General features: G+C 34.0%; 4 protein-coding genes and 1 long non-coding RNA gene across 5 annotated transcripts; 4 read left to right on the forward strand and 1 right to left on the reverse strand.

Annotated features, from left to right (window-relative positions):
* Window positions 1-26182: 26182 nt before the first annotated feature.
* On the forward strand, window positions 26183-26800 carry LOC110861360. The gene is made up of 3 exons (XR_002549047.2): window positions 26183-26329; window positions 26394-26466; window positions 26567-26800. It is a non-coding gene; the product is annotated as an uncharacterized LOC110861360 (long non-coding RNA).
* A 9356-nt stretch (window positions 26801-36156) lies between these two features.
* On the reverse strand, window positions 36157-37304 carry LOC118433056. The gene is made up of 4 exons (XM_035844614.1): window positions 37076-37304; window positions 36821-37000; window positions 36514-36755; window positions 36157-36438 (listed from the first exon to the last, which is right to left on the reverse strand). The coding sequence occupies exons 1-4, from the start codon at window positions 37302-37304 to the stop codon at window positions 36157-36159; spliced, it is 933 nt and encodes a 310-aa protein (XP_035700507.1).
* An 11048-nt stretch (window positions 37305-48352) lies between these two features.
* On the forward strand, window positions 48353-51022 carry LOC110861343 (parkin coregulated gene protein homolog). Its single transcript, XM_022110451.2, has 6 exons — window positions 48353-48706; window positions 48774-48854; window positions 49086-49274; window positions 49675-49921; window positions 49998-50147; window positions 50686-51022. The coding sequence occupies exons 3-6, from the start codon at window positions 49086-49088 to the stop codon at window positions 50844-50846; spliced, it is 747 nt and encodes a 248-aa protein (XP_021966143.1). The 5' UTR covers window positions 48353-48706; window positions 48774-48854; the 3' UTR covers window positions 50847-51022.
* A 6877-nt stretch (window positions 51023-57899) lies between these two features.
* LOC118433057 lies at window positions 57900-60003 on the forward strand. Its single transcript, XM_035844615.1, has 3 exons — window positions 57900-58010; window positions 58377-58730; window positions 59845-60003. The coding sequence occupies exons 1-3, from the start codon at window positions 57900-57902 to the stop codon at window positions 59941-59943; spliced, it is 564 nt and encodes a 187-aa protein (XP_035700508.1). The 3' UTR covers window positions 59944-60003.
* A 2355-nt stretch (window positions 60004-62358) lies between these two features.
* Window positions 62359-68750, forward strand: LOC118433064. The gene is made up of 10 exons (XM_035844636.1): window positions 62359-62475; window positions 62531-62748; window positions 63139-63360; window positions 63984-64679; window positions 64780-64860; window positions 65321-65650; window positions 66018-66396; window positions 66920-67287; window positions 67848-68177; window positions 68495-68750. Exons 4-9 carry the CDS (start codon window positions 64611-64613, stop codon window positions 68145-68147), a joined length of 1527 nt encoding a protein of 508 aa, XP_035700529.1. The 5' UTR covers window positions 62359-62475; window positions 62531-62748; window positions 63139-63360; window positions 63984-64610; the 3' UTR covers window positions 68148-68177; window positions 68495-68750.
* Window positions 68751-72089: the final 3339 nt, after the last annotated feature.

A 72089-nucleotide genomic window follows, 5' to 3' on the forward strand; every position in this document is an offset into this window, starting at 1 on the left:
TCATTCTCCATCATAATCAGTTAAATGAATGAAAGTGAACAGGTGTGATTATAATACGAATGAATAATCTTTTCTATGCCTATCAATAAATGAACACCAAAAACATTTAACTTTTGGCTTTGATATGGTGTAAAAATGGCAATAATTTGTTTTCCTAATTATTGAATAACTATTAAATTACTTGCTTCGTCCATGGTTTGATGAACACGGATGATGATTCGTATCTAATCCTGTACTTAAATTTTGGAACGGTTAATTTAATTAAACCATGGATAATTTTATGCAAATATAATAATAAGTCTTTATTGTCAAAGGGTAACAACTTGATAACATGCTGATTTCCAACCATTGACATTTAACTAAATACTTAATTATTGTAGTAGTATAATTTCAAGTTTAAGATTGACATCTCTTTTTTAACATATACGTCGTCAACTTGTATTTGAAGACATCGAGATTTTTTTCATCTATTTTATGCAAATTTTATGCAAATATAAATAGGTATTTAGATTATTTAGTTTGGGACTAAATTTTTAAAATTATTTTGCTGAATATTAAGATCTGATCGATAACAGATAATAACTTTATACCTAGATTTCAATTCCTGAAATGTGTGTGCCTGAGAAAATTATGAAATTTTGGCAAGAGACGATGGCTAATTTTTCATTTGAACGATCCATTAAAAAATTAAAATATGTAGTGACCTTGTATGTTCTAAGTTGTTAGTACACTCGAAATTATTAACTTTTGGCATTGACATTTATCATAATTACGAAAAAACAATATTTTTTTTCCTAAATATTGAATAACTATTAAATTATGAAAGTAAATCATGAAATTTCGCCAACAAGTGATGGCTTATTTTTCATATAAACGAATCTTTTTGACAAACAAGGATAACGAAATCTGTTGTACTTTTATGAGTATAAATAAAACTCAAAATTTTTATTTTTCGGCTTTTATATTTATCCAAATTGTGTACGAAAACAACATTTTTTTTGTTAATTGTTTAATAACTATTAAAAATTACGAAATTAATTAAGTTATGAAATCCTGCCAAGAAATGATGGCGTATTTTTAATTTAAGCAACCCGATTAACAAGGTAACACGGAGGAGTGGCTGTTAAAATTATGAAATTTTGGAAAGAATTGCTACCTTATTGTTCATTTAAACAATCCGGCGGATTTCGCAGTAGTCTATCTGTTACATTTTTTTAAGTAAATGAACACCTCAAATTTTTAACTTTAGGCTTTGATATTTATCAAAATTGTACAAAAACATCTTACTATTTTTCCTAATTATTGTATAACTTGCTAAATTACCGCTCCTTCCTTCTTTGTTATTAATTTTTAATTGATAATTAATTGTCATTACAATTCAGATTGAAAAAAAGCAAAAACAAATATGAAATATAGAATATGAAAATTATGAGTGATCCGTAGATTTAAAATTACAAGAAAAAAATTGAGCCATAAAATAAATTAAAATCATAATTAATTCACAACGGATAATAATTTTATAGATTTCAATTACTGAAATACTTAGGTAGGTGGCTGGAAAGATTATGCAGTTTTGGGAAGAAATGAAGCCCTATTTACCATTTAAACAATTCACAACAAGTCCACACTGATCTGCATTTTTATAGGGAAACGAACACCCCATAGTTTTAACTTTCGGCCTTGATAGATCAAAATCGTGAAAAGCTGATAAGTTTTTTTTTCTTCTAATTATTGAATAACTTATTAAATTACTCTAGCAATCGTCAACTCGTTGTAAATATTTAGTTTTATGCACTTGAATAGAATAAATCACTGAGGAGTGATCTTTTACATTTTAAGTAAATAAACACCCATACCTGTTCGCTTTCATTCATTTGACTGATTATGACAGTGAAAAACAGTGAATCGAAATGAATTTCCAATCATTTAAATAAAAAGGACTGAAAGATTTGGTCATTTCAGATGAATGAAATATTTTTCACTCATTTCTCTTTCATCTCATGGGGCGAAATAAGAAATGACGTCAGATGAAGTGAAATGAACTGAATTTGAACTAAAAAGACTGAACGTAAGTGAAAATCTACAGTCAGAAACCAGGGTGACTGAACTTTGAATGAATACTAAATTTTTGAACAGGTATGTAAACACCCAAAATTTTTATTTTTGGGGCTTGACATTTATCTGAATTGTGTAAAAATGTAAATGTTTTTTCTTCTAAATTATTGAGTAACTATTAAATTATGAAATCTTGGCAAGAAATGATGACTTATTTTTCATTTATACAATCAGTTTAATAAGCAAATCCATGGCAGGGATTAATCTGTTGTATTTTTATGAGCAAATGAACACAGAAAATTTTTATTCTTTGGCCTTGACATTCATCAAATTTGCTTGTTATTAAAATAAGTTTGTTTGGTTGGAAGTTTTTAAAATTGGTTTGCCATTAAGAATTAAGTGACAATGGATAAAAATTTTATAGATTACAATTTCTGAAATGTGCCGGCCTTAGAAAATTATGAAATATTTACATAAAATTATGGCTTTCATTTCAATTAAACCCATTTAACAACAAGATCAGTGTGTGCAGAGCGAAAAGGCAGGCAGTGCCTTTTTGCCTGCCTCTTTGCCTTTTTGCCCCACCAAAATCTGTGCCTTTTTGCCCTTTTGCTAATTTGGGGCGAGATGAGACGAGAGTCCCGTGATAAAATTAAAGTGAAAGTTATTCATTGCGTTTTTAATACTTTTCGCAAATATGAGCTCTAGTGTCAAAATTTGATTAATTAAGCTGATGGCGATGTAGAAACAACGCGGAAGATATTTGGGGAAAAGTGTTCAACTAATTTGAAGTATTGATGAAAGTCAGAACCCTCCAATACAATTTTCAAAACATATTGCAGATTCTGCAATTTCTTTAATACGTTATAAACGACAATAAATCGGGTTTAATCGTCTAAAATCTAGCAAAAAGGCATCAAAACGGCAAAAAGGCACGCAAAAAGACAAAAGGGCATTGAAAAAGGCAAAAAGGCAAAAAGGCATGCAGAAAAAGCAAAAAGGCTGCCTTTTTGCACACACTGAACAAGATGCTAAGCTGAGACCTTTTATATTTTTAATGGAAATTGAAAACTCAAAATTTTTATTTTTTGGCCTTGACATTTACCAAATTTTTAAAAGTAGCAATACTTTTTTGTCCTAATTATTGAATAACTATTACATTACACTCCTAGAACTGGGGTTACGATTATAACAAAAAAGTAAATGTATGTGACACTACCGCTGTGGTTATGAATTTGTCACCAACTTTTTTATAAATTTATTACCTCTGGTGACAATTTCATACCAAGTCGGTGAAACTTTATAATTAGTCGGTGGCAATTGTAACCACTCGATGACAAATTTATAACCACGGCGGTAGAGTCACATACGTTTACTGTTTGGTTATAATGGTAACCCCATTTCTAAGAGCGTACATAAGTGCGTAAGAGGTTTACGTTCTTAAAGTGTTTTCAAATTAGTTAACAGCGAATGATAATTTTATAGATTTCAATTCTTGAAATGTGAGAAAATTATGAAGAAACGATGCGAATCACGGCAACACCACCCGACCATCTGGCGTATTTTTATCATTATACGAACACCAATAATTTGTAACTTTCGGCCTTGATACTTCTCAAAATTGCGTAAAAATAGCACTACTCTATATTCTTAATTATTTAATAATTATTAAATTACGTTGTTTCCTATATATAATTCGTTAGTAATCCTTTATTAACTTTTGCACTTTTGTTAATTCAATTAAAGTTTTATCAAATTTTATTTACATTTGGATTATTTGATTATACATTTTTTAAATTAACTTAGAACGGATTATAATTGTATAGATTAAAATTCCTGAAATGTGCGTGTTTGGGAAAATTACGAAATTTTTGAAGAAATTATGGCTCGTTTTACATTTAAGTTTTATAACTAACAAGGGACACTCACGACCTGTCGTTTGAGTCCAGGGTACCCACTATGTTTTTCAGAATCTACTAGGACCCCAGATGAAGGATTCATTCATATTTCCGTGTAAAACTCATATTTGGCGCCATGGCGTGGCGCCAAATTCGCCAAATTTGCATGTTTTTATTTTTGAAACCGCCATAACTTTTGAAAACCTGTACGGATTTTCAAAATTTTTGGCAAAAATCATGACAAGGAGTTCAACTTTCGTATCCAATGAAATTTTTTCCAAAATTATCACTTTTAACTTTTCGCAAAATTTCGTAATTTTCTTATAAACGGGGGTTCGTCGAAAAAATGCTAAAAATATTTCAAAAATTAGAAATTTTTTATTTTTATTTTTTTCTCAAAAATTTCGACTTTTGTGATCATTTTAAGTATAAAATTTTGAAAATCCGACATAAACTGCAAAAGTTATGGGGGTTTGAAACTGTCGAAAATGCAAATTTTGAAGTTTGGCGCCACGCCATGGCGCCAAATATGAGTTTTACACGGAAATATGAATGAATCCTTCATCTGGGGTCCTAGTAGATTCTAAAAAACATAATGGGTACCCTGGACTCAAACGACAGGTCATGAGTGTCCCTTGTAAGAAAGAAAACTTATCTTTTGTTTTTCGAATGTTGTTGAAACCCAAAATTTTTAACTTTGGTCATTGTTATTTATCAAAATGGTGAAAAAACATTAATTTATTTTTTGTTAATTATTGACTAATTATTAAATTACATTGTTTTGTCCATGGTTTTATAACGAAGGATGATTATCTCTAAGTAATCCTGTGTACTCAACTTTTGAATAGTTAATTTTAATTCATTAAACCTTGAATAATTTTATTTATATGTTTAGATTATTCGGGTTAGGACTCGAATTTTTTCGCTAACAATTATTTGTAATTCACAACAGATAAAAATTTTAAAGATTTTAATTCCTTAAATTTGTGTGCATAGGAAAATTATGAAATTTTGGCAAGATTATGATTAATGATTAAAAAAATGAGAAATGAGAGATGAGAAAAATTATGATTAATTTTTTATTTAACCAATCCATTTTAGGCCTAAATTAATCCTATCTGTTATATTTCATATTATAGTGCACACCCAGAATTTTTAACTTTGGGCTTTTGTATTTATCAAAATGTTGTAAAAAAACAGTAATTCTTTTCTCAATTATTGAATAACTATTAAATTATATTGTTTTGTCCATGGTTTTATAACGATGGATGATGATCTGTAGGTAATCATGTACTTAACTTTTGAACATTTACTTTAACTTAATTAAACCTTGAATAATTTTATGTATATATGGAATTTTTTCTATTAATTTGTTAAGAATTACTTAATTGACTACGGATAATATTTTTACATTACATATAGATTTCAAATTCTGAAATGTGCTTGCCTGGGATAATTATGAAACTTTGGCAGGAAATTATGGCTAATTGTTCATTTAAACCATATCTGTTCACTTTCATTCATGTGACTGATTATGATAATGAATGATGGTGAATGAAAATGAATTTCGTGAAAATGAATGTCGTGTGGATGAAATGACCCAAGGTTTTATCAATTCAGATGAATGACTGTGAATGAAAGGATTTCTCACTCATTTCATTTTTCACCCTGTGCCTAATACATGGGGCGAAGTAAGAAATGAAGTCTGGTGAAGTGAAATAAAATTAATTTAAACGAAAATGAATGTGTGAAAATGAATGAGTGTGAATGAAAATCTTCAGTTAGAAATCGGGATGACCAACTTTTGAATGAATACTAAATTTTTGAACTGGTATGATTTAAACGATCCGTTTTACAAGAGAAATCGTAGGTTCAATTTATCTGTTGAATTTTTATCGATAAATTAACACCAAGCATTTGTGACTTTCGGGTTTGATATCCATCAAATTGGTGAAAAAAACAATTTGTTTTACTAATTATGGAATAACTATTAAATTACGTTGTTTTATACATGGTTTGATAATAACGAATGATGATTATTAGTCAAACTACTACAAGTATTTCTTGCAAAGTTTTTCTTTGCAAAGATTTTTTTTGCAAAGATTTTTTTTGTTCAAATATTTTTTTGCCAAAATTTTTTTTGCAATGCTTTTTTTGGAATGATTTTTTTCTTTGGAACGATGAATATGCAATCTGTACTTTTCAAACTAAATGAACACGAACAATTTTTCACTTTTGGCTTTGATATATATCAAAATTGTATAAAAATGACAATATTTTTTCCTACCGATTAAACACCTTGCTATTTAAATTATGCAAACAATCGCTTCTTCGCCGTTAATATTTAATTGATAATGAACTGCCATTACAATTTAGGAAAATGCAGTAAAAAACTGGAATATGAACATTCTGAGTGATCCGTAGATTTAAAATTTTACGAAAAAATTGAGCAATAAAATCAATTAACATCGCATTTAATAGACGACGATAATAATTTTACAGATTTCAATTTCAGAAATGTGGCTGGAACAATTTTGAAATTTTGCAAAAAAAATAGAAATCCGTTAAATGAAACACAACCACCAATTAATCTATTTCTGTAAGTAAAGAGTAAATGAACACCTTATTTTTTTAACTTTGGGCTTTGATATTTATCAAAATTTTATAAAAACAACAATTTTTTTCCATAATTATTGAGCAACTTACTGAATTACGTTGTAAATTTTTAATTGATAACAAGTCACTATTACAATTTAGAACAATATGCAACCTTTGAAACGGATTGGAATATGAAAAAGTTGAACAATCCTTAGTTCTAAAATTGTAAGAAAAAAATTGAACAATTAAAAAAATCAGGTTTAATCGACAACGGGATAATTTCAAAGATTTCGATTTCTGAAATGTCTAGGTGGCTGGAAGGAGTTAGATGGGAGACATTTGGAAAAAAATTATGAAATCCGTTCATTCCAATAGATGAAACCAGGGGACATGAATCTGGTTTATTTTTCTTAGGTAAATGAACACAAACATTTTTAACTTTCGGCTTTGTTATTTATCAAAATGGCGTAAAAACGGCAATATTTTTTCCTAATTATTGAATAACTCACTAAATTATGTGAACAATCGTTGGACATAAATACCCAACTGGTAACGAGTCACCATTACAATTTAGAATGTCAGCCTTAAAAAACTCGAATATGAAAATTGTGAGAAATCCGTATAGATTAAAAATTGTAATAAAAAATTGCGCAGTAAAATACGTTGAAATCATTTTTAATCCACAACGGATAATAATTAGTGCTTAAACGAAGCTTACCTGGTAAGGTGAAGTTATAAGCATGATTATGCTTAGCTCCCGGAGGCCTGAAAGGACAATTTATACGAACAGAAGTTACAGTGTGGTAAGGGCAGGTGGCTCCACTATTTTAAAGAAATATATGGGAGAGTGTGTGCGGGTTCACTGGTTTCGTGGATTGGTTTAGTTTTTTAAAGATGAGGCGGAGTTTCAACAAGTGGGTGGGCCGGGAGGGTAAATTGTCCTTTCAGGCCTCCGGGAGCTAAGCATAATCATGCTTATAACTTCACCTTACCAGGTAAGCTTCGTTTAAGCACTAATTATACTACGCTCCCTACAGCCTTCCAGGACAATTTATACGAACAGAAGATGTTTAAAGAAATTGAAACGACGCCAGAATAATATTACAAGCAATAAGATCTAATTAGTTCAAAACCGATAATCCAAATTCACACCTATTATCAATAACCTTATTATAAAATTTAGCAAATGTTGATGACCCCTTAGTCCAACCAGCTCTTGCAAAAATCGAATCGATAAGCACCCCGCGAGCTGCTGCCTTAGATGTTGACGCATGTCGAAATGTATGCGCCGTGTATTTTTCATCTATGCCAGCAAGGCGTAAAGATTCTTTGAGCCATCTACTAATCGTTTGTGTAGAAGCTGGACCATGTGGTTTTTCAGTAGTTAACAAAAGACTTGTACATTTTCTAATTGGTAAAGTTCTACTTAAATAGTGTTTTAACACCTCAACTACATACAAATTCGTGTTTACATTATAAGGTGGTAATACAAGCAAAGGCTGAGGCCTCCCTGGACCCGATGTTTTAATATTTTTCTCAATACGGATGTGAACAACATCAGTAAAATCGATTTGATTTACGGAAATAGCAGCTAATGTTTGCACTCTCTGGCCTGTTACAATTGCAAGTAAACTAACTAATTTAAGCGTTAACATTTTAAAATTCAACAGTTCATTAGGTCCCAAAGCATTAATATACGTTAATAATACATTTACATCCCATGTGTCGTCATATTTAGGTTTTGGAGGTCTCAGTTTACCGACCCCTTTTAGTAATCTTAACACCAATGAATGAGAACCAACACATTGATCATCAATTTTTGGCAAGAAAAGTGACAATGCAGATCTACAACTATTCATACTACTATAACTCCAACCCGACTTTAATGATGCGGTCAGGAACACAAGAATATCATTAATCTTAGGAGATAAGTACATAACATCATTAGACTCACAAAATGCTATCCACTTCTTAATATAACTCTTATACTGTTTTAGTGTAGAATCCGTACATGATGATAACAATAAATCAATAACATCTTCCGACAACCCTTTGCTTTTTAACGACGTCCGGAAATAATCGCCGCTGCTAACTGAAGTTTCCGGAATAGAGGGTGGCTAGTTTGGGAAAGAGGACAAAAAATTAGATCAGAGCTAGGTCCAAATAACAACATCCTTGAGACACGCAGGTCTTCAAAAATTGGGAACCATGATTGAGATTTCCAGTAAGGTACGATCATGATACCAGTCGCTTTGTCTTTTTTAATTTTGTTCAAGCATTTGAGTACTAAACAAAATGGAGGAAATACGTAAAAATATTCATTCCATTTCACAAGAAATGCGTCAACATTTTCTGCACCAGGATCATGATGCCATGAAATATAGCGTACACATTTATGAGACACATATGAGCCGAAAAGATCTATTACTGGATTTCCAAACTCATTACAAATTAGTTTGAAATATCCATGACCTAATGTCCAGTCATTCTCTATAATTTCTGATCTAGATTCCTTGTCAGCAACTATGTTATCATGACTTGAAATATAGGACGCTGTTAAATATAAATTTCTCTTTTCGCACCATTGCCAGATACGCTTTGCAGGTTGGAAACACTGTTGTGACCTGCAACCCCCTAATCTATTAATATATGCAATAGCGACCGTGTTGTCAACTCGTAATAAAATGTCAATATCTCTCATTTTAGATGCAAATGATTTCAATCCCATTTCAATTGCTAATATGTCAAGGACATCAATATGCAATAAGGACTGTGCCCGATCCCAATGACCGTGCGTTTTAACATCTAACTGTTGATAATGAGCTCCCCAACCGGACAAAGAAGAATCAGTTGCAATTGTCATATTAAATATTTTTGACCCTAATTTCACATCTAATTTTGGGCGTGAAATCCACCAATTTAAGTCTTCCTTCGCCTCAGAACTTAAGCACATAGTTTTACTAAAATTAGAATTGTGTAGAAACAAATTAGATGTCTTTTCTTGTTCCAATGTACGCGTATAGAGTAGACTATATTTTATAGCAGAAGATACAGAGATCATCTTTCCAATCAGCGAAGCAATGATCGATATTTTATTTACCTGCGAACTTAAGACTTTTTGACACATTTTTTGAATTTCAAGCAACTTTTTCTCTGAAATTGATACAGTCATTGCACGTGAATCCCAAATAAAGCCCAAGTATTTCGCAATTTGTTTAGGTTCAAGACAAGACTTCTCATTAATCATGAAACCTAATGAGGTAAGCAGTTCTGTAGTTTTACTAACTGCTATACGACACGCAGACTATGTTTCTGCACAAATTAATATATCATCTAAATAAACAGAGCAAATGATGCCTTCTGACCTTAATTTTTCAACAACTGGTTTTAACACCTTTGTAAATACTCTTGCGGATGTACACAGCCCAAAAGGAGGACATGTATACTGAAATAATCTGTCTTTCCAAGTAAAACGTAAATATTTTCTATGACCTGAAACTATAGGTATAAAATGATAAGCATCTTTTAAATCAACTGTTGCCAAATAACAGTCCTGACTCAAGAGATTTGAAACGCTCCTGTGGTCCTCCATCTTAAAATGTTCATTCAATACAAAGTTATTGAATTTTTTTAAATTTAAAATTAATCGGAATCGACCATCCGGTTTGGGAACGCAAAAAATATTGGAAATAAATTGATCTATATCACTTTTGGAAACTAGCTCCACTGCTCCAATTGAAACCAAATTACTAATACAATCATCGATAGAAACCATATCATTATTAGACAAATTAATCTTGGAAGGTACAACCGTTTGAATTGGCTTACAAACTAACGGAATCATATATCCTTTTACAGTATTAATGACAAACTGATTCTTAGTTACTTTTTCTCAATTTGTAACATAATTTGAAAGTTGACCAGCATATCTTACAATTATTGTTGTTGGTTCTGTTGTTGACTGTTGAATCTCATCTGTGGTGTTGACCATCTTGTTCCTCTCCCTCTCTGTTGGAATCCCCGGTAGGATGATTGTCCTCTGAAGTTTGCGCTGCCCCGTGATGAGGTCAGCGCTCCTCGGTAGTTTAAATGATTCGTTGGGCTGAATGGTTTATTGTACGGATGAAATCTTCCTCGAACTGCGGTGCTAGTACTTGATCTTACAATTTTAGCTGAAGATTTTGCATTTTTCAAGGTTTGCTCGAGATTGTCTCCAAATAGATACTCTGTGACATCTGATCGCGCTGAGCATATTCCAGAAAACTCGGCTTGAATCGAAGGTTTTATCTTCTTTTTCAAAAGTCTTCCTTTTCATATTCACTTCTCGCATCAGGACACATGCCATACTGGTTGAGGCCATAGTCAATTTTAGTAATTTGTCAGCTTGAACTCCTTCCATCTTGTTTAACTTCAAAATCTCGTCTGCTAAACATGCTTGTGCAATTATGATTCTAGACAAATGTTGCTGTTGGAATTGGAGCTTTGCGTCAGCAGATTTTGCTAATGAAGGCAAAGAGGACCATATTTCGGAGTTTACTTTAGGTACTCCAATCAATTTGCAATTTTCTGGCACTTTATACATGTCCTTTAATTTTTGAAGTGTTTCTTTTGAGAGCAGCTGACTTGGCATTTTCATAAAGGCTGCTGCTACTTTGGCACTAAGAAGTGGACCCAGTACCTCTGCCGATTCATTCTGTTCCAAAATTGCCTTCAGTTCATCTGATATTTCAGGCTGCAATGTATCATCAAATCCAGAATTGCCACTCAAAAGATTTGCAATTAGATCGGAGTTGGAATCTGTATCTTCATTCGTCATTGTATCATTCTCTTCAAATTGATCAAATTGCTCCGGCTCGGGAACCGTTATGTTATTAGTCAACTTTTCAAGGTTATCAGCCAATACCTTCATCGATTCGCTCTGTCCTTTTACAATGGAAGAAATGTTCTCAAGGATCGTATCTGAATTTTAAATGACAATGAGACTTTGTAACAATAATTGGTAACTTTAAATCTATGGGCTTCATACCGTGATTTGCAACAGATGAGGTCAAAACTGATATATTCTTCAACATATTTCCCATACCCAATATAACAGGTGTAGCCGGCTTTACTGCATCAGCATTTTTGTCATCAGGAACAGGGTCCTCTTTTTTCTGGCCAGTATTTTTAGACCTGTGCCATAATAATCAGAAGTCAGATTTTTCCTGCTCTTCTATACAACTTTTCTGGCCAATATTTCTACTAATGGTCCAGTTTGTCAATCATGCAAAACTCATCAACCTTCAAAATAAAATTATAATCAGCTCTACGGCTTGATTAAATAGGCTGCCATACGGTCGGCCTTTCGTTGCCTTTTGGCCAGCTTATATCACAAAATTGCTGCTATTCGGTCAGCTTCCTGATTAAATTGTTTCAATCAGCATTCTAATGAAGTATAAAAGTTAATTCTTACCCTTTCGTGGTCAAGACGATGGGGGCCATGTTGGGCGGTGGAAAGGGTCCGGTATCTTAATTTTTCTTTTAACAAAAATAAATTCTGCTGGAGCGAACGAAGGAGCACAACCTGCTTTGCTGCCACAATGTAAAAAACTAAACCAATCCACGAAACCAGTGAACCCGCACACACTCTCCCATATATTTCTTTAAAATAGTGGAGCCACCTGCCCTTACCACACTGTAACTTCTGTTCGTATAAATTGTCCTGGAAGGCTGTAGGGAGCGTAGTATAATTTTGTAGATTTCAATTCCTGAAATTTGGGATAATAAGAAAATTATGAAATTCTGTGATGAAATCATAACTCCAATTTGAATCTGTTTTACGTTCAGAGGTAAATTAAAATTAAAAATTGTAACTTTCGGCTTTAACATATGGTTCAAAAAGCAATATTTTTTTCCAAATTGCTGAATAACGGTTAAATTACGTTGCTTTGTCCATGGTTTGATAATTACTGATGACGATCTGTGAGTTATCCTGTCTACTTAACTTTTGAACAGTCAATTTAATTTAATTAAACCTTTGATATTATATTTATACATTTAGATTATTTGGTTTGGGAGTTGAATTTTTTAAATTTGTACACTATTATTTGACAACGGATAATAATTCTATTCTTGAAATGCTTCAAAAAATTATGAAATTTTTGAAAGAAATGATGATCTACTTTTCACTTAAACAATCCTTCAGTTCAGACACCAATATTCATCTGTTATATTTTTATACACAAATGAAAATCCAAAACTTTTAACTTGGACCTTGCAATTTATCAAAATCTTAAAAAACAGCCATATTTTTTCGTAATTATTCAATTGGGTGAACAATCGTTATCTCGTAATTACCAAATTGAAAAGGATGATTAACAATAAATAATGATTTTTTAGATTTCAATTCCTGAAATGTTCCTGAAATTCCTGAAGGCTAAGAAAATTTTGAAATGTTGGCTAATTTTTCATTTAAATGATGCACTTAGCAACAAAAAATCTGTCTGGTGTATACAGTAAATTGATCCCCAAAATTTTTAAATTTCGGCTTTGACATTTCTCAAAATAGTGCAAATAAGCAATAGTTTTATCAAAATTATTGAAAACATTATTGCTTTTGTGAACAACTATAAAATTCCGTTTTTTCTCATGACCTGATAATGTCGGATGATAATCTGAAAGTCATCCTGTACTTTACTATTGCACAGTTAATTTAATTAAACCTTGGTTAATTTTATATTTACATAATTGTACGACATGGAACCTGTACTACCTGTTCACTTGCATTCATTTGGCTGATTATGATAGCGACTGAAAATGAATTTCCTATAATTTGAATGAAAACGACTGAAAGTTTTCGTTATTTTAGATGAATGAGTGTGAATGAAAGATTTTTCACTGTTTTCATTTTTGACCCTATAGGGTCAATTAAATTAAACCTTGAATAATTTCATGTACTATTCCTTTTAGACTCTCCATCCATCCTTCAAATTATTCAATTCGTGTCAAGAATTTTGGTAATTGAATGACTTCTACGCCAAAATGAAATAAGCTGGTGTTAAATAATAGGATAATTCGGGTGACTCGGCTAACATAATTTTTGGATGTCGTGCCTGGATGCCGTTTTTCGACGTCGGACTTGCTTGATCCAAAGCTCTTTTGGGTGGATGGAGAGTCTGAAAGGAATAGTATTTTTAGATTGCTTATTTTAGGATTTAAAATTTTAAAATTAATTCTTCACAATGAATTGAGAACATATAATAATTTTATAGATTTCAATTCCTAAATTCTGCTTGCCTTGAAAAATTATGAAATTTGGCAAGAAACAATGTCGAATTTTTCATTTGAACGATCCATTGAAGGAACGAACATACGGCATGATCTTTTATAATTTAATTGTTTAATGAACACTCAAAATTTTAATATTCGGTTTTGATATTTATCAAATTTATAAAAACAAGAACAACGGTTTTCCTAATTATTTAATAACTATTAAATTATGAAAGTAAGTTATGAAATTTTGCCAACAAGTGGTGACTTATTTTTCATGTAAACGAACCATTTAGATAACTATAACGGATTCTATTGTAGTTTTATGAGTACAAATATAACTCAAAATTTGTATTTTTCGGCTTTTATATTTAATCACATTGTGTAATAAAGCAGTATTTTTTTGTTAATGGCTTAATAACTATTAAAAACTACGAAATTAAATTATGAAATCTTGGCAAGAAATGAAGGCGTATTTTTTAATTTAACAAGGTAAGACTGGTAAAATTATGAAATTTTAGAAAGAATTGCTACCTTGTTGTTCATTTAAACAATCCGGAGGATTTCGCAAGTATCTATCTGTCATATTTTTTTGAGTAAATGAACACCTTAAATTTTTAACTTTAGGTTTTGATATTTATCAAAATTGTGTAAAAACAGCAATATATTTTTCCTTATTACCTTGCTAAATTACGTAAGCAATCGTTCCTTCGTTGTTAATATTTAATTGATTGAGAGTTTCCATTACAATTTATTTCTTTAAGAATTTTTTTGCTAAGAATTTTTTTTGCAGGAGAAATCGGGGGACTAATCTGTAGTATTTAGCTTTTTTTGCAAAAAAAATTGCAAGAGAATTGTGGAGATTTTAATCTATAGTATTTTTTTTAGTATCTACTTGAACCCCTTAAATTTTTAACTTTCGGCTTTGGTGTTTTTGAACATTGTATAAAAATGGGAATATTTTTTCCTTATTACTGAATAACTTGCTATACTCTACTCAACTTATGTATGTACTGTGCGGGTGGAGCTTGTTAAAAGTGACGTCACGCTCTTTTTAATGGGGCACCATGATATACCCATCATACAATCAAAAAATACATTTTATTTATTCAGATTCAGTGTCAAACTATTAAATTACGTTGTTTTATGCATGCTTTAATAATAACGGATGATGATTCGTAATTAAATCTGTACCTAACTTTTGGAACAGTTAATTTAATTTAATTTAATCCTAGTTTATTTTATGTATATATATATTCAAATTATTATTTTTTGTTTGGGACTCGAATTTTTTAAATGAATTTGTTAACAATTACTTCAAAATAGGTATATAGGTAAACCTTATATAGGTAATCTTATATAGGTAAACCACGCTAAATAACGCCTGGTTATTTATCAAAATATTGTCAAAAAGCCTGTATTTTTTCCTAATTATTGAATAATTTACTAAATTATGTAAACAACCGTTGTACATAAATACACAATTGATCACCAGTTTAGCTCAATTTAGATCAATTTAGGAATTACAAAAATTAGAATATGCAAAATGTGAGAAATCCGTAGGTTTAAAACTAAAAAAATCAGAATTAATCGAGAATATGACAATTTTATAGATTCGATTCTTAATGTGTAAGTGGGTGGGAGGAGTGGGAAAATTTTGAAATTTTTCCGAGAATTTATGAAATCCGCTGAACCAAAGGTACCAGTAATCTGACAAATTCTTAAATTCAAATTAACACTAACAATTTTTAACTTTCGGCCTTGATATGTATCAAATTTATAAAAACAGCAATATTTTTTTTCTTAATTACCGAATAGCTATTAAATTACAGTTTTTCCCCGGTTTGATATTACCAACCGCAGCAATAGGTTTTCTTCCTACAATTATTGAAAGACTGACTAAGTGATCAATCGTTATCTCGTAATTACTCATGAAATGTACGTACCTGGAAAAATTATGAAATTTTGCAAACAAATAAGAGCTTACTTTTCATTTAAACAACGACAAGGACTGATCTGTCGTATTTTTACAAGTAAGTAAACACCCCAAATTTTTAATTTTCGGTCCTGATATTTTCCGAAATTATAAAAAGAACAATATTTAATTATTTTTCAAAATTAATGAATTTTTCTGCAAAAGACGATGAACTTTGCTCGAAGTGTTGATCTATTGTAAAACTTTTAGAATAAAATGAACACCCCTACTTTTGAGTTTTCGGCTTTTATATTTATCACAATGTGTAAACGCCAATACCTAACTTTTTCCCAACTAAACTATTGAATAACTTACTAAATTACGTGAACCATCGTTAACTCGTTAGAAATATTTAATTGATACCGAGTCACAATTATAATTTAGGACAATGTTAGCCTGGAATTTACAAACGACTGGAATATTTATGAAAACTTGATAAATAAAAACCGAGTGGATAGATCTCAATTCCCGAAATCTATAAATGGAAGGAGTGCCCGGAAAAATTATGAAGTTTTAAAAATAAATTATGACCTAATTACAATCGACCAACGGATCTGTGGTATCCTTGTGAAAGAGATAACACCCCAAAATTTTTAACTTTTGGCCTTGACATTTACCAAAAGTGGTGTAAAAAATGGTAATTATTTTTTTCATAATTATCGAATAACTAGCCAAATTATAGGAACTAGTACGTAATTATTAAATTGATAACAAGCCACCATTACAATTTAAAAAGAGCAATATTTAATTTTTTTTCAAAATTATTGAAGAACTTACTAAATTATGTGAACAATCGTTATATGTACATAAATACTCAATTGACAACGAGTTGTCACTACAATTTAGAACAATATAGTGATTTACAGAAATTATAATATGAAAATTGTGAGAAATCCGTAGATTAAAAAGGGTAAGAACAAATTAGAAAAAAATCAGAATTAATCGAGAATAGGGCAATTTTATAGATATCGATTCCTAAAATGTGTAAGTGGTGGGAGGAGTGACTTGGACAATTCTGAAATTTGAACACCCCAAATTTTTAACTTCAGGCCTTGATATTTATCAAAATTGTAACATCAGGAGTATGTATTTGTTGTGTTGAATAACTTGTAAATTACATGGACATTTGGTAGCTCGTTGTAAATATTTAATTGGTAACGAGTCAACAATGTAAGGCTTGAAACAACTGAAACATGAAAAATGTGAGGTTTAAAAGTTTTGAAGAAATTGATAAATACAAAAATGCAAAAGATAATTTTATAGATTTCAATTCCTGAAATGTGTAATGATTGGGATAATTATGAAATTTTAGGAAGAAATTATGAAACCCGTTCAACGATATTTTTCTTGTTTTCCGCACCTTTGAGTGGGTATTAGAGCATTCATGGGCTATGGCGGATCTGACGTATTCTTAATAGTTAAGTGAACCCCAAAAATTTTTAACTTTTGGCCTTAACATTTAACAAAAGTGGTGAAAAACCAGTAATTATTTGTTTATTAATTACTGAATAACTCACCAAATTACGGGAAAAATTGGTAACTCGTACATAATTATACAATTGAGAACAAGCTAGAATTACAATTTAGAACAATGTGTAAGCATTGGAACGAATTGGAATATGAAAAAGGTGAACAATCCGTAGATTTAAAATTGTAAGAACAAATTGAGCAATAAAAGAAACGAAAATTTAATCGACAACGAGATATTTTTATAGAATTCAATTCTTGAAGTGTGTAGGTGATGGGAGCATACCTGTTCACTTTCATTCATTGGACTGATTATGATAATGAATGATAGTCAATGAATATCAATTTCCTGTCATGTGAATGAAAATGACCAAAGGATTACGTCATTTCAGATGAATGACTGTGAATGAAAGGATCTCTCACTCAATTCATTTTTCACCCTATGCTCAATACATGGGGCGAAATAAGAAATGAAGTCAGATGAAGTGAAATGAAACGAGTTTGAAAGAAAATGACTGAATGTGAATGACAATCTTCAGTCTGAAATCGGGATGACTGAACTTTGAATTAATACTAAGATTTTGAACATGTATGGATGGGAGGAGTGGGAAAATTTTGAAATTTTGCCAAGAAATTATGAAATCCGTTCAACCCATAGCCCCCTACAACTACATATCTGACATATTTTCAAAAGTAAACGAACACTCTAAATTTTTAACTTTCGGCCTTGTAATTTATTAAAATGATGCAAAACAGCAATATTTTTAACACTAAAATTGTTAATTCGGTGTAAATATGTAATTAATAAAGAGTCACCATTACAACTTTGAACAATGTCTTGCATGAAAATGTTGCATAAATGGCCAGTAGCCCCTGCAAATCACAAATTTTCATTATTTACAAGTTTAAGAAAAATACATTAAATAAAATTTAAAGGTAGTCAGAACAGAGATCAAAATATTTGGAGAACTTTGAACAATATGTAAACATTTAACAAAGGGGTGGTTAGTGTAGTCCGGGGTTTTTCAAATTTTATAATGTATGATAACAGGGCTTTACTACCAATTTTACAATTTAATAAGGTATTAAAATTGAATTAATAAGCAGCTATGTTGCGAAATTGCTGAAAAAACAGTTTGTTTTCGCAACTTAACACATGAGACACTGACTCAGTTTGCCCCCAAAACCTCGATTTCCCCGACTAAAACGGGGAAACCCATACCCAGGTAAAACCCCTGGGTATGGGTTTTCATTAGCAAAACCCCGGGGTTTTCCTTACCCTGACAATAATTTGGTAGATTAAATTCCTGAATGTGCATGCCTGGGATAATTGACAGGAAATGATGACAAATTTTTCATTTAAACAATTTAAAAATATGATTAAAATCAGGGACCTGTTTTATTTTTAAAGTGTAAATGAACACCAGAAATTCAGAAACTTTTCGGCCTCGATACTTATCAAATTTGTAAAAACAGTATTAATTTTTTTCCTATTTATTCAATAAGTACTTTGGTTTATCCAAGATTTGATAATAACGGACGATGATTCGTAAGTAATCCTACACTGAACTTTGGGAAGGGTTAATTTATTTAATTTAAATTATTTTTCTATTTTTTGGGACTCGAATGTTTTAAAATAATTCGTTAAAAATTAATTCACAACGAATAATAATTTTTTAGATTTTAATTGCTGACAAATTTTATGCAGGTCTATTTACGTTATTTGGTTTGGGATTTGATTTTTTAAAATTAATTTTTTTAACAAATTGAGAACGGGTAATAATTTTATAGATTTAAAATTCTGAAATGTGCGTGCCTGGAAAAATTATGAAATTGTGGCAAGAAATCATGGCCAGTTTCTCATTTAGCCAAATCGTACTTGAAATCAGTTCTATTTTTATCTTTAAATTAACACCATACATTTTTCACTTTCGGCCTTGGTGTTTATCAAATTTGTGAAAAAAAGTATTCTTTTTTCCCTAATTATTGAACAACTTTTAAATTACGTTGTTCTGTCCATGGCTTGATAATGACGGATAATGATTCGTAAGTAATCTTACCGTGCTTAAATTTTGAAACAGTTAAGCTAATTATACTTTGGATGGTTTTAAATTCAGATTATTCAGTTTGAGACTTGAAATTTTTAAAAATTAATTTGCTATTAAAATTTAATTGAGAGCGGATAATAATTGTTCAATTCCTGAAATGTATTTGCCTAAGAAAATTATGAAATTTTATCAAGAAATATCGGCTTACTTTAACTTTAAACAATTGGTTCTACAAAGAAATACGACAAGAATTGCTCTGTATTTTTATGAACAAATTAACGCCCAACATTTTTTACTTTAGGTCTTGATATTTACCAAATTTGTAAATTACTTCGTAACGAGTTAATTTTTTAAAATTCAAATAAGCTAAATAAAATTACCCAAACTTTAATTAAATTAACTGTACAAAGGTTTAGTCAGGATTCGTCATTATCAAGCCGTGAAAAAAAATCTGGCAAGAAATGATGCATTTTTTCATTTTGAATAGTTCATTTAACAATCAAATACTCAGGACTGACCTTATATTTTTTGAATAGTAAATAAACACTCAAAATTTTTATTTTTATGCCCTGATATTTATCAAATTTGTAAAAACCGCAATATTGTTTTCCTAATTATTGAATAACTATTAAATTACTGTGTTTCATCAATGATTTGATAATGACTAATCCCGTTCTTAACTTTTAAACACGTACGTTAATTAAACCCTGAGTAATTTTACCTGTTCGAAAATTTAGTTTTCATTCAAAAATCAGTCATCCCAATTTCTGACTGAAGATTTTCATTCATCCAAATTCAATCATTTTCGTTCAAATTCATTTCATCTCACTTCATCCGACTTCATTTCTTACTTCGCTTAGGGTGAAAAATGAAAGAGTGAAAAATCCTTTCATTCACACTCATTCATCTGAAATGACGGAATCCCTCGGTCATTTTCATTCAAATGACAGTAGTTTCATTTTCATTCACTATCAATCTGACCAATTTTTATATGTAAATAAACCCCTTACATTTTAAACTTTCGGCGTTCATGTTTATCAAAATATAATAAAAACGTTTTTCCTAATTATTAAATAACTTACCTACTAAATTAGGCGAATAATAGTTAACTCGTTGTACGTAATTATTTAATTGATAACGAGTTACCACTGCAATTTAGAATAAAATAGAATATAGTAAGTATAAAATAGAATATAGTAAGTATAAAATAAATAAAAATCATATTCAATCGACAACGGATAATAATTTTATGGATTTTTCAAAATTCCTTAAATGGTGGGAGGTAGGGCTGGAAGAATTATAAAATTTTTGCAATAAAAGTTAAAAACCCGTTCAACCCAAACTGTTCATCTGTGGTATTTTTTTAATTAGATAAATGCACCCCCCAAATTTTTAACTTTTGTCGTTAATTGATATTACATTACCAAACTCAGCAATACGTTTTCTTCCTACAATTATTGAATAACTAACAATGGAGGCTCAAACCATGTTCAGCCCAGATAATTTTTTGACCTTATTAGTTTGAAAGAGCAAGTCTTTACAAACAACATTTGGTTCGGCACGTGGGCAGATGCGCAAATTTCAGCAAGTTATGGGCGCCGAAAGTTCGCAAAAACGCACGATTTTTCGGGCAATGCCTAGAGCGAGCTTAACTTCGTGCGTTTTTGCGAGCTTCCGGCGCCCATAACGTGCTGAAATTTGCGCATCTGCCCAAGTGCCGAACCAAATGTTGTTTGTAAAAACTTGCTCTTTCAAACTAATAAGGTCAACAAATTATCTGGGCTGAACATGGTTTGAGCCTCCATTGTCAGTAAATTACGTGAACAATCGTCATCTCGTAATTACTCATTTGATAACGATAATTCAGAATAAATAATAAGTTTATCAGTTTCGACTCCTGAAACGCGTGTGACTGAGAAAATTATGAAATTTTGGCCAATAAATATTGTAATTTATTTTTTATTTTGATTTTAATTTAAACTAATACCCCACAGAATATAGATTCTACCAGAAGAATCGATTTTATGTATTCGAGTGACGCTTATGGAAGAACGGGGAGAGCCAACCAAATAACTCGGTGTACATTTGGCCCGCCTGGGGGATGGCACCTCCGCATCATCATCACCACACCTCCTGGCATCAAAAAATGATGATGAAAGCCCATTTGTGCACCAGAACACACCATTCTGAGCTGCGTCTCCACAAATTTGATGCTCTACGAGGTGTGTTCTGGTGCACAAATGGGCTTTCATCATCATTTTTTGATGCCAGGAGATGTGGTGACGATGATGATGCGGAGGTGCCATCCCCCAGGTGGGCCAAATGTACACCGAGTTATTTGGTTGGCTCTCCCCGTTCTTCCATAAGCGTCACTCGAATACATAAGATCGATTCTTCTGGTAGAATCTATATTCTGTGCTAATACCCCAATATCAATCTTGTGTTTTTTGTATGGATATCAACACACTAAATTTATAACTTTCGATCTTGATCTGTATCAAAATTGTAAAAATTTTTTTGGTAACTTTCTTTTTAGCTTTCGCCCTTCATCCATGCCAAAATTCTAAAAAAATAGCAACAACTTTTTTTTCTAATTGTTATTGAATCACTTACTAAATTAAGGGAATAATGGCTAACCCGTTGTAAATATTTAATTGTTAACGAGTCACCATTACAATTTTGAATAAGTATGATTATAAATACTTAATTGTTCACGAGTTACGATTAAATACAATTTAGAACAATGTGTAAGCATTTAGAAAAACTGGAATATGAAAATTGTATAACCAATCCGTTTGATTTAAAGTATGCAGTATGAATAAATTGAGTCATAAAATAAATTAAAATTTAATCAATAACGGATAATAATCATACCTGTTCAAAACTTTATTTTTCATTCAAAAGTCAGTCATCTCGATTTCTGATCTAAGATTTTCATTCACATTCAGGCATTTTCTTTCAAATTCATTTCATTTCACTTCATCCGACTTCATTTCTTACTTCGCCCATGTATTAAGCATAGGGTGAAAAATGAAATGAGTGAGAAATCCCTTCATTCACAGTCACTCATCTGAAATGATAGAATCCTTCAGTCATTTTTATTCAAATCACAGGAAATTCATTTTCATTCAATATCATTCTCATGAATGAAAGTGAACAGGTATGATAATAATTTTATAGTGTTGTTTAATTCCTGAAATTATGAAATTTTTGCATGAAACGATAGAATCCATTAGCGTAAATAGAACCACCCTAATCATCTATCTTATGTTTGGAGGTAACTGAACACCCCAAATTTGTGATTTTCGGCCTTGTTGTTAGTGGTCTCAACGGTTCTCGGTTCTCATAGAACCGAACCGGAACCGATGGCTCGGTTCGGTTCCGGTTTATACGGAGAACCGAACCGAACCGAAGCTTTTATTACCGGTTCGGTTCCGGTTCCAAGTCTTTGAGAACCGAACCGAACCGGCCGGTTCGGGTTGAACCGAACTTCATACATAAATACATTAGCGAAGTTAATCATATTTTCGAAAAAGTTTTACGAATTTCCCGAAATACACATAGAGGGATTTCACGTCAAGTTCGTAACCTACGTAACTGCGTTAGGTTTGTAAGTTTACACACACTTGACGTGAGTTGATTTTGTAAACGTTTTCGTAAACATTTTTTAGTGAAAAAAATATCGCATATAAAACGTCATCAAAATGTTGCTAGCCAACTTTATCCTACCTTACACCAAATGACATGTAATTCTTTTTGAATTTTTTTGCCTAAAATATCAGTTTTTCAGGAATTACACAGCCATTCGTAAAAGTTCGTAAGTCAATTTTCCTTAGAAATGTGTGTAAAAGTTCGTAAAAGTTTGTAAGCTTACAAACCTTACGCAGTTACGAAGGTTACAAACTGTGACGTGAGTTCCCTCATAGTTTCCAAAATGAAATTTTGACGTGGCCGCACCTCCAAAGTTCCCAAAATGAAACTTTGACATGGCCACACCCCCAAAGTTCCCGAAATGAAACTTTGACTTGGTCACACCCCCAATGTTTCCAAAACCAAATTTTGACTTGATGACACGCCCAAAGTTCCCAAAATGAAACTTTTATTTGGTCACACCCCCAATGTTTCCAAAACGAAATTTTGACCTGGTTACATCCCCAATGTTTCCAAAACCAAATTTTGACTTGATGACACCTCCAAAGTTTCCAAAACGAAATTTTTACCCCCAAAAGTTTCTAAAATGAAATCTTTACTTGGTCACACCCCAAAGTTTCCAAAATGAAATTTTGACTTGGTTACACCCCCAATGTTTCCAAAATGAAATTTTTACTTGGTCACACCCCAAATGTTTCCAAAATGAAATTTTTACTTGGTTGCACCCCAAACGTTTGGGGTGCAACCAAGTTTGCAAACTTGGAATTGTTTTCTAACTTCAATAATACATACATAAGTGGTTTTGCTGTTGACATGTATTCAATTAGCATTGTTTGTTGTTTATTGCATATTAATAACACTACCGGTTTGACCCGAACCGCCGGTTCGGTCACGGTTTGGTCCGGTTCCGGTTCGGTTCCAACTAAAAAAAGTTCGGTTCTGTTTCGGTTCTTCAATTCTGGTTCTCGGTTCTAAACCGGTTCTTCCAAGAACCGAACCGAACCGCACCGTTGAGACCACTACTTGTTGTTTATCAAAATTGTGTAAACACTGCAATATTTTTAGTATTAAAATTGTTAACTCGTTGTAAATATGTAATTGATAACGAGCTACCATTACAATTTTGAACAATATGTAAGCATTAAAAAAAAATGAATCTCAAAATTCTGAGCAATCCGTACGTTTAAAATTTTAAGAAAAAATTAAGCAATAAAAGATGACAATCAGATTTAATCGTCCGTCCAAGGGAGAATTTTATAGATTTCGATCCCTGAAATGTGCAGGTGAGTGGGAGGAGTGGCGAAATTTCGAAAGCTTGAAATTTTGCCAAAGAATTATGTAATCTATTCAACCAACAGTGTATGAGGCAGTCATCTGACACATTCTTAGATTCAAATTAACACTCACAATTTTTATCTTTCGGCCTTGATATGTATCAAATTTGTAAAAACAAGCAATATTTTTTTTACTTAATTATTGAGTAGCTATTAAATTATTTTTTTTTCACGGTTTGATATTGACTAATCCTGACTTAACTTTTGAACAATTAATTTAATTAAAGCTAGCATAATTTCATGTATATTTGGATTTTTAGGGCGTGAAGTTTTTTAAAAATTAACTTGTTAATTGACGGTATATGATAATTTTATAGATTTCAATTCCTGAAATATGGCTGGGAAAATTTTGAAATTTTGGCACGAAATATTTCACTTAGGAGGAATACCTCACTAGTTGCCACCCACAGATCTCGATGCCCTTTGGATATGTTGGAGCACCCCATGAGTGAACAACAACCCCCAAGTGGTTTGATGCCATGGCCACATTTGCGCCCGCCACACCCACTTAAAGGCGTCAAAAACACGAAAATCGCCATCTTCAAACGCTCGCCAGAAATTCAAATTTGGCCACAATTTCAAAATTTTTCACCAGTACACTCCCAGATAGTTGTTTTATAATATCCGACACCAAAATATATTTTTTAAATTTTTTGAATATTTTAGAAAATTTCCTGACCAGGGGTACGTCTTTGAAAAAATTGAAATTTCAAAAAAGTTGAGTTTGATATTGGATATGATAACACAACTATCTGGGAGTATAGTGGTGCAATATTTTCAAAATCCTATAGAAATTGGATTTTTGGCGAGGGTTTTATTGAGTGAAAACAGGGCTTTTTTCGTATTTTTGACACCTTTAAGGGTCAGATCAAAGCATTCTTAGCAACAAAAAACATACAATATTTCAATGCAATTTCTGCATAAAATCTTGCCACACGGGGCGTTTCAACCTGCATTCATGCAACACATTTTAAAATTTGTATATATTTTATTAGACACATCATGAGTGTAGGTACCACGAGTAATCAGTGACTTTTCGAAATTACTCGTGACACACTCACTAACCAAAAAAATGTCAAAACTATTCGAATTTAAATGTATTTTTCAGTTTAAAAATGCATATGAAGGAAAAACCTGCATATTTCAATCATTCCAGTGATTACTCGCGATAGTCATAACCCTCAAGTACCAAACAAACATATCTGAAAGTAGTAATTAGTCATACTGAGGGCGCATTGAGCAGCCCCGACTGGCTAAACCACTTGGTTGTTATACAGGTAAAATACTTGGAAAATTCGATGGTCTCATATTAAATTTGGTCAAAAATCTTCCTTGGTTACTGTCACCCCCTAAAGCCCAAATCCGGGTCAATGGCCACATCTCATCCAGCAGGATGTCAATCAATCGGCCTTGATCACACGATCATTTTGGTATATTATAGAATTTTGTGAGACAAGAATTGGCTGCGAAATTCCTAAAAAAACTAATGTTTTGGAGATATTTCATTAAATATATTCCCTAAAGTAATTTTATAGACCAACATTAATCTCAAATTAATTTGTTGCTATCCAAAACTCATACTTAATTTGTTTTTTGCAAATAATTGGTTTGATCCGACCCTTAAGTGGGTGTGGCGGGCGCAAATGTGGCCATGGCATCAAACCACTTGGGGGTTGTTGTTCACTCATGGGGTGCTCCAACACATAGATGAGAGATTGTGTTGCAGCAGCACTCTATATAGATAGCGCATTTCAGAAGGGAACGGTCAGGGGAGGGGCGGAGCTAAGCAGCAGGTGGCACGTCCTACTCCCACTTTCACCCAAATCTGCGGCAATCTCAAATCACACTCACCTGCTTAAAAATGTTTACTTTTTTCATTTCACACGAAAAATGTTAATTAAAATTAAGAAAACAAATATTTAAAAGATAAACTGCTTGATTCTAAACGTATTACTTATTACTATTAAAATTCCATAACGTCGTAACATAAATATTCAATGTCTGGATCTTGGCAAACGCATTTTTAGTTAAACAAAACTTCAAACCTTCCCAAGGGTGAGTAATTTTTAAATAAGTCGTCCCAAGAGTCAAAATAATGATTAAATGTTCTTTTTTGCAGTTTATCAATATACTGCCTATTACGTTTACGACACACGGGTCGTGTACCTATCGTGGAGTTTGTGGCTAGGCTGGTTTGTAGATTATTTATTACATACATATAATCAAAAATTGCTCCGCAAAATACCACACCATTTACATGGATTTAATTCTGGTGTAATTTGTATTATTTAGAGAATTGTGACACGCTCTGGGTCGATAAATCCTGTAGACTGCGGCTCTCTATCCCTCTTCCCTGCTCCAACATATCCAAAGGGCATCGAGATCTGTGGGTGGCAACTAGTGAGGTTCCCCTCCTTAGCTACAATCAGCTCAACTAAAACCCCTTACCGTGCAACACATCTAACACACTTTTATTAGGAAATAAACACCTCAAATTTTTAATTTTCGGCCTTGATATTTATCAAAATTGTGTAAAAACGACAATTTTTTTATATCCTATTTTTCACGGTTTGGGAGGACATTTTTTTTAAACACAATTCATTCATAGCTTACGGATCTTATTGATCCTTCTTCTAGTCAATTTATTGCATAAAAATTGTTTTTCCTAATTAATAAACTACATAAATTATGTGGACAATGGTTAATTCGTTGTACGTAATTACTTCATTGATAAATTACAGTTTGGTAAGTAGTTTAGGAAGCGGCGAAAAGAATTGAAATATGAAAATTGTGAGTAATCCGTAGATTTAAAATTTTAAGAAAAAATAGCAAATAAATAAATTAACAGATTTTTCATATTAATCATATTAAATATGATTTTAATTTATTTTATTTATGAAAAATTTGGGGTGTTCATTCACGTCTAAAAATAAGATAGACCAAGACGGTGATATATTCAAATTCCAGTTTTTAAGGCTTCCATTATCCTAAATTCCACAACGAATAATAAATAATTTTATAGATTTCAATTGTGTAGATGAGTGGGTGGGAAAATTATCTAGGAAATTTTGGCAAACGAATATGAAATCAAATCAGTAAAAAACAGCAATACATTTTTCCTAAATATTGAATAACTGTTGAATTACTTTGTTTAATCTATGATTTGGTAAGGACCATTTTTCTTTTGCAAGCAAAAAGAAATTCTGAGGATGAACTATAACTTTCAAAAGTGAAAATGAAGTGAAAGCTATCGTGAAATCAAAATAAAATGAAAATGAAATGACAAGTATAAATACGGGGTAAGGGGTAACCCATGATTTGGTAATGACTAATCATATACAATTAATTGATCAGGGATATTAATTTGCTTGATTTCAAATTCCCGAAATATTCGTTCCTGGGAAAATTATGAAATTTTGTGCCATTTAAACCATACATACACAGAATGTTCTTCTTCGATCTACTACATTTTTAAAAGTATGAAACCACAAGTTTTTAAATGTAGACTTTGTTATTTATCAACATGGTGTAAAACAAATTTGAAAAAAGATCAGAATTAATCGAGAATGTGGCAATTTTATATATAAAATGTCTATGGAACTATGGACATCCATTCCTAAAATGTGAGAACCCTCCAATACAATTTTTAAAACATATTGCAGATTATGCAATTTCTTTAATATGTTATAAACGACAATAAATCCGGTTCAATCGTCAAAAAGGCATTAAACAGGCAAAAAGGCATCAAAAAGGCAAATAGGCACGCAAAAAGGCAAAAAGGCAAATAGGCACGCAAAAAGGCAAAAAGGCATGCAGAAAAAGCAAAAAGGCTGCCTTTTTGCACACACTGTGTGTAAGTGGGCGGGAGAAGTGACTAGGAAAATTCTGAAATTTTATAAATAAATGATCAAATGCACCCCGATTGTTCATCTGTCACATTTTTACAAGTAAATGAACACCCAAACTTAAAATTTTCGGTCTTGTTATTTATCAAAATGGTGTAAACACAGCATAAACTTGTTTCGAATTAATTCCTTAATTACACGAACAATCGTTAACTCGTTGTTAGTATTTAATTGTTCACGAGTCACGATTACAATTTAGAATAATATGTAAACATTAAAAAACTTGAATATGAAAATTGTGAGCAATCCGTAGATTTAAAGCTGTAAGAAAAAAAACGATGACTAAAAAGACGTTATAGATTTCCATTCCTGAAACGTGCAAGTGGCTGAGAAAATTATCAATTTTTTGTGAAATTGGGAAAATTAAGAAATTTTGGCCAGAAATTATGAAATCCGTTAATTAATAAACCTGATACCATTCTTAACACTTTTCATCTCTTGCTTGTTTATAGGCAAGTGAACACCCCAAATTTTTAATTTTCGGCGTTGCTATTTCTCAACACGGTAAAAGTAACAATAATTTTATCGACTAATTCAGAGCTCCACGCCGTTGAACAATCGGCGGCGGCGGCGTGAGTAGTGAAAACCGTCGGCGGCGGCGGCGGCTTGGGAGGTCGGCGGCGGCGCGCCGATATTTCTGCCTCAGTTTACCAGTCAGTGATCATAACTGACCTCATTATTTAGCTTTCTAATACATAGTAATGTATTTCGCTTGCTAATTTTAATTGGTTCAGCGAAAAAATAAACCGACCCATTTTTTAATCCGTGTTAATTCGAGTTTTCTGCATTACACAATTTCAAAAATATTTCTCTACTAAACCCATCATCTATATTATAAGCTGGGAATGTTTGTCTGCAACGGAAGTGAAAGTAATTTTCCATGACGGAAGCGGAAGTGGAGAGAGTTTCACTTCCCTTGCCAATAGAGTTTTCCGCTAATAATATAGATGCAATCGGCGGAATTATGAACAATCCTACTTAATTTTCATGCAAATAAAATACGCCCGTCGCGGCGTCGCCCGGTACGAGACGGGCTTATATTCTAGTCCTTAATAGCCATGTAACTCGATTCTTGACGGAAATTCGAAAATTTAAAAGTTTGCTTGATTTTTCATAAAATGGAATGCTTGAAATCTTTCTAATGGTAAGTTTTTAAAAACCACAGGACTAAGCAAAATGTAAGATTCTCAAAAAACAGCAATTTCGAAAAGTCAGGCCATTTATGTACTCAATTTGTATTGCCCAAAATATCATATTTTAAATACTATACGTTATCAATTCTTTTAGTGGCGTCAAAATTTTAACTGATCTCTAATTAAAAATGCGTATCGGGAAAAAACTATTCATTTTCTCAATGTCAATCACAATCACAAACGAAACCGTTAAAACCCTAATTTTGACTTTTTTTCTAATTTTAACTGGTTTTAATTGTACGAAATATCTTTTTTCTCGGCGGCGCGCCGATGAATTTCCTCGGCGGCGCGCCGATGAATTTCCTCGGCGGCGGCGGGGTGTCAAATCGGGTCGGCGTCGGCGGCGCGCCGGCGAAAAATCGGCGGCGTGGAGCTCTGGACTGCTTAAGTTGCCAAATTACTCGGGTAATTGTTAACTCGTTGTAAATATTTAATTGAATCATCACAATTTAGAAAAATATAAGTATTACAAATCTACAAAAATTGGGATATGAAAGTTGTGAGTAATCCGAAGACTTATAATAATAAGAAAAAAAATGAGCGGTAGAATTAATTAAAATCATATTAATTTAATCAACAACACTTAATAGTTTTATAGATTTGATTTATTTAATTCCCGAAATGTGTAAGTGGGTGGGAGGAATTGCTGGGAAATTTTGTGCATAAAAAAACTGGTTTAAAAATATTATTTTTTTTCAATTTTTTTATAAACAAATTATGACAAGCTGTTTTACTAAACAACGAAATGCAAAATATTTACTAGTCTAGCTACAAGTGATCTTTGTATTTTTACGTAAGTGAACATCTCAAATTTTTAACTTTCGTCGTTCATATTTAGCAAAATGGTGTAAAAACACATTTATCTTAATTATTAAATAACTTATTCAATTTGTTGAACAATGGTTAACTCGCTTTAAATATTTAATTGGTAACGAGTCACTATTGAAATTTAGAACAATATGTAAGAAAATTAGAATAAGAAAAGGTGAATAAACCGTACATTTAAAATGGAAAAATTTGAGTAATAAAATAAATTAAAATCATATTTAACCCACAATGGATAATAATTTTTTAGATTTCAATTCCTGAAATCTGTTGGGAGGGAAAATTACGAAATTTTTCCAAAAACGATAACTTATTTACGATCCGTTCAAAAACCCGAAAGATCTGTCATATTTTAATACCTTAGTGAACACCCAAAATTTTTAACTTGGTCTTTCATATTTAACAAAATGGTGTAAAGATGGCAATAATTTTGTTGAGAATAACTAAATTACGCGAATAATCGTTAACTCGTTGTAAATATTTGATTGAGGACGAGTCATAATTACAATTTAGAACAATATGTAAGCGTCGAAATGATTTGGAATATGAAAATTGTGAGCAATCCGTAGATTTCAAATTGTAGATAAAATTGAGAAATGAAAAAAAATCAGATTTAATCGAGAACGACAAATAATTCAATGGACCTTTCCCTTATTGATCTGTTGAATTTTTTAAAAATATATCGACCCTAAAAATTTTGAATTTTCGGCTTTGTTATTTATCAAAAAATCAGATTTAATCGACCACGGAGAAAATTCTATACATTTCGATTTCTGAACTGTGTAGGTGAGTGGGTAGAAAAAATTTGAAACTTTGACATGAAACTTATTTACAATCTGAAAACCCCCCAACAAGAATCTACAGTATTTTTATTATGCAGTAAATAAACACCTCAAATTTTAAACTTTAGGCCATAATATGTATCAAAATATAATAAAAACGTTGTTCCTAAATATTAAATAACTTACTAAATTAGGCGGATAATAGTTAACTCGTTGTACGCAATTATATAATTGATAACGAGTTACCACTACAATTTAGCAAACAATTGAGTATCGCTAGATAAAATGGAATACGAACATTATAATCAATCGGCATATTTCAAATTGTATGAAAAAAATGAGCAATTCAGGCAAATGTTATTTTGGAGATTCAATAATATAAATGTGTTAAGAGATGAAAATGTCTTCATCAACACAGGTCATATTTTGAAGTTCAAAAATTTGAACTTTTCATCCCAGAAAAAACTATTTTTTTGTCAATAATTTGAAAATATATTTTGTTTATTTCTTCACGGTATTTCGTATTTTTTAATTGTAATGAAATTAATTACTTTGATGCCGTTAATGTTATTTTGTAGAATCAATAATATAAATATGTTAAAAGATTATAATTCCTTCGTAAACAAGGGTCATATTTTGCAGTAAATTTCTTCTCGGAAGTTTATTTTATTTTATTTTTCAATTATTTGAAAATATATTTTGTTTATTTCTTCACGTTATTTCGTATTTTTTAATTGTAATGAAGTTAATTACTTTGATGCCGTTAATGTTATTTTGGAGATTCAATAATATAAATATGTTAAAAGATTATAATTCCTTCGTAAACAAGGGTCATATTTTGAAGTAAATTTCTTCTCGGAAATTTATTTTATTTTATATTTCAATAATTTGAAAATACATTTTGTTTATTTCTTCGTTATTGCATATTATTTAATTGCAATGAATTTATTTAATCAACTTCGATTACGTTAACGTTATTTTATGGATTCAATAATACGAAATATGTGAAAAGATGACAAGCTCTTCATCAAAAAGTGGCACATTTTGAAGTAAATTTGTTCTCGCTCAGAAATTTATATTATTTTATTTTTCAATAATTTTAAGATATCTTTTGTTTCTTTCTTCACCTTATTGAATGTTTTTAAATTGTAATGAATTTATCTAATCAACTTCGACGCCGTTAATGTTATTTTGGAGATTCAATTTTTTCCAGGTACTAAATTCCAATCCCCCGGCACTTGAACCAGACTGATAGGAAGGAAATCGGGAAAAATTGAGTAGCAAACGGAAAAAAAGTCGGGTTAAACAAAAAAAGATCGAATTAAACGAAAAATATGGGAAAAAATCTGGCAATACAAGAAACAACTCAGATTCGCCGGTTACACCAACGTTTTTAGCACGTGGCGCAAATGGATGTACATAAATGACCTCAGATTCATGTGTGGATCACCCTAAAACGATATGAAATCATAATAATGAAGAAAACACCCTGATTTCATTTCAGTTCCCCCCGTAAAATGGAATATTTGAAATATGTTTCATGTTTTAGGAGAGGAAAACTAATTAAAATCTTAACCATCGATGTTATACAAAAAAAAAATCGAAAAAAATGAGCAATCAAGAAAACAAAACCGGGGAAAATTGTGCAGCAAATGAAAAGAAAAAAGAAAAACCCGCATTAAACGAAAAAAATTTTTAAAAATTTACCAGTGGACGAAAAACATCAGATTCAACAGTTGTACCCACTTTTTACCAATTGAGGTACACAAATCACCTCATATTTACTTGCATGTAAATAGTTAATTGTGGATTTTGCGAGGGCGGCCGTAGGCCGCGTGAAGCAAAATCAAGATTATATGATTATTCCGGAAACGGAATATATCACTGTAATAACTGTTGTAGTGATTGATATCACGTAGTGTGTGCAGTCCCATATTTTCAAAGTGCATGCGCACAATGAAAAAGTAAGAAGAAGGAGCCCTACTTGCCACGTCGCGGGTCCGGTAATCTTCACTATTTCAAAGTCACCGAATTTCATATTTTAATTAGTGGGGGAGGGATGGAGGGCAGTGATATATTCCGTTTCCGGAAGAATCATATAATCTTGATTTTGCTTCACGCGGCCTACGGCCGCCCTCGCAAAATCCACAATTATATTTCTTCTTCCTCCAACTACATATATCACTGTAATAACTGTTGTAGTTGTTTAAAGTAAATATGAAATTCGAAAAAATAAAAAACCGAACAAATATGTAACTTGTTTAAACAGTTTTTACTACCAAATAATTTACTGTGCATCCTTGACCTGTTACATATGTAAATACAAACTTAAATATTATATCATTATTTTAATTTAATTACTTAGCAAAGAATTTGCAAAAGTGGTTCTATCATCTATTTTCTTATTGTAATGTTTAGCAAATACATTTGAACGATTGCTCCAGCCAACTCTTTGAAAAATGGCATCAACATTTACCCCACGACTTGATGCCTTTGAGGTCGCAGCGTGCCTAAAACTGTGACCTGTATAAATACTTGAATCAACTCCAGCCATATCTAAAGTTTTACATAACCATTTGCTAATGGTCTGAGATGTGACCGGTTTGTATGGAGAAACAAAAGATATGAATAAATTAGCACTTTCTCCTCTCAATATTTTAGTTTTTTCTACATACATTTTCAAATTGAAAATCGGACACAAACTTTTGTTCTCGAAAGAAGGGATGATTAAAATTGGATTCGGATTTTTTATCGTAGTTGTTTTTAGAATTGAAGGAATCTTGATTTGAATTGGATCTCCCCATAAAATGTCGTGTATCTGTATTTGTGAAAACACTTGTGCTCTTTGAGCCGTAACTAACGCTAATAATGCTAATACCTTAAGAGTCAACTCTCGTAATGGAATTGTTTCACTATCTAATGATTTCAACACATCGAGCATTTTACTGGAATCCCATGTTAATGAATATTTAGGTGTGGGGGGTCTTAACTTACTAATACCCTTCATAAACTGAGTAACTAACCTATGTTCGCCTATTTTACAATTATCAATATCGGGAAAAACTGCTGACAAAGCTGATCTAGCAGTGTTTATAGAAGCATAACTTAAACCTGACTCGTACATGTTAGCTAAGAACGACAAATATTTTGACAATTCATTATCATATACATTCCATTTCATAACATTACAAAACGATATCCACTTTTTAAGAGAAGATTCATACTGTTTCCAAGTACTGGCACTACATGATGACTTTAGAATTGAAATGACGTTATCTGGCAGACTCAATGTTTTAAATGATTGGCTGACAATAGTGCTGCCATTAATGTTGTCTTGAAACTCAGTGGATGACTCCTATTAGAATATGGACAAAAAAGAAGATCGTTAGCAGGTTTCATAATAATTATTTTTGAAATCTTTAAGTTATGAAATAATGGAAACCACGGTTGGTTTGGCCAATTTGGGGCAACTACAATACCCTGGCAATGCTCTTCCCTGATTTTCTTTAAAACTCGAGTGAGTAATTTAAAGGGAGGAAATGCAAAAAAGAATTCTCCCCATGGTTTAGTAAATGCGTCCACCCATTCAGCGTCCGGACAAGGGAACCAAGAAACGAAGCGAGCACATTGATTTGTTTTATTGGAGGCAAAGAGATCAATTACGGGGCTACCTAATTTGTTACAAATATTATAAAAATATTTGTCCCCTAATTTAAAATCATAACTATCGATATCCAAACGTGAAAGTGAATCAGTAACAATATTATCCTTTGTGCTAATGTAAGAAGCAAATATTATAATTCTTCTCTTTTCACACCACTGCCATATAATTTTTGCAAGCTCCTGACATTGATAGGATCTGCAGCCCCCATATTTATTTATGTACGATATTGCAGTGGTGCTGTCTGACCTAATAAGAACTGATTTATCTGTAAAATCTACCAACGCCAGCAATGCATTATAAATTGCAAGTAACTCTAGTTCGTTAATATGCCTTTTAGCCTCATTGAAATTCCAATGACCCCTAGTTGATCTTCTTTGTGTGGTTGCACCCCAGCCAGTTAGAGATGCATCTGTTGTTAAGGTTAAAAAATATGCTTCCTGCCTGATTTTCTTTCTAGAATGAGAAATATTCTTTATCCACCAATTTAAATCTGCGACTCCTTCATCAGAAATGGTGACCTTGTGATTATAATTCTGATTTGAGATAAAAAGGCCATCAATTTTCTCCATTTCTAACTTTCTAGTGTATACTTGGCCATATTCTACTCCCGGACACGATGATATTAATGTACCAATCAACTCAGCTAAATTTTGAAGAGGAACAGAACTCATATTTATGACACCCTGACATTTTTCTAATACTCGTGTTTTCTTTTTGTCCGGTAAAGATATTTCCATTGATTCTGAATCTATTAAGAAACCTAAGAATTTTACTCTCTGGCAAGGAATCAATCTTGATTTTTCATCATTAATTGACAAACCCAAGAATTTAAGTAATGAAATTGTTATCTGAGTAGCCCTTTGACATTCTGCATATGTTTCTCCTACTGTTAGCAAATCATCGAGATATGATACGTTAACTATAAGTCTGGATCGCAAATAAGCCAGAACAGGTTTTAAAACCTTTGTGTATAGCCATGGTGCTAATGACAATCCAAATGGAAGACATAAGTATTCATATAGAATACTTTTCCACCGAAATTTCAAAAATTTCCTAGAACTCTTATGCATTGGAATCATGTAATAAGCATCTTTCTGGTCAACAACGGTAAAATAACAGTTTGGTGTCACTAATGCGAGTGCAGTTCTTATATCTTCCATTTTGAAATGATCAACCAGAATAAAATTATTTAAAAGTTTTAAATTAAGAACAAACCTACGAGAACCGTCTGGTTTAGGAACTGTGAAAATGCTAGATAAAAATTGACCTTCCTCTTCTTTAGAGATTTGAATAACTCCACTGCTAACCATCTCATTAATACATGAATCAATATAACCTGATTCAACTTCATTCATTTTAGGGATATTAGGTTCTTTGGCCTGACTAGGTGTGTGATTAAATATTAATTTATAGCCCGAAATAGCCTTAAGTACAAAATCATCAGAAGTTATAGTTTTCCAGTTTTCTACATAAAATCTTAATCTACCTGCCTTCTCATTTGTAATATTTTGATTTATGGTTGTCGAAATTGTCGTTGTGGATAATTTCCTCGGTTGAATCCTCGCTGGTTGAATTGTCCCCGAGTTTGACCTCGAAACTGCCCTTGCGTCCCTCGATGGGTCTGGAATCGTGGGAACGGGCGTTGGAAGTTTAAATTTCCGGTATTTCTTGAGAAATTGTATGGACGGAACCGAGTAGTCCTTGTCATTGACGATCGAATAACAGTTGAAGCTGCTTTTGACGTCTTTAAAGTTTCGCTCAAATTGTCACCAAAAAGATATTCCGATACTGGCAACTGTTTATCAATTATTTCTCATTGCAGAATATTATTACGATGTAACATATTGAGTAAATAAATAATAATAATCACCTGTTTGTTGCAAATTGCACTGTACTCTGGATTAATTAATTTTTTCACTTCCTGACGGCGTTTCATATTGCTCGCCTGCAGCTGATCGCCCAAAATATTTCCTCCATCAATAGCTAATTTCAAAATCCTTTTCTTCACCTCTTGAGGGATCTCATTTGAGTGAGTGGCAACCTCATTTGCAATTTCGGCCATTGTAATTAGACCAAAGCTAATTGATTGTTGAACTTGTTGAGTTTGGATATCTGCCAGCCTTGCCCCGTAGGTAAATGGGCCCAGATTTCAGAATTCATTTTCGGAACAGCAAAACCCTTGCAGTTGGACGGAATTTTTATCTGATCTTTGAGTTTTGAGGCAGTTTCCTTTGTCAAAGGACGACTAACTGTTTTTGAAAACCCCTCAGAGATTTGTGGAAGCAGATCGGGACCATATTCAATGCTGCCCTCAATATCTTTCATAATCTCTACCAGCTCGTTATCGTCCTGACCATCTAATTAATGAATTCATTCTTAGATTTTAAACTTAGAGATAAAATTATATTTTATTTTTCGTGCAATATTATTACCATGTGGTTTATCTTGAAACATATTTGCAAAATTCTTAGATTCCTTCTCCTGAGAATTGTCCTCCTCGTCTGAGAGACCAAGTGACCAACCCTTGTCCTTTGGAGTCTGTCCTTGAGGAATATCATTCTTCCCTACTGCTTCTTTCAAAGAATCCAGCTCTTTTTGCTGAGTCGCAATAAATATGGACATTGATTCTACTTGACCTTTTAACTCGTTATAATCCGACATGGCTGTTAAAACCAAAAAACATCGGAAATTAAAATTAATGTGGGCCAGCGCGGGACACCACGTCTCCGTCACCTTTTCAAGGTGGCTCGGAGTTATTTTGTTTAATTCTTCACAATTAATTATATTTTCTAAATAAAAATACCCTCAATTCATGGGAATTACTCTAGACTTACCTGGTGACCGAAGGGGACCTCTTATGTTGAAAAAGAAACTGGAAATCTTCTTTAAAAAATTACAATTTTTCACGGGCTAAGATGGCGACAGCACAACACTACCATGAAATCAACAGTGAAGATTACCGGACCCGCGACGTGGCAAGTAGGGCTCCTTCTTCTTACTTTTTCATTGTGCGCATGCACTTTGAAAATATGGGACTGCACACACTACGTGATATCAATCACTACAACAGTTATTACAGTGATATATGTAGTTGGAGGAAGAAGAAATATAACTATAGTTAAAAAGTAGTTGAAAAGTAGTTTAAAATTTAAACTACTTTCAACTATATTTAACTATAGTTAAAATGTAGTTGAAAGTAGTTTAAATTTTAAACTACTTTTCAACTATATTTAACTATAGTTAAAATGTAGTTGAAAGTAGTTTAAATTTTAAACTACTTTTCAACTACTTTTTAACTAGTTTTAAAGTGCGAAAGTAGTTGAAAAGTAGTTAAAAAGTAGTTGAAAAGTAGTTAAAAAGTAGTCGAAAAGTAGTTAAAAAGAACTCGAAAAGTAGTTAGGTTTTGGAATGTAGTTAACAATGTAGTTAGAATTTAACTACATGAAACCAAAGTAGTTGTAGTTTAGTTGAAGATCAACTACTTTTACAAGTAATTCACAAACGATCACATACAATCTATCGTATTTTTAAAAGTAAACGAATACCCCAAGTTTTTAGCTTTCGGCCTTAATATTTATTAAACTGGTGTAAAAACATCAATTTTTTTCCTAGTTCTTAAATAATAAACTACATAAATTACGCGGACAATGGTTAATTCGTTGTACGTAATTACTTCATTGATAACTAGGTCGTTACCACATTACAGTTTAGAAATTCAACAATTTAGGAAGCGGCGAAAAGAATTGAAATATGAAAATTGTGAGCAATCCGTAGATTTAAAATATTGTAAGAAAAAATTGCTGGGAAAATTATGAAATTTTGAAAATAAACAATAGCTTACTGTTCATCTACAAAAAGCACTAATCTGTATTTTTGGAATTAAGTGAACACCCCAAAGTTTTGACTTTCGGGTTTGTTATTTATCAAAATGGTGTAAAAAAGACAAAATATGTTCCTAAATATTGAATAACTTACTAAATTACGTGAAAAATTGTTAACTCGTGAGTCAACATTTAGTACTTAGGACAATGTAAACATTACAAAAAACTGGAATATGGAAACTGAGCAATCCGTTGATTTAAAATTTTAAGAAAAAATTGAATAATAAAATAAGCAAAAGCATATTTAACCCACAAAGGATAATAATTTTATAAATTTAATTTAACTCCTGAAATGTGTAGGAGGAGTGGCTGGGAAAATTCTGAAATTTTGGCGACCAATTTTAACCGTAAATCACCCCAACCACCAGCGACCTCTTATGGCGAGTAGAATCAACAACTCCAGCTCCTCTCTTCCTATCCTAACGCATGTTAAATGATTCTACTGTGATTTTTACCACAAAATACAATTCTTGACCAATTTTGAAGATATTTTGATGTTCAATATCTCAAATTGTTCGCAAAAGGATGCACTGCAATTGGCTTAGACGATTTTTTGGAATCTTGTTTCCATCAAGTTCCACCACAATTTTAAACTTTGCATTGGTGTAGAAATTATTAGAAACAAAAATCCAACAAATCGTCTAACAAAATTGTAGTGCATCCTCTTGTGAACAATTTAAGATGTTGAACATCGAAATATCTTCAAAATTGGTCAAGAATTGTATTTTTTGCAAAAATCACGGCAGAGTTATATAGCATGTGTTAGGAGAGGCAGAGAAAAGCTCGCGTTGTTGACTCAACTCGTGTTAGATTTCAATCGAATTTGCAGTTGTGCAGCTGTGCGCCATCTGCGGACACTGCAGCCATCGAAAGTTAAAAGTCTTTGTCACTGGCAGCGACTGGGGCAATTATGGTTTTGGCCGGCCTCCGTACCATGCACTATTAACTTATTTACTAACTTATTAACTTAGGATTAGTTACTTAACTTATTAACTTATTAACCAATATCTTCCCACCTGTGGTATTTTCACACTTAAATGAAAATCAGAAATTTTAAACTTGCGGCCTTAATATTGATCAAAATGGAGTATAAACGCAATATGTTTTTCATAATAATTAAATACCTTACTAAATTAACGTGAACAATTGTTGCACATAAATACTCAATTGGTAACGAGCTACCATTACAATTTAGAACAATATGTAAGCCTTGAGACGAATTGGAATATGAAAAAAGTCAGCAATCCGTAGATTCAAAATTGTAGTAAAAAATAGGAAAAAAAGTCATCTTTACCCGATAACGAAACTTTAATTAATTCCAGAAATATGCAAATGGGTGAGAGGAGTGGTTGGGAAAATTATGAAAAATTAGTAAGAAATGATACTTATTTCCGATCGGCTCAAAAAACGCAAATCAATCTGACGTGTTCTTATTAGCAAATGAATACTACATATTTTTAATTTTCGGCCTTGTTATCGAAATAGTGTAAAACCGGCAATATTTTTTTCGAATAAATTACTAAATTACGGGAACAAGCGTTCTAAATATTTAATTAATAACGAGTCACCCATGCAATTTATAACAATGTGTAAGCATGTGAAAAAAAGCTGGCATTTGAAAATTGTGAGGAATCCTTAGATTTAAAATTATTAGAAAAAATTGAACAATGAAATAAATTAAAATCATATTACGGATAATAATTTTATAGTCTATTTAATTCCTGAAATGTGTAAGTGGGTGGAACGAGTTGATGGAAAAGTTAAGAAGTTTTGGCAATTTTTGAAATCTAATCAACCCAATCATGCATGTTCACATTCATTAACTTAATGATGAATGAATAAATTATTCATTCAATATTCAAAATTTTGAATGAATATTGAATGAATATTTTATTCTGATTTTTGAATAAATGAATATTGAGTGAATATCTATTCAATTCATGTGAATGAATAATGAATGAATATTTTTTCATCATTCATTTTTAAATCAATGCTTAATACATAGGGAAAGTTAAGAAATTCATCTAATACTGTGAATTTTGAATAACATGAATAATGAAGGAATGGTGAATAATGAATAAATGTTGAATAATTAATGAATATTTTTTTTACAAATTATGAATGTTGAATAAGGAATAAATATTTTTTTCAAGGCTTTGAATGAATAAATATTTTTTGAACATGTATGAACCCAATATGCAACTCACCATACATCTAACGTATTTTATCATTAAGTGAACACCCCTATTTTTTAACTTTCGGCCTTATTATTTATCAAAATGGTGTAACAACAGCAATATTTTTAGTACTAAAATTGTTAACTCGTTGTAAATATTATGTAATTGATAACGAGCCAGCATTACAATTTTGAACAATCTGTAAGAATTAAAAAAATTGAATCTGAAAATTCTTAGCAATCCGTAGGTTTAAAAATTTAAGAAAAAATTAAGTAATAAAAGATGACAATCAGATTTAATCGTCCGTCCAAAGAACAATTTTCTAGATTTCGATTCCTGAAATGTGTCGGTGGATGGGAAAATTATCAAAATTTTGAATTTTTGACGAAAAATTATGAAATCCGTTCGACCACGGACCAGCAGACCAGCTATCTTACATATTCTTAGATTCAAATTAACACTCATAATTTTTAACTTTCGGCCTTGATATGGATAAAATTTGTAAAAACAGCCATATTTTTTTTCTTAATTACTGAATACACTCAAAATAAGGTAGTAATGAATCATTACCATGCGGAATCACTATGTGTCTCTACCACATCAGTTACGATTTGTCGTAGAAATGGTAATTATAAGCTCAGGGAAATTCAAATTTAATACATAATGGTATTCACTTCCTTATTATTTGGTAATGAATTTGAATTTCCCTGAAATCATCATTACCATTTCTACGACAAATCGTAACTGACATGGTAGAGACACATAGTGATTCCGCATGGTAATGATTAGGAATGGGTTCGGATCGGATCGGATTTTGGGGTCTTCGGATCAATCCGACTCGGATTATGCCGGGTATCGGATTGATCCAATGCGGATTGACCGACCAATCCGATCCGATTCGGATCAATCCGACGGATTTCGGATCGGATCGGATTACTAAACCGGTTATATCGATATAAAATCCAATACTTGCAATAATTACAAATACATGTATGTAATACATATTATGTATACCTACTCAAGAGAGGATAATAATACTCACCAACATGCATTACATATACACAAGGTTCAATAATTAATTATTAGTATATGGTTACTAAAAACCGACAAAGCAATCTAAATTTCACCCTACATATTGAATAGGCAATAGTTAATAAAATTAAATTGCATGATGGGTAAACTTTTCTATCTCACACAATGGCCACGATGACAGCTTGAAAATTTGCAGGGTGGTAGCCCAGAAATATTGGGGTTGGATGCCGTTCCCGAATTTTAAAACAACGGTCACAATTTTTGACCCAAAAGGTCAAGTTTCATGACGATATGTTTCTTTAGAGGCTTTATTTTTATCGATAGCGCAGCGAAATGTGAACATTTTATATTTTTGATATATTTTTTATATATTTGATTTATATTTTTGATATATTGTACACTTCCGTTCGATTTTTAGAACAAAGTAGCGAATTTGTTAATAAGGCGAGTTTTGACAAATTGTTAAAATTCGCCTTATTGAAAAATTCACTAACTCAAAAAATCGTCCGGAAATGTGCAAGATATCAAGATATCAATATGTTCACCTCCCGTTGAGCTATATATTTGTCAAGAAATAAAGCCCCAAAGGAAAGCAAGTCACCGCGAGAGTTGAGAATTGCGCTTCTTAGTCAAAAGTAGTGACCCTTACGCTTTTTGAAATTTTTCAAAAATAGCGACGTGATCCAATCACATTATTTCTGGGATTGCACCCTACAAATTTTCAAGCTATGATCGTGGCCATCGTTTGAGATACAACAGTTTATCCATCCTACACTTTAATTTTCTTCACTGTAATTAATAATTAATTGCCGTTCACCCAATATTATAAGCTTGAAACAATTTAAATGCTTCGTGACAGATAATTTCGTATTGTTTTCGAACAACCAAGTAACCTCTTAGAAAATTTATCAACGAATTGCGACTATTAATATTAACTGAACAAGAATTTTTTTGACTTTGCCCAATCAATTTTAGAAGCATGTGTTGACAAATTATGCTAGAGGTAGGAGAGAAAGAGAGAGAGATTGTTTTTTGAAATTTGTCGTAATTTGTAAAGTATGTGAGTGAAAAACTGTGGGATGAATAGAGGAAGCAACCGAACTAATACAATCCGAAATCCGATCCGAAATCCGATGGAAAGCCTCGGATTGATCCGATCGGATTTTTGAACCAATCCGATCCGACCGGATCGGCTTCGGATCGGAAAAAACCTTAATCCGATCCGACAATCCGACGGATTAGGATCGGATCGGATTTCTTCGGATCGGATTACCCATTCCTAGTAATGATTCATTACTACCTTATTTTGAGTGTATACCAACCCCAGCAATGCGTTTTCTTCCCACAATTATTGAATAACTTACTAAATTACGTGAACAAATCGTTAACTCGTACTTACTCAATTGACAAGGATAATTGAGAATCAATGATAATTTTATAGATTTCAATTCCTGAAATGTGTGCCTGTGAAAATTTAGCAAACAAGTTTTACAATCCGGAGACCCCCATCAATCTGACATGTTTGTATAGTGAATAAACACTTCAAATTTTTAATTTTCGGGATTAATATTTATCAAAATGGTATGAAAACGTTTATCCTAATTATTCAATAGCTTACTAAACTAGGCGAACAATAGTTAACTCGCTGTACATAATTATTTAATTGATAACAAGTTACCAAGAAATGGGATATGAAAATTGTGAGATTGATCAAAATTGAAAACAAAACAAAATAAATTGAAAAGAAAACAAGATTGATCAATAAAATAATTTAAAATCATATGTAATCCGCAACGAGATAATTTTCATAGATTTCGATTCCTGAAATGTGTAGGTGATGGGAGGAGTGAAGAAATTTTGGCAAGGCATTATGAAATCCGTACAATACAACACCCCAAACCAATTATCTGACTATTTTTGCAGGTAAGTGAACACCCCAAATTTTTAACTGTCGGCCTTGTTATTTATCAAAAGGGTGTACAAAAAACAATATTTTTGTTACATAACTTACTAACTTTCGCGAATAATCGTTAACTCGTTGTAAATATTTAATTGTTCACGAGTTACGATTATAATTTAGAATAAAATGTAAATACTTAAAAAAAACTGGAATATGAAAATTATGAGAAATCCATAGATTTGAAACGATAAGAACAAATTGAGCAATAAAAGAAAACAATTAAATCGACAACGAGATAATATTTATATATTTCAATTCTTGAAATTTGTAGCTGATGGAAAATTTTGAAAACACTTTGAAGAAATTGTGAAATCTGTTCAACCAAAAGTTCTCCCTATACCATCTATCTGATGTATTTTCAGGTATACGAACACCCAAAATTTTTAATTTTCGGCCTTAATATTTACAAAAATGGTAAAATCATCAATAATTTTTACGAATGACGTATGTATAACTAAATAAATTACACGAATAATCGAAAACTTATGTCATGTGAATATTTAATTGGGAACAAGTTACAATTTAGGATAATGTAAGAATTGGGATACGAAAATTGTGAGTAATCGGAAGATTTAAAACTGTACGAAAAAATTGAGCAATGAACGCATAAAAAATTGGAAAAAATTAAGTAAGAAATAAGGGAAAAAATCGGAAAAACAAACAATAATAAAATAAATAACTAGGATTAAATAATTTAAAAAATTCAAAAAAAAATTAGAAAAAAGTCAGATTCGCCAGTTACACCCACTTTTTTTAGCACGTGGCTCAAATAGTGGGAAATAAATGACCTCATATTTACGTGTGGATCACCCCAAAACAATATGAAATCATGATAATAATGAAGAAAACACCATTTCATATCAGTTTTCCCCGTAAAATGGAACATTTGAAATATGTTTCATGTTTTAGGAGTGGAAAACTCATTAAAATCTTAACCATCGAAAAGAAAATCGGAAAAATTGAGCAATAAATGAAAACAAAATCGGAAAAAAATTCGCAATAAAGCAAAAATATTGGACAAAATTGCAAAATAAACAAACAAAGAAAATTAGAAAAAATTGAGCAATAAATGAACACAAAATCGGAAAAAATTTCGCAATAAAGCAAAAATATTGGACTAAATTGCAAAAAAAAATAAAACAAAGAAAACTGGAAAAATTTGAGCAATAAATGAAAAAAATGGAAAAATTGAACAATTAACGGAAAAAAATTCGTCAATAACAGAAAAAATCGGATTAAACTATAAAAAAATCCGAAAAACTTGAGCAATTCAAGAAAATACTCAGATTCGCCGGTTACACCTACTTTTTGCGCAAATGGAGGTGCATAAATGACCTCAGATTAATGTGTGGATCTTCCAAAATCATAATAATAATGAAGAAAACACCATTTCATGTCAGTTTCCCCCGTAAAATGAAACATTGGAAATATGTTTAATGTTTTAGGAGTGGAAAACCCATTAAAATCTTAACCATCGATGTTATACGTACGAGCAAAGTATCAAAATAAATAGGAACGAGGCTGGATTTTGTGTTTCCCAAAGTTTCCCAAAGTGCATAAATTGGTCATTAAAATAATTCCGTAAATATCTTTCGGTGCGGTGCGGGCTGAGGAGTATTTACGTTGGACGGATTTATGGGATGACTTTCACTTCCAATTAAATTCACGTGGTTGCTGCTCTCCTTTAGGCGAGTTCACCTCGAGTAGAGATTTATTAGAAGGAATAAATGGTGGGGAACGAACGTAATAAAGGGGTGGTATGCATTCATATGCAAAATTAGACCATATGGAAATTATGTGAGATTTGTGACCTTTGACCTTGTCGTCACGGTCATGGACAGAGGGCGTGTATTTATTATTAAAAATCGCTGAAATATGTATTTAATATTTACGAAAAAAGTTACAATATTTACGAAACATGTACGAAAAAAACCTAATTCACGAAGTTTGTATTTTTGAATATAAATTCTCTTGAGTTTTTGTGCTCCTATTTGGTTGAGCAAACAACTTCGTTAAAATATTTACAAAATATTTACGTATTTTTGAAGAAAATATGTACAACATTTGCATATTTTTAAGACAATACCGGAAATATTGATATGTCTGAAAACCTAGAAATATGTATAAAAAAAATTCGAAATTTAACCTATGTCGGAGGTCAAAAATATCGATGGCGGTTAGTTCATGCTGAAATTTCTTTTAAAATCACATCGTGTATGAAAATTCAGGTCGAATTTGACCTTTGACCTCACTCCAAGGTCACCGTGAACTTGACCTCAAGGACCCTATTTTCGAACTCAATCGAGAACTTATAATTAGAAGCAGACACAACGGCTAAAGCCTTATTTCACTTTGTTTACGCGTTCTGGAGGTAACAGACGGACGGACGGACAAAACGATCCCATCCCATAAACCAGCTACACCCCACTTCCTTCCTAAAACGCAATAATAACTTTCTCCCTTGTAATACTTTGTAAATAATAATAAATTTGGAAATATTGCAAATTTTGGGTGTTATTATTTTATTGGATCAATATTTCTCCCCCAGTTCTGTATGGCTTTTACTAGAACGTATGTAAATATTATTCATATTCGGGAATAAATGAATTGATGGGTGGCCTGGCATGAATTCCCGTCGTGGAGATGATTTTAACTCGTGATTCCATTATTCTCAGGAAATTAAAACCTTTTCATCGCCCATTTCATGTAACGACAAGGACGAAAACGACGACGACGATGGTGTCATTTTGTTCGAGGAGGACGAGCAGGAGGCAAGTTTTCATTGTATTATTGTGTCAAAGTTTACCCTTTCAGCAGGCTTTTTATCATCTTTTCACTTCGGGTGTAATGTGGGAGAACTTTTGGCAGGGAGAGAAAGTTGGAGGGACTGGTGCTGGGTTTGTGAGACGGGTTTCATTTTATGTATGTGCCCGTTGATGTAATGAGATGATGATATTGTGACGTGTGGAGAGTGAAATTTGCTAAAAATATGTATACAAATTACGCAACAAATATGTAAATGAGGGATATTAATCAATAATCGATACTTCAGAAATTTGAGGGGTAAAATTGGGTAAAAAATATGTACACAAACAAATTATGTACATACAAAAGTTCACACTGTAATCAAAATCTGTTAATTGTGGACTTAATATAATCAAAAGTTATGAATTTAGTTTGGGAAATTAAATTGACCAAAAAATCTGTAAAGTTTACCTCAATAATCGAACGAAAGCTCTTCAAATTACGCAACTAAAATATGGAATATCAACAATCAATTAATCAATTGGTGTAATGTGGGTGTGCACGGTGAGAAGTTTTGGCAGGGAGAGAAAGTTGGAGATGAGACTGGTGCGTTTTGTGAGACGGGTTCATTTTATGTAAAAGTTGAAGTATGTAATGAGATGAGATGATGATGATGATATTGTGACGTTTGGACAGATAAAAATATGTACTTATACAAGTTATGTACTAAATGTATGTTTTAGTATGTAATAAAAAATATGTATGCAATTCGATAATCAAAAAATCGATACAGTATGAAAACTATAATTGATAATTAGTTAATTTTAGGAGCAAAATTGGACCAAAAAATCTATAAAGCATACCTCAAAATCTTCAAATTATGTAACAAAAAAGGTGCAATTGAAGCGATCGATAATCAATTAAATTACTGTAATGCAATGTAGGAGAACTTTTGGCAGAGAGAAAGTTGGTGGTGAGAGAGATGAGATTGTCGACCGGGGCGTTTTTGAGACGGGTTCATTTTATGTAATGAATGAGATGATGATGTTTTGACGTGTGTGGAGTGAAATTTGCTAAAAAAAATACGTATATTTACTTTACAAATAACAAGTATATACAAATGATGGAATCTATAATCGATAATTTGTTAATTTAACTAAAGTGAAATTGGCTAAAATTGTGTAAAAAATATGTAACTCGATGATCAAAAAACCTATAAATTGCGTAAAAAAATATGTAAGTAGCTCGATACATAATCAAAAGTTTGTAAATATGCGTACCGAATATGTAACTCGATAATCGAAAACTCTACAAATTGTATAAGCTACATATACTTGATATTTAATCAATTCATAAAGCAAAATTAGCCAAAAAAATCTGTAAACTCTTCAAATTATGTAACAAATATATGTAATCGATAATCGATAATCAATTAATTGCTCAAGCCTGAAGAAGAAGATCTTGATTGAAATGTACTTATTTCTTACTCGTGATTTGCTTGTATTCGTACAAACATACATAAATCGATTAACAAAGTTGTTCTGTACGCATTTATTTCGTCTTTGTGAGTGAGCAGTGGCCGCGGAATCGTGTCCCCACGGTTATTCGATGTTCGCATCATCTCCCATCTTATATAAACCCTGCTTTCCCCTATCCTACAAATTGTAGGCTACAATACTACTGTCCCCCGAAGTCCCCACGGCTTCCGCGGCCACTGAAATAGTGAGGCATCCCTAAATAAACATACATTCGCACACGCGGGGGGACATTGTCCCCCAAAAAATTCTGCAAAATCGTATCTTTCCCATGTTAAGAAGTCCCTTCTCTCCTCCTATCCAACAATGTTACTGTCCCCCGATGTCCCCACACCTTCCGCGGCCACTGTCCATTCGCGTGTCTTATTTTTATACACATCAATCCACGACAGGCACGCACCCAGTAAAAGTTTCGCTTGCTTAATTTGTGTTTGGTCACGTCTTTTAATTGCGAATATATTGGGGTATTACATTTTCTTTGGAAATTTTCTCATTATTTCTTCGTTTTCTCGTCTCATCCATGACAACGAGGCAGGAAAACTACCGGGCGACGACGAGAGAGCGAGAGACGAACAATAAAATTTGAAGAAATCGACCAAACATTGAGGAAGAAAATATTTGCCAGAAGGAAGAAGAACAATTCAATTTTGTCAGGTTTTCTCTCCCCCCTCCGATAACATTCACAGCTTATCTTATTTGTCTCTCAAAACACTACTTCAACTCTAATAACAAGGTAAGATAAGGTAAAAGATAAGATCGTGACGATGAGGACGATTCGTTGACCCCTTGAATTTTGGCAGGTTTCCTCTCCGACGAGACGACTCAGTCAACAGTACTTTTGCAGTTTATTACTATTTGTCTCTAAATAAAACTACTTCAAGGTAAAATAACCTTAAGATAAGGTCGTGACGATCAGTGGCCGCAGAAGTCGTGGGGACAGTAACATTGCACGATAGGGGGAGGGAGGGGTTTGTATAAGATGGGGAGATGATGAGGACATCGAACAACCGTGGGGACATTGTCCCTCCCATCTGTCGCTACCAAGGCTTCCGCGGCCACTGGCGATGATAAGGACGATAAGTTGATAACCTGTTTTTCTTTAATTTCCCTAGATGACGACCATGTGGGGAAAAATGTACGATATGCGGGCCCCTTACAACGTTCGTGGCGGCGAGATTTCCTGCCTCCGTGTCGTGAAAGGGTTCAGTGTGGAGTCCTGGCAGAAAGACACCATCACGGATTGTCCCCCTCGAGCAGGGTCAACTCGGGTCAGGTGTCCGCAGCCAACCTTGTTTCGCCGGGTGAGTAAATTACTTAATTGAGATCTCCCAGCGTATGCTCTCCGATTTTGAGCACCAAATTAGTATCGTTTGATGACAAATTTAATTAGGATGAAATTTGCGAAAGACACAATCTCCCAATGGGCATATTTGGCAGAGATATTTGCATCCCAAGAGGAGAAAACGCGCAGTAAATTTGGAAAATGTAAAAATTTGTCGACTTTAAGGCGCGTTTTCCCCTCTTGGGATGCAAATATCTCGGCCAAACGTGCCCATTGGGAGATCGTGTCTTTTGCAAATTTCATCCTAATTAAATTTTCGATCGATTGGCACTAATTTGCTCAAAATCGGAGACCTCCATTCTCACATATCTGTCTTTTTTAACGTGTTTGACTCATCTCTCTCAATTTTTTATTTTCAGTGTTACGACCGTGGCGAATTTCCCATCATGATTGATCACAACTCTTCAGGAAAATCGATCCGGTGGACCGTGCAGCCCGACATGTTGGACTACCACCACTATCTGCCCCTCTTTTTTGAAGGACTCCGCGAAATCGAGCATCCCTACGCCTTCTTCGCCCGACAAGGAATCAACGACATGTTCATGTTGGGACAAGGATGTGACAAAGTACTGCCCGTCGTGCCCCACTTGATTCGACCGATTCGGGGTGAGTGGCGATTTTAATTTAAATTTAAAGAGAGGAAAAACTGGGTAGATTTGTAATTTCACTTCATTCTTTACAGAGGCGCTGAACACCCGGTGCCCCCAAATTTTGAAGGTCACCCTCCACGCCCTGCAGAAACTGATTGTCTGCGCGCCCAAAGTGGGGGAAGCCTTGGTCCCCTACTACCGCCAGTTGTTACCAGTCCTCAACATTTTCAAGAACAAGAACGGTGAGGAAAAATTTTGGTTTTGCTTATTATTGTGATCGATTTGTTATTAATTAATTAACCGATTGATTAACTAATTGATTGATATAATTAATTGATTGATTGGTTATTGGTAATTGATCGTGAGGACAATTAGACGGAGAAAGAGAGAGACAAAAAATTAGAGCGTGATATTTGTAGTATTTGGATAGAATAATGAGTAGTTTGATTGATTAATTAATTATTGATTGATTGACTGATTAATTGTTAATAATTGATCGTGAGCACAAGGAGGCAGAGATAGAAAAACTATAGATTTCTTGATTATTATTTAGATCGACTTTTTAATGAATTGTTTGATTGACTAATTTATTAATTGACCAATTATTATCGATTAATTGAATTAATTATTGATTGATTAGTTATCAATAATTGATCGTGATAACAAGGAGGCAGAGATGGAAGAAAAATTAGATTTTGATTATTATTTAGATCGATTTGCTAATCAATTGCTTGACCAATTATTATAATTAATCGATTAATTAATTCTTCATTTTTTCAGTCAACTTGGGCGACGAGATCGAGTACGGACAATACAAGCGAGAAAACATTGGTGACCTTATCCAAGAAACTTTGGAGCTGATGGAAACTTACGGCGGGGAGGATGCCTTCATCAACATCAAATACATGATCCCCACCTACGAGTCGGTCATCCTGAACTGAAGAAATCATTTACATAATCCAATCCACTCCAGTGCCAATCAATTAATAATTCCTTGTGAAATTAAATCAATCAATTTTTAGTCTTATTTAATACTGGGATTTGTAAAATATTGTACTTTTTCTAAACCACGAATGAGGAACGAACGAAATGAAATTGTCATGAATGAAAATGAAAATGAAAATGAAAAAAAAATGTCTGAAAATAAAGCTTTTTTGTTACAAAAAAATTTATAGGGTGGAATTTATGAGGGGATTTATCAAATCAAATTTTTGTCCCTTTCTTTCTTTAGAAGAATTTGAATTGTTCGGTGGGATAAGATTGAGATTTTTATGGGTTATAAGGTTTGAGTTTTATTGCTAATAAGTGCTGGGACAAGGATGACGACACGGAGGACATGGACACGGACAGGACAAACGAGCTACCTGTACGCGTGGTCTGGTGGGTAAGGTTCCGTCGTGATTTCTTTTTCGCCACTATTTTTTGGACTATTTTTTGAAAAGAGAGAAGATATCACTACATATTTTTCTTCAAAGGGAATGATAAGCGCCATGTGATTCCTAATTTTTGGCTCGATTTTTTGATATAACTCGTTCCACAATCCCGGTGTAGCTTGAAAAAAGGTTCCATATTGTGCGTAAATTACCACTATTTTCCCAAAGAATAGAAGAAACTTATGTCTTTTTTGTACGCAGTTAAAGTTATTCCACGCACAGGAAATCAATTTACATTTTTCAAAATCTATAAATTTTTACTCCAACATTTTATTTTACTTTTTTTAGAAAATCAGTCCTTCACTTTTTGGTAAATCAGCAGTTCCATTTGGAATGGAAATTTTGCTTTAATTCTCATTTTTCCAAAGGGTAAAATTTCCCATTTTTCCCACAATTTTCCCAGAAACCCCCTACGAAACCCTGCCTGCGAAGGTGGATTTGGAATTGAATGCAATAGAATTTCCGAAATCTGGACAAGATTCGTTTTATTTTTGGGCTGGAGGACCAAACCACGGCCACGCCATACATAAATATGATTTGAGGAGAGAATGTCTTATTTTTGGAGAGGAAAGAAAAGCGAAAAAGTAATTTAGCCCTCGCCTCGTTCAACATCTGCATCTCGCCTTCGTCTCGCTTTTCGTGGAGAGAAAGTCCCATGTGCATTTTATTACCTTCTTCTCCTCCTGATTTTCTGAGGAAAGGAAAGCAGGGGAAAGTTGGCTCGGGTTGGATTTGGATGGATGGATGCCATGCTGGACTTTTGTGGGTTGGGTAGAGTATGAGAGAGGAATTTGAATATTTGGGTGGTTGTGTATGCATTTAGTGTTGTTGTGATATAATGGTCTGGAATTGGTGGAATGTCGACCTGGCGCTGGCCGCGGAAGGGTGGGAACAGAGGGATAAATTGTTCTGGACAATGCTCCCACGGTTGTTCGATGTCCGCATCATCTGCCATCTTATACAAACCCCTTCTTCCCTTATTCTACAATGTTAATGTCCCCACGGCATCCGTGGCCACTGATTACATGCACGAGTATAACATACTTTTATGCAGTGGCCGCGGAAGCGTGGGTGTGGACAGAGGGACAATGTCCCCACGGTTGTTCGATGTCCGCATAATCTGCCCATCTTATATAAACCCCTCCCTCCTCGTCCCCTATTCCGCAGTGTTAATGTCCCCACGGCTTCCGCGATTTAGAGCATGATGGAGGGACAAGTGGGTCTCTCTCGAAGGGGAAAATGAAGAACATGAATAATTTGAGAGAAAGCAGATTGTATACGAATTCCATCTTGTCCAGCGTCGTGTCATTACTCATTTGTCAGAATCCGTGTTTCGAGTCGGAGTAACCACTTGCCAGAAATAACGGGAAGAAAGTGGTTTCTTGCATCTAAAATTTTGACCTGGGAGAAATGTATGGCGCAAAAAACTACGCGATAGTTCATACCGCTCATGGCGCATTTTCTTGCTTTGCAGTGCGAGAAATGATCGTCTCGTTCGTATGTATAGAAACTGAATAATAAATGATTACTCGAAAAAAATGATAACGATTCTGGGTGTGTTTTATTTGCCATGGAATGAATGAAGTTTGGATGGAATGGAACGAGAATGGTATGGAATGAGAATGGAATGATTTCACTCGCAAATAAAACGGATTTTTGGAATGGTGTGAAAAGTTGCCATGATAAAACAATTTGCGTTTTATTTGACGGATTTTACAAAATAATTTGATTAAATAATCTAATTAAATTTGTGTTTTGTAGTAGTTAGCTACAGTTTTTTGCAAAAAGTAGTTGTAGTTGATTTAACGACTTTTTTAAAGCAGGTGAAAAAAGTAGTTAAACTTACAAATATTTTTTATTAACATAAATATTGATAAACTATGAAATAGATTTAGTTGGGTTACTTTCTCCCATGGTATAGTTGACCAACTACATTTTAACTACTTTTCATTGAAAAATGGTTAAAAGGTAGTTGAAAACTTTTCAACTACTTTTTAACCACATGTCATCTAATCTCAAATATGTTTTTAATGAAAAAATTTGGTTTTTCAAATCTTCTTACTTTCATGGTGTTCTAGTTGAAGCAGACTGCCTTAATTATTCTCAGAAAGTGATAAAATGCAAGACCAAATCCTGTAAAAATCTCAACTACCTGAACGTAATTATGTTTTTTAAAGGAATTGCAATGATCTATTGTGAACAATTTTCTTATTTCAATGATTTTAACAAGGGGTTAAGTAAAGCAGCTAAAAGTTTTTCTTTCATTCAACTTCAACTACACCCTAAAAGGTAGTTAAATGAAAGTAGTTAAAAAGTAGTTGAAAGTAGTTATGTAGTAGTTAGATTTTAGAATGTAGTTATAAATGTAGTAAACATTTAACTACATGAAACCGAAGTAGTTATAGTTGTAGTTCAACTACTTTTATGAGTAGTTAAATACCACTGAAATTAAATACTGTTTTAATGATTTTACTGAAGTCATTTTTATTTTTATTATTCTAATAACTTTTTTTCTACCAAAAATCCAGGAAAAAACTTTTGTAAGTACTTACTGAATATTTACAGTCTATCGTTATGATTTACAAACCATTTAAAATTTCTCGGGAGATCTTTACGCTGTCGCTAGATTTTGCAAAGAAATCGACATTAAAACAAAAGATGATTATCTTGAGTTGTTCGGGAGAGGGAGACTTGTCGCATTTTATTACAAGTATGCTCGATTAAGTAATTGATCAAAGCAATTGAGTATTCAATTACTGCTTGGGCAAGTTATTAAATACTTCAAATTTTAATTACTCATAGTTCTTCCAATACTTAATTACCTTGAAAAACGCCCGAGTAATTGAAATCAATTCTAATTACTTCAATGTCGGTAATTAAGGGAGTAATTAAGTACAACAGCCCTGCAAGATGTGGGTCATTGTTAAATTATCAGCATATCGGGCTGAATTTGCTACAGATTTAAAATATGTAAAATTTTTAAGCCAGTTTGTAGATGCGCCCAAAATCTGTAGAAAAATAAATAGAAAATCTTATAGTGGTAACTCCTATCTCAGCATTTTTGGAATGGAAATTATAAAATCAAATTTGGTAGAATTTCCTAACAGAATTTCAATTAGCTTTGATTTTTTGAATTAATTGGAAAACATTAATTTTTAAATTAAAATAAAGTTAATTCATTTTAATTGCATACAGAAATAGACGAAAAGCCGAAAAACTGCTATAAAAACCCTATCATTCCATGTTCACTCCAGCTCGCGAGTTGGAAGGAAAAAAAGTTCATTCCGAATGAACTTCGGTGAAAATCATTCCAAATCCTGATTTTTTCCATGACAAATAAAACGCAAAAATTTTCATTCCATTCGAAAATCAGGATTGGAATGATGAAAACGATGCAAATAAAACACACCCATTATTTGACACTTTATCATTCTATACATGTTGCGACAAATGAATTGTTTCCAACACAAATTTTCATTTTTGAAGAAATTAAATTTTAATTATGTACTGAAAGAATGGTGTGAGTGGACCGTTGCTAAGTTGGAAGCTTGAGATGACCCCCTAGGTCAAATCCGGGTCAAGTGATCTCACACCCTCCAGTGGGGTGTCAATCGATCGGTCTGGATCATACGATCACTTTGGTATATTATAGAATTTTGTGAGATAAGAATTGGCTGACAAACTTATATTTTTGAGATATTCTTCAAAATAAACGTTTTAATTTTCGAAATAGTACACTCGAGATTTTTAGCTTAAAAAATCAAGCTAAAAATTAGGATGATTTCGTTCTCAGGAATTAATTCCCTATGTCTGCCTGTTCAAAAGTTATTCAGGGTTAAACTAGTTGGTCCGGATAAGAGGACTTTCGGACCAACGATTTAAAAAATGAAATTTTTTTTCAAAATAATTCATTTGTCGCAACATCATTTGTCGTTTCTATGGGGCACCGCCCATAGAAACGATGTCAGTTAATCGTGGATTCTGGAGACAATTTGTAATTTCTGAGAGACACAAAATCTTGACCCTTCGCTTTTTTGACGAACTAAACCAGTGACAAATTTTGCCCGAAGATAAAATGCCGAACAATGGCGGTGGCTGTGGTGGGGATGATGGTTCCGGATCAGGGGGAGAAGATGGACCTGAATTTGGACCCGAACCGGATCCCAGACTTCATCAATTGCCTTGGAAGAACATTCCGTCAGAGGTGAGTGACTTGACCCTGGGTAAAAAATTGATCCAGAAGAACAATTTTTTATCCAGGCAGTAATTTTAATTATATTTTGAATTTGTGTTTATATCATCCTATTTGTACTTTGTACTTACTGACTACAAGTGATTAATAGTAACGCTAAATTGAGTCCAGGCAGTTTTTCGGGTGCAAGAAACCAGTTGCAAGAAATAAGGGAAAGAAAGTAGTTTCTTGCAGGGAAATATTTTGACCTGCAAGAAATGCGAGGCGCAAGAAACTACGTCGCGCCGCTGTAAATAGTTCATACGGCGCGTGGCTAGATGACGCTTATTTCTTGCACTTTCTCCCAGTTTCTTGCACCTCGCATTTTTTGCGTGGCTTGCTTTGTAGTGCAAAAAATATAGCAAACCCACAAAAAAAGCAGTACAAAAATATAACAAACCCACAAAAAAACAGTACACAAATATAGCAAACCCGTAAAAAAAAGCAGTGCAAAAAAATGGCAAACCCCCAGAAACCGTGCAAAAAAATATAGCAAACCTGCAAAAAAAAGCAGTGCAAAAATATAGCAAACCCGCAAAAAAGCAGTGCAAAAAATATAGCAAACCCGCAAGAAACTAAACCTTTCTTAAATTTCAGCTGGTCCTAAAAATCCTACAATACCTCCCACGCTCCGACTTGCTCTCATCCCGCTTGGTCTCGAAGGACTTCGTCCCCCGCCGGATTCGTGTCGCTGTCTGGTTCTTCGAGCACTCGAAACATCTCATGGTCGGACTTAACCTTCAAACCAAACGGACCGATTACGAGAGCGGGATTGAATTCGATATTGGCAAAAATCGACACGGCGAACTGGACAAGCTTGCCCCCGGATTTCTGCAACGCCACCAATTCGGATATGACACCAGCCTTGACGTAGTTCCGGATTCGTTGTTGGAGAAAATCAGGTTTTTGACTGTTGGTGGGTGGCAAAAAAAACGATTTTTTTTCATAACACGATGTCATCAAAATTAACACATTTTTAATCATTTCTCCCCCTCTGGGAACTTATTTTAAATTTCTGGACGACAAATTTGTCCTCAGTGAGTTGATTGATGGAATGGCGTTGAGTTTTTGAGCCAGTTTCGACGAGTTCCAATTTTTCTGAAGGCTTCTTAATCTTGAGATCTCCTCCTTCAAAAAGTGTCAAAATCTATAGTGTATATTTCTTTTTAAATTGGGAACGACCTGCTCTAACAAATTTGTCGTCCAGAATTTTAAAATAAGTTCCCAGAGCGGAGAAATGATTAAAAATGTGCTGAAATATTTTGCCTCTAGCCATCGGTCAGCCAAACCTCGTCTTGGGCGACACCTTCGACGACCTCGCCATTGTACAAGCCAAAGCCCACAATTTGTTCTCAATTTGCGGAATCAACACGGAATTTGGAAATTTCAATTGGATGTCGGACATCATTTCCAGGAACAAAGGGCTAAACAGGATTTGTCTCGTGAAGGCTGATCTTGCCGAGGAACCTGGCGACATTTATGACAACATGCATTACGTCGACTGTAATTGGGTGACGGGTATGTAGTATATCCAACAATGGAGGTCTCCCAGCGTATGCTGTCCAATATTTAGCAAACTAGTGTCAATCGATGACATACTTAATTAGCATGAAATTCGCGAAAGACACGATCTCCCAATGGGCACGTTTGGCAGAGATTTGCATCCGAAGAGGAGAAAATGCGCAGTAAAGTTAACAAATTTGAGTCTTTCCAAATTTACTGCGCGTTTTCTCCTCTTAGGATGCAAATATCTCGGCCAAACGTGCCCATTGGGAGATCGTGTCTTTCGCAAATTTCATGCTAATCAAATTTGCGATTGATTGACACGGGTTTGCTCAAAATCGGAGAGCATACGCTGGACTGGAAGACCATAATCTGAATTATTATTTCGGAGAGAAAATCATCACCAAGCTGGTAATGACTTGTTGCAGATTTTCAAAACCTCAGAGACCTAACCATTATGAATTACGGGCTCGAAAACCCAGCCAAACTTCCCGCAAATTTGAATCATCTTGTCCTCCTGAGTCCAGTCGCGTTGGAGAATGTCGTTTGGATGTCGGAGAACGAGCAAGAACTTCGCGTCAGTTTTATCGCCAAAATCAGCATATTTTTAATCATTTCTTGTTTCTGGGAATTTATTTTAAAATTCTGGACGACAAATTTGTAAAGCTGTAGTCGTTCCCAATTTTTTGAAAATATACACTCCAGATTTTGACACTTTTTGAAGGAGGAGATCTCAAGTTTAAGAAACCTTCAGAAAAATTGGAACTCGTCGAAACTGGCCCAAAAAACTCAACGCCATTCCATCAATCAACTCATTGACTACAAAGATGAGTACCGTACAAGGAGGTGATAATGTCAACTTTGACGGGCTAAAACTACCAGAAGCGAGCATTACGTTTCTTAGCTTTTTTGCCATAAAATCAGTCATATCCTCATCTGTACGTGTGCAAAAAAGCTAAGAAACGTAATGCTCGCTTCTGGTAGTTTCAGCCCGTCAAAGTGGTGTGGGTTGTGAAAATTTTGCAAAATATTTGGGAAAAATTATAAAAAGACCAAGGAGACTGTCGTCATGCGACCCCGTGGTCAACAAAACTCAGCTGTTTTCTTGAAAGTTAGTTTTTAGCCCGAGTCAAAAACCGCTTCAAAAACTCAACGCCATTTCATCAATCAACTTACTGACTGCAAAATTGTCGTTCAGAATTTTAAAATAAGTTCCCAGAGCCGAGAAATTTTTAAAACCGTGCTGATTTTTACGATTTTGTGGATTAGTCCTACATCAATTTTGAATTATCCATTTTCTCCAGAATTTTGGAATTGCTGTCCATGAAGAAGTCGCCGATGAGACTTTCCTCCGTCACATGACGCAAATTGGGAAGCCATGGAACGCGTTCGAGCTCCTCGGGATCAATGACCAGTTCGGTCTTCCGCTGGACTCTCACGTGACGAAAGGGGCCATTTTGACGCCAGAATTGGTCCGTCGCTTCATCCACCTTCCGCACGTGGAGAATCTTCTGTTTGATTTCGTCCTCATTTTGAGCCCTGACCATCCCGACGACCAAGACAAGAATGAGGAATTCCTGACTGAGCAAATCCACCGATTGAAGGACCGGTTCCATCATTTGAACACGGTTTGCAACAAGACGCCCGGAATTATGGAGGTAATTTATGAAATGGCAATGTTTCGACGCTAAATTTCTTGCACTGCAAAAGCACGAAGTGCAAGAAATTCGAGGTGCAAGAAACTGGGAGAAAGTGCAAGAAATAGGCGCCGTTTGTTTGTTTGTTTATTAATCCTTTATTCATGTTTCAACAAAGATCATTAGAAATTGGTAGTTTCTTCTATTTTGTTTAGTTTCTTGCGCCTTGCATTTTTTGCAGGTCAAAATACCTGCAAAAAAACACTTTGTTACCGTTATTTTTTGCAACAAGTCGTTCGTTTCTTGCCGATGTGCTAAATTTTTTGCAGTGTAAGGTGCAAGAAAGTGCAAGAAATAAGCGCCATCAAGCCATATGAAGTATAGCGTTGCAGGCTTGGGCAAGATACTTTGTTTTCAGATACAAGATACAAGATAAAGATACTTTTGCAAAAAAATCCAAGATACTAGATAAAGATACTTTATTCTCTGTTCTTTCCAAGATACTTAGATACTAAGTAAAAGATACTTTTAAGTATTTTTAAAGATACAAGATACAAGATAAGATAAAGTATCTTAAATATTCCACAAGATACAAGATACTTTTGATTTTTTTTTAGATTTAAAAAAGATAAAATTTCATATTTTTTGCCATTTAGGCATCGCCAGTAAAATGAAAGTCTTACTATTGAGTAGTTAGGCATTGAAAAACACCTTCCACTAGCAAAAATACCACGCATTAAATCATAAGAAAATCAAACTTTAGATGTCGCGGGTAGCATATTTTGCAAAAAGTATCTTGTATCTTAAAAAGTATCTTAGATACTTTCCTCTTGATGGAAAATATCAGATACAAGATACAAATACAAGATACTCATTGAGGATTTTCCAGATACAAGATACAAGATACTTTGAGCTGAGGCGGGCGGAAGATACAAGATACGAGTAGTATCTTGTATCTTGTATCTAGTATCTTGTATCTTAAAGTATCTATCTTGCCCAAGCCTGAGCGTTGGGCCCTAATTTTTTGCGTTTTTTGCTGGTTAAAATATTTCCCTGCAAAAAACACAAGTGGTTTCTTCCACCCGATAAACTGATAAATTTTACAACCTAACAAATCTATGTACATATTTTTTAGGCCCGATTTGTCGACATCATTGAGCCCCAGGAAGGATCGTTCGGCTATTCGATCACTATCTCGATCGATAGACAAACATTTAACGGATTACTGCCATGAAATCGCTCCTGTTTTTGAGTAAATATGTAATAATCAAATTATAATGCACGTAATGTAATGTAACAGCGAATTAATTCATTCATCAGATTTAATGAGAAATTAATAAAATGCATGTTGAATATTGTAAATTTTGTGCATAATTTGGTCAATTTTGAAACCTTTGTAGTTTCCTTGAACACAATTTCGTTCAAAAATAAGTTCATATTTCAATTTGAAGACTCATAATTTCTTCCACGGCACAACTTTCGCCAAATTTTGACCCTGAATTTGCACACTATTTCGATAAAAAAAACTATTTTCCTCATGGAGTGCCACGATTGCGGAAAAGTCCACGAAAATCCACACCTTCCACCAATCTTGGTATCAGCACCCCCACCACCACCAACATCCAGCCAACTTTCCGAGGTGACAGTGACCTTGGGCGGTCAACAATGTGGGTGCTGTCACAATCACGAAAATTATTCCTCCCCAACGCCATGTAACGATTGTGGTCGGATCCACGCCGCCCAAAACGTTCCGTCAGGATCAGGCCACGTCCAAGAAAAACCTGCAACACACATCCTCGAAAATGCGACATCACCCGAAAATCACGTGACATATATTCCTCAACCGGCGATATGGGGCGGTCACGTCCAAGAAAAAGCTGCGATGGGCACCCTCCAAAATTTCGAATCACCAGAATTCAATGCGCTGTACTCGCGAAGGCTCTACGTCACAGGAAACCATGCTGCGGAAGTGGCGACATCACCCGAAAACCACGTGACGAACGCGACCACCCAAACCGACGATGTCACCATTTTGCCCAAAAATCCCGCTGTTCCATTATTCTCGATGCAGAATGTGACATCAACTTGCTCACGAGCAGAACCTGTCGAGAAGATCGAGGATGACACTTTTTACAAGGATTGGACGGCTCGATACGTTGAATTTCTCAGGTGAATTTGCTTTAAATTTGTTTCGTGTAGGATAAAAAATTGATTGATTTTTTCTAATTTGCAGTGGTACTGGCTCAGCCCCAGGGAAAGTTGAGGAGCCGAGTGAAAACAATGATTTGCTCAAATTGCAAGTAAAACCGTACTTTCGTCGAGATGGGAAGGTTCGTAAATTCGATGGGATTTAATAATTGTCGAAATCAGAACCTTTTTTCCGCTCTGGGAACTTATATTAAAATTCTTAACGACTAATTTGTAGTCAGTGAGTTGATTGATGGAATGGCGGGGAGTTTTTTGAGCCAGTTTCGACGAGTTGCAATTTTTCTGAAGGTTTCTTAGACCTGTGATCTGTCCTCCTTCAAAAAGGATCAAAATCTGGAGTGTATATTTCTAAAAAATTGGTAAACTCCCTGCTCTACAAATTCGTCCTCTAGAATTTTAAAATAAGTTCCCAGAGACGAGAAATGATTAAAAATGCGTTGATTTTGGACTGTACGACTCGATGACTCGTCGCCAAAATCAGCACAGAAGCTGAAATCGGTTTAAAATGTGCCGATTTTAGTGACACTGGCTGATAAGTCGTCGAATCCTACGTTAGTTAATAATTAAGGAGTTAAATTAACAAATAATTATTTATTTGGTACAGGAGTACCATGAAGATTTGGCCTTCAACGCGTTCAACATGCAAGTCTTGGATAAAGAATCGCTCCTCCAGGCTCGCTATTTGGGTCACCGGGTCAAAACCGAGGTCGCCGTGGAGCTCGCCCTGGTTTCCGAACATGTCGACCACGTCGGCGTATCCGCCACGTTTAAGATTGGACTGCGAAACGGGGACCAATTCGCCAACGGTGGCGTGTTCACGGTGCGTCGTGTGATTGGAGATTTGTCCCAAGTTCCGGAAACTTTTTGGGCAAATGTGACCACATTGAGGATCAAGGGTAGTAAATTGAATTCCCATTTTTTGCACATCTTCTTATCAGAGGGCGGTTATGTATTTAAGTATTTTCAGGTTTTTAATTTGATTTCGATCGACGAAAATTCCGATCGACAAAAATTTCAAAACATTTTTACATATTGGAACAAGGTTTTCAGACGTAAATATTTCCGATATTATTTGAAAAATATGTAAATAGTTTGCAAATTAAAAAAATATATGCATTTCGTTAATATTTAATTGATAGATACGAAATTTTTTTCCTCAAAGGAATTGGCCCACTATTAAAATCCAGAGTATCAAATTCAAAAATGAAAACTTTTCGAAAATTCGTATTTTAGTTGTTTTTTTTTTCTTTCGACACACATTTCGCACATATTTTGGCGTTTTTCGTAAGTATTTTAACGATTTTTGGTAAATACATATCTACCCTCTGGCTATAAAGAATACTAATTGCCATTTGTTGCAAACTTATTGTGAATGCAAATTTCTATGTATGCAGGAAATCTGTGCAAATTGGGAACTGCGACGCTGGATCGGTTAGCGAAAGAAGAAAATTGTACGAAAATGTGTTCCATCGAGTGTCAAGATTTTTACGATGGCGAGAATTATAAATTACTGAAGGAAGTTATTGCACGAAATTCTGGAACGTTGAGAAATTTCGAGGTAATTAAATAATTAAATGCCAATTAAAGGATCGTTATTTACTATTTATTTACAGATCAAAAATAATTCCTGGATGGATAAGCGTGCCTTTGGAAAATTTGATTTTTACAAAATTCTGAACCAGTCCTTCTCCCTCGAGTCCATTGCCCTCACGAACGTTCCAAAGTTTCACACAATTCCCGAGACGGTCAGAATTTTGAAGATAAATTCCCCAATTTCTGTCCGCGATGCGAAACAGGTTTGGAAATTTTGCGAGAACTTGAGTGTCCTCCAGTGAGTAGAAATATTTCTAAATGTACCAATTTTTAAAATGTTAACGCCAAAATTAGCATATTTTTAATCATTTCTCCGCTCTGGGAACTTATTTTAAAATTCTGGACGACAAATTTGTAGTCGGTGAGTTGATTAATGGAATGGCGTTGAGTTTTTTGGACCAGTTTCGACGAGGTCCAATTTTTCTGAAGGCTTCTTAAACTTGAGATCTCCTCCTTCAAAAAGTGTCAATCTGGAGTGTATATTTAAAAAAAATTAGGAACGACTACAGCTCTACAAATTTGTCGGATAGAACTTTAAAATAAATTCCCAGAGCGGAGAAAGGGTTAAAAATCTGCCGATTTTGACGACGAGTCCTAAGCTAAATAACTTTTGCTTATTAATTTTCAGTCTGGAAATTGATGAGCGCATGGATTGCTCCCGATTCGAAAATGTCATCGTCTTCACAGAGTTTGGGAGTCGACGTATGTTCAAAAAGCGTACAACTGAGGACGACATTGCATCCTTTTCCGGCACACCTTTTCCACACTGTTTGTTCCGTAAAATGATTGACCGGTTAAGCATGGAGGAAGTCGTGCTTGGGTTCAAGGTCCACTACTACACGGGAGACAGGTGGGTCGATCGATAATAACAATAAACTGGTGTAACAGATATAGTAAGGACTGAATTGAGATGCGCCGTTCACTAGAAAAATTTGACATCTTTGACATTTTATGACCTTTGACCTCGTTTACACGGTCTAGATGTCCTTCGAAATTTTGGCGATTTCTGAAATCCCGCCGCCACACTAGGTCTAACACTATCAAATAAAAAAATTCGACGCTTTTGACATCATTACCGTGGCGTCGTGACCTTTTGACCTACAAGGCATTTTAACGAAATCACTCGTACTTTTAAAATTAGATGTAGAATCTGAAAACAGGACTCAAAAAAAATTGATTGGTTCGAGAGCTATAACTCGGACGGACAACAAACCAATCGATCGCAAGAATTCCTCACTTGTTTCAGTGGCCACGGAAGTTGTGGGGATATTTGGGGACGTTAACATTCCCGGATAGGGATGGGAGGGGTTTGTATAACATGGGGACATTATCCCCCGGTCCCCACCCTTCCGCGGCCACTGCTTCGTTCCGCTCGTTAATAATGCTCCCAAAAAATTAGGGAATTTTAATCTTAACAAATCCTCTCTGGGGTCATACCCTAATTTTTTAAAAACCATGTTTTTTTTTGCACAGGCCGAGCTTCACCAACTTACCGGCCGTATACTACACGCCCCTTAAGGAACGCCTATTCGCCTGGAAGACGGAACTGGAGAACGAGGGACATGCGGACATTGAGGACATTTCCCTGACCGAGGAGACCATCACGGCCCCACCATATTCAGGGGGCAAATTTCCGAACATTTTTCCGTGGGAGGGTCGAAATGGGGACAGGATCCTGTTGAAACTGGGGGTGAAATTTGTCCCAAAAGAAGAAGATGCTTGAAGATAACGTCTTATCGAGACTCGAACAATTTTTAAACTGAAGAAATGATACAATTAATGTTAAAAAGATGCTTGAAGATAACCTCTAATCCAGTCTCGAACCATTTTTAAATTGAAGTGTTCCAATATTTTAAACTAATTTGGTAGCCATGGCAACCATTTTTACGAAAAATAAATAAATAAATAATCACTTGAAAAAAAAATCAATCCGTCCCTGCCCTTCGGAAGGTTGACACACACGTAAAATTCGCTCCTGCAAATTTATCGTAAATTTTTTCCCTCTATTTTTGCCCCTACTTCAAAATTTTACCAGTTTTTGTGGAAAGGTTCGAAACTTCTAAAATTTAAAGTGTATTGTTCAAAAATTGTTCGAAAAAAATGGGATCAGTTTCGAACTTGAAGTGTTTTTCGGGTGAGGATTTTCTCTTTGATGGACTTCCAACCGAGGTGAGTGACCTCTGCGTGAGAGAGAAAAAAAGCCTGGTTTTATTAGTTTGCTTTTTATTTGGTATGTTTTTAATTTCTAAAAAAACTGAAAATATTACAGATTCAGCTTGAAATTACGAAATCCTTGGATAACGAGTCCCTCAAGCAGATGCGGTTAGTGAGTCGGCGTTGGAACGAAGGCGTAAGTGTAGATTCGTATTTTCAAGCGTGGGTGAAATCCTGCTTGAAAATGTAGTATTTTGAGCTCCGTTCTTCCCAGGGTTTAGATTTCCGGGGCTGTTACACCCACAAAACGACGAAAATCTACGTGGGGAAGGCAATAGTCACACGAGAATGCAGGTTTTGTGAAGAAATTTACTTTTTATAGAGGTCAGAGTGCATTGTTTTCACGATTTTTCAAAAATAAAGTATTTTGACAGAGGTAAAAAGTTGATTCCTTCGAAAAACCTGTATTTTCGTACGACTTTTGCCTTCTCCACGTAGATTTTCGTCTTTTTGTGGGTGTTACAGCCCCGAAAATCCAAACCCTGGGAAGAACCGAGCTCAAAATACGGTATTTTCACCCAGTATTTTCCCCAATGTGTGGTATTTATCCAAATTTTCAAATTCACTCACACCTAAATTGTCCTCCCCTCAAACAGGTGAAGAACATTGTCTCCTTCGACTACAAACTGGCCCCCCTGACGGATCAAACTGCTCGGAACGTGCTGCCCTTTTCCCATCACATCCGTACCATCCAGGTCAACCAGTTGCTAAATCGTGACCAAGTTCTTCGCCAAATCAAACCCTTCGGTGTCATCTCTTCTGCAGAGAAGATCATCCTCGGCGAACAAATTGATGCCTTCGTGGTGCGAAAAGTTCTAAAAAATGCGACCGATGTGGAAAAATTCGCCCTTGATCCGGTCGATCCTCGCGTAGGAGAAGTTTTCCTCGGATTTCGGGGTGTATTCAGTAACGTGACAGAGTTTGAGGTGAGTTTTCAATGGAAAACATTTTGTTTTTATATTTCTGATGCGATATTTCTGTGTTTTCGACCAATTGAATTTTCGTTCCTGTTTTTTTTTCTCAAAAACAAGGTCCTCCAAATTTTGCCAATTTTTTAAACCATTTTTTGATACAACTGTTTTATTTGAGACCTTTTTATTTCTGATCCTGGTTTTTCTCAGAAATATAGTCCTCCAAATTTTTCTCGGTGTTCCCCCAAATCTGGAACCTTTTTTTGAAATCTCTGAGACCTTTTTTGAACATTTTTCGTGGAAAATTTCCCAGAAATGCTCATAAATCTCACCCAAATTTCACATTATTCCTAAAATATCGTCATCTCTTTAAATTTTTCAGCTCAAACTCAACCTGACCACCTCCCAACTGAAAGAAGAAAAACTCTTCCTCCGGAAATTGTCCTCCACTCGAAAATTCCCCAACCTCTTAAGCTACAACGTTGACTGGAATTTGGTCACCCTTCGGACCGTGGAACAGTACGATGAAGCCCTCCTCCTCCACTCGATCTACATCTCGCTCCACAACTTTCTCCACACGCATCGCACCACGGTGCAGAAAATTCGCTGGGATTTTGGCAAGTTGGACATCCCCGGATTGTACGATTATGCCAAGAACATGACCACCTACGTCGCAATGAAGGAGAAAATGAGCCAGGTCGCGTTGAAGGAGGTGACCGTCAAGTTGGGCTATATGGAAGGGGACGAACACTGGGATTTGAGTGAGTGGGTTAAGATATTTGGTTAAAATGAAGTATTTTGAGCAAAAATTTGTCTCAAATTTCCACTAAACTTCTGTGCACTCAATTAATTACTAATTAATTCAAGTAATTAAGGGATGCTTAAGTGAGGTGGTCAAAATACAGTATTTTGAGCCACACAAATCTGTATTTTCGTACGACTGTTACCTTCTCCACGTAGATTGTCGTCTTTTTGTGAGTGTAACAGCCCTGAAAATCCAAACCCTGGGAAGAACAAAGCCAAAAATAGTGTATTTTAACCACCTCTCTAAAGTACTTAATTACTCTTATTAATCAAATAGTAATTAATTAGATAATTGAAATACGCCGAGGTTTAGTGGAAACTTTTGCCTTCATTTATGCAGATTTTTCGAATGAGAATCTAAAGAATCTGAACACACTTATTTTCAAGATATTTTGAAATGCATGACAAAATCAGAACTGTACCAACTTAAATAACAATTTGACTAATTAATTAACCCATTTTTAATTAATTTTTCCCTAGACACAACCATGCTCCGGAACCAGTTCAGCTTAACTAAGGTCGCCTTCACGGGGAACGTCATTCCTGAACACGAAACCCCCAGTCGACTCCACTCTCTCGACGTGACGATGGACGTTTTAATGGAGAACAACAAGTCCACCTTGACCGATATCTACGTGCACAACAGGATTTTCAGCTTTTACTGTATCGAGCATTGCAACCACTTGAGGAAGTTGGCGTTGAAGGGGGGGAGCATCATTTCGACACGGCCGCTGAACCATATCTCCGTTCCGAAAGGGTTGGAAGAGCTTCATCTCGATTTCAAGTTCATTTTCCAACCAGACATTATCAATTTGCTGGATTGGTTTCCGAAATTGGGGGAGTTGAAGGTATACATTAAAGTTCAATAAGATATGAAATTCGGGATTTGCTCACACTTCTTGCAATGCAAAGCAAGCAATGGGAGAAATGCGAGGTGCAAGAAACCGGGAGAAAGTGCAAGAAATATGCGTCATCTAGCCACGCGCCGTATGAAGTATTTATAGCGGCGGGGCGTAGTTTCTCACGTCTTGCATTTCTTGCAGCTCAAAATATGTAGATGCAAGAAAGAAACCATTTTTTCTCACGGTTATTTCTTGCAGATGGTCACGTGCACTGGAAACACGTGGTCAGCATAGACAATTTTTACACAGGGTATAGTTTCTTGTGGTTTTGCTGCATTTCTTGACTGCAAAGCAAGCCATGCAAAAAATGTAAGGTGCAAGAAACTGCAAGAAATATTACACGCATGAAATATAGCAGCGGTGCGTAGTTTCTTGCCCCGTGCATTTTTTGCAGCTCGAAACCCCTGCAAAAACCCACTTTCTTCCCGTTATTTCTTCGAAGTGGTTACTTACCTACTTGCACCCGAAACACTGACCAAACTGTTCAAAAACTTTCTTTCTTCCAGGTTCTCACCATCCAATTGAACATGCGTTGGACTGCGTTCGAAAGTTTCCCAACTTTCCAAGATTTCCACCAACTCCTAAAACCACCTAAGCTATGCAATTTGATTTTTCACTTTGATGCCACCACGGCCTACAAGTTGCACGTGTTAAAGCAGAAGGTAGCCGATTTGGAGGCAAGATTTCGAAACTTTTCCGGACTACGGATAACCTACGAGCATTCCTTGGACGACAACATCTTCACCCTTCGCACCACGCTGGATCGCAACTTGTTCAAGGGAATTGAGACCAATAATCCGGCCTGAATTGGAAATCAAGCATGTTCAACCGTTAACGTATCGTCAAAATCGTTCTACATTTTTATTCATTTCTCTCCTCTGGGAATTTATTTTAAAATTCTGGGCGACAAATTTGTAGAGAAGGGAGTTACCATTTTTTTAAAATATACACTCCAAATTTTGACACTTTTTGAAGGAGGAGATCTCAAGTTTAAGAAGCCTTCAGAAAAATTGGAACTGGTCGAAACTGGCTCAAAAAACTCAGCGTCATTCCATCAATCTACTCACTGACTACAAATTTGTCGTCCAGAATTTTAAAATAAGTTCCCAGAGGAGAGAATTGATTAAAAATGTGGTGATTTTGACTATTTTAGTGATGATTCATCTAGTCCTACGAACATTTTTAAACTTAAAAAAATTCTGAATTATGTTATTACGTACACCGTCCTACATTCCTTAATCTATTTACAAGTTTTATGCCTTATCTAAATGTACCTTATCGAAATCTGCATGTCACACTTTTATGTTGATACGTTTTTAATCATTTATTGTGTATTTGAAGAGGAGGAGGAAGGAACGAAGGTATTTTATTTATTCGTGAATGTGAAATAAATCAAGCAGTCCATTTTATATTCTCGTCTTCCTCTGTAAATTCTCTCACTTTACTTTCTCTCTCTCTCTCTCTCCCTGTATGCCATCCATCCCGAAATGAAATGAAATGAAGTGCAAGTGAGTGTGCAAGTGTTTAGTTTAAAGTAAAATGAAGGGGAGCTTCGGAATTTGAGCGGAATATAGTCTAGTCTAAAGTGGTTCTTGGTTCGTATTAAGGGAACAAAATCAATACAAAAGTGGATACAGTTTTAGCAGGAGAATGCAGTGGCCGCGGACGCGGAAGGTGTGAGGACATATTGAGTTATTATTATTCCTGGAAAACGGGAGGAAGAAAATTCCCACGGCCTGTAAAAAACGGACCCTACAATTTTCGAAAGTTCTCGAAACTTTCAAAATTTCTCATAAATGTTAGAAAATTCCTAAAAATGCTCCAAAATTCCTGGAAGCTTTCAAAATTTCCGACCACGTTCAAAAGCTTGTCCCAGCATACGCACGCAAAGTACCACAGATCTTACCCTTCGGATAACCCTGGGGATATTGTCCCGGTTCTGGGTGGATTTGCATAAAAGTGTTTTGCATTAGGGTCATATGGTATAAATAATCTTTATTAATTATACACCTTTTCCCATGAAGGAACTTTTTACATGATTTAATATCGCATAATTTTACATTGTTCGAAATCTGATAATTGCGATAACTGATTTCTCGGTAATAAACTTGGTATTAAAATTATGCTGGACCATAAAAGTTTGCTTCTGACACGGTAAAGCTTTAGTACCGAATGAAAACTAAGATTTTGCAACTATCTACAAATGATGCGAAATTGTTGTTTTGCATAATTTGAAATTAGACATCCTTATTGATGCTATTCACAGTAAATTATCAACCGTGGGGACATTATCACCCCCCTGTCCCCCCACTTCCGCAGCCACTGCCTGCCTTCCTTCCTTACCAGAGAAAGTCTTCTTGTCTCGTGTGTGTACATGTATGTGTGGTGGTGGCGGTGGTGGTGGTGGTAACTAAAGGTAAGTATAAAGTAAAGTGAAAGTAAAGTAATCTGCCTAAGAGCACTTTTCACTCATTCCTCGCTCCCTCGTGGCTGGCAGGCAGGCTCAAATGGAGGATCAGATGAACCAAAAGTGAAATCCATTCCTTTTCCTAGGCACAAATTCCTAGGCGGACGAAACAAGACGAGAGACGAAACCACACCACACGGCAAGGCAAGGTAAGGTATGGCTGAAAGTGGTAGTGGTAGTGGTAACCTGTGACCTCTGCAGAAACTTGGGTATCACGATAATGGTAATGATAGTGTGATCTACAATGCGGGAAAATATCTCCCACCGCGTTTTGATCAGCAGTATTTAAAATGATAATGATTTTAGAACTGCATTCCTCGTACTCCATTTTATTTTCAAAAAAATCTATAAAAAATTAGACCGATCTGCGATTTTCCAAAATTTCCCACCGCGTTTTGATCAGCAGTATTTAAAATTATTACGAGAATTGGATTCCTACACGATTTAAAAATATCAAAATTTTATCGATCTGCTGTTTCCTGTTTTTCGTACAGATTTTAAGATTTTAATCAGCAGTATTTTTAGAATTCACTCTAAAACTGCATTCCTACACCCATTTTCCAAAAATCTAAAAATTACTAGATCGATTTGCTCTTTTTCATACAGATTTTATGCCCAGGATTTTAAATGATTAGTAACCACACGGTAAAAGAAAGTAACATGTCTGTCGAGCTAAAAGCACGGCACGGATGAAAGTGGTGGTGGAACTAACCTGTCACCTCTGCAGAAACTTGGCTGGCATCATGATAATGGTACACTGTAAATAATTTGGTAATAAACATTACCGAAAAGCACAGGTATATGACTCTACCAAAGTGGTAATGATAAGTTGTACCATGTGGTAATGGCTTGGTAATAAAGTTTTACCATCATGGTAAAGAATTTTTACAACCTGGTAAAATATGATTACCAAATTTATTACCGACAAATCATTACCTGCGTGACTTTACCGGATTATTAAGAGTGTAATGATAGTGTGATTCATACGGGAAAATTTCTCCCACTCCGTTTTGATCAGAGGTATTGAAAAATTATGATGAGAATTAGATTCCTACGCGAATTTGTTTCCTGGAAATATAAAAATTTACATAGGTATATCGATCTGCTGTTTTTTTCGTTCATATTTGAAAATTTTAAATGCATTCATAATCAATAGTAGGTATCTTAGAATTCATTCTAGAATTGCATTCCTACTCCATTTTCTCTAAAAAACGCACCACTTACACGGTACGGGTGAAAGTGGTGGTGGTAGTGGTAACCCGTGACCTCTGAAGAAACTTGGGTATCACGATAATGGTAATGGTGGTGGTCGTCGTGAAACTGTAAAATTTCTCCCACCGCGTTTTGATCAGCAGTATTTAAAAATGATCTTTACAATTGCATTCCTTTTTATATGCAATTTTATTTTCTGGAAATATAAATATTTACATATATCGATCTACTGCTTTTTTAGTTTTTCGTATGTACATATTTGAGGATTTTATGTAAATGCATTCATAATCAGTACTATTTTAGAATTCAATCTAGAACTTTGCATTCCTACTGCATTGTCTAAAAATAACCACCCAGATGCATATACACATACTTACACACGGCACGACTGAAGGTCGTAGCGGTAGCGGTAACCTTTGACCTTTTCAGAAATTTGGGAGCAAAATATCCCACCGCTTTCATCAGAGGGATTCGATATTTTGTATGCAAAACGTAACATATCCAAATTTCGAAAGGATTCAAAATGGAATTTAGAATTGTATGTATGTATTGCAAAATGAGAGACAGGTGTCAGTCGCTCGGTTTCAAAAGTTACCCAATTAAAGCAAAATTATTTCAATATTTTGCAAAGTTTACGAAGGTTTTTTGAAATTTTATCCTAGATATAAAAACTGAACATTTTATAAAAATTTGTTACTTTGTTTGTTAGATTTGAATATCGGATAAGATTATTTATTTAAAAGATGAAATAATGAACGAAACGTTAGATGCCCTAGTAGTCACATCAAATTTTAGAAGTAAAAATTTACATAATTTGGGAAACATTATTTCAACATTTTTCGAAGACTTTTGAACCGAGAGGTTTTTTTTAATTTGAAATTTTATCCTATAAAAATTGAATATTTTGTAAAAAAAAAAAAAAAAAACTTGTCAGCAGAAAGATTTTTAGAACTGCATTAATTTTCTAAAAAAAATATCTGCTTTTTCTTATTTTTCGTACATTTTTTATGCCCAGCAGGATTTTAAATGCATTAATAATCAGTAGTATTTAATTGATTTTTGTATTTAA

The sequence above is a fragment of the Folsomia candida genome, unplaced genomic scaffold (genome assembly GCF_002217175.1).
Source record: "Folsomia candida strain VU population unplaced genomic scaffold, ASM221717v1 Fcan01_Sc040, whole genome shotgun sequence".
Taxonomy (NCBI): Eukaryota; Metazoa; Arthropoda; class Collembola; order Entomobryomorpha; family Isotomidae; genus Folsomia; species Folsomia candida.

Coding starts and splice junctions, on each gene's coding strand:
- LOC118433064 (XM_035844636.1), top strand. CDS start 64,611: ATGGGATCAGTTTCGAACTTGAAGTGTTTTTCGGGTGAGGATTTTCTC. Junction 64,861..65,320: donor GTCGGCGTTGGAACGAAGGC/GTAAGTGTAGAT, acceptor CCCCTCAAACAG/GTGAAGAACATTGTCTCCTT. Junction 66,397..66,919: donor GGACGAACACTGGGATTTGA/GTGAGTGGGTTA, acceptor ATTTTTCCCTAG/ACACAACCATGCTCCGGAAC.
- LOC118433057 (XM_035844615.1), top strand. CDS start 57,900: ATGAGTACCGTACAAGGAGGTGATAATGTCAACTTTGACGGGCTAAAA. Junction 58,011..58,376: donor AATCAGTCATATCCTCATCT/GTACGTGTGCAA, acceptor CATTTTCTCCAG/AATTTTGGAATTGCTGTCCA. Junction 58,731..59,844: donor AGACGCCCGGAATTATGGAG/GTAATTTATGAA, acceptor CATATTTTTTAG/GCCCGATTTGTCGACATCAT.
- LOC110861343 (XM_022110451.2), top strand. CDS start 49,086: ATGACGACCATGTGGGGAAAAATGTACGATATGCGGGCCCCTTACAAC. Junction 49,922..49,997: donor CTTGATTCGACCGATTCGGG/GTGAGTGGCGAT, acceptor CATTCTTTACAG/AGGCGCTGAACACCCGGTGC. Junction 50,148..50,685: donor CATTTTCAAGAACAAGAACG/GTGAGGAAAAAT, acceptor TCATTTTTTCAG/TCAACTTGGGCGACGAGATC.
- LOC118433056 (XM_035844614.1), bottom strand. CDS start 37,304: ATGTCGGATTATAACGAGTTAAAAGGTCAAGTAGAATCAATGTCCATA. Junction 37,001..37,075: donor GTTTCAAGATAAACCACATG/GTAATAATATTG, acceptor TTCATTAATTAG/ATGGTCAGGACGATAACGAG. Junction 36,439..36,513: donor GTGCAATTTGCAACAAACAG/GTGATTATTATT, acceptor ATTGATAAACAG/TTGCCAGTATCGGAATATCT.